This window comes from Panicum virgatum, chromosome 6K (assembly GCF_016808335.1).
Source record: "Panicum virgatum strain AP13 chromosome 6K, P.virgatum_v5, whole genome shotgun sequence".
NCBI lineage: Eukaryota > Viridiplantae > Streptophyta > Magnoliopsida > Poales > Poaceae > Panicum > Panicum virgatum.
In genome coordinates, this window is record NC_053141.1 from 8,386,570 (window position 1) to 8,457,093 (window position 70,524).

The 70,524-nt window shown below is 46.8% G+C and overlaps 4 protein-coding genes across 9 annotated transcripts; 2 read left to right on the forward strand and 2 right to left on the reverse strand.

Moving 5' to 3' along the window:
* The first annotated feature begins 15,988 nt into the window (after positions 1-15,988).
* On the forward strand, positions 15,989-22,116 carry LOC120711566 (disease resistance protein Pik-2-like). Of its 4 annotated transcripts, none has more exons than XM_039997140.1 (5): positions 15,989-16,389; positions 16,482-17,312; positions 19,250-21,263; positions 21,430-21,533; positions 21,658-21,737. In XM_039997140.1, the coding sequence occupies exons 2-5, from the start codon at positions 16,504-16,506 to the stop codon at positions 21,659-21,661; spliced, it is 2,931 nt and encodes a 976-aa protein (XP_039853074.1). In that variant the 5' UTR covers positions 15,989-16,389; positions 16,482-16,503; the 3' UTR covers positions 21,662-21,737. The 4 variants fall into 4 exon arrangements, with proteins under 4 accessions (XP_039853074.1, XP_039853072.1, XP_039853075.1 ...); XM_039997138.1 differs by having other exon boundaries at positions 15,990-16,389; positions 21,650-22,116; XM_039997141.1 differs by having other exon boundaries at positions 16,012-16,389; positions 16,482-16,913; positions 21,650-22,116.
* A 790-nt stretch (positions 22,117-22,906) lies between these two features.
* LOC120711567 (protein RAE1-like) lies at positions 22,907-29,649 on the reverse strand. The gene is made up of 12 exons (XM_039997142.1): positions 29,467-29,649; positions 29,182-29,254; positions 28,996-29,082; positions 28,835-28,900; positions 28,552-28,745; positions 27,672-27,813; positions 27,474-27,554; positions 26,279-26,407; positions 25,585-25,662; positions 24,444-24,515; positions 23,344-23,424; positions 22,907-23,251 (listed from the first exon to the last, which is right to left on the reverse strand). Exons 2-12 carry the CDS (start codon positions 29,233-29,235, stop codon positions 23,204-23,206), a joined length of 1,032 nt encoding a protein of 343 aa, XP_039853076.1. The 5' UTR covers positions 29,236-29,254; positions 29,467-29,649; the 3' UTR covers positions 22,907-23,203.
* A 900-nt stretch (positions 29,650-30,549) lies between these two features.
* On the reverse strand, positions 30,550-38,867 carry LOC120711571 (transcription factor TGA2.2-like). 3 transcript variants are annotated; one of them, XM_039997144.1, is made up of 7 exons: positions 38,724-38,867; positions 37,731-37,804; positions 32,422-32,671; positions 32,195-32,338; positions 31,958-32,038; positions 31,298-31,876; positions 30,550-31,198 (listed from the first exon to the last, which is right to left on the reverse strand). In XM_039997144.1, exons 2-7 carry the CDS (start codon positions 37,781-37,783, stop codon positions 31,046-31,048), a joined length of 1,260 nt encoding a protein of 419 aa, XP_039853078.1. In that variant the 5' UTR covers positions 37,784-37,804; positions 38,724-38,867; the 3' UTR covers positions 30,550-31,045. The 3 variants fall into 3 exon arrangements, with proteins under 3 accessions (XP_039853078.1, XP_039853077.1, XP_039853079.1); XM_039997143.1 differs by having other exon boundaries at positions 31,298-32,038; XM_039997145.1 differs by lacking the exons at positions 37,731-37,804; positions 38,724-38,867 and adding an exon at positions 32,858-33,509 and having other exon boundaries at positions 31,298-32,038.
* A 20,612-nt stretch (positions 38,868-59,479) lies between these two features.
* On the forward strand, positions 59,480-68,537 carry LOC120713200 (anthocyanidin-3-O-glucoside rhamnosyltransferase-like). The gene is made up of 5 exons (XM_039999205.1): positions 59,480-59,624; positions 62,372-62,443; positions 63,851-64,462; positions 66,549-66,553; positions 67,744-68,537. Exons 1-5 carry the CDS (start codon positions 59,480-59,482, stop codon positions 68,407-68,409), a joined length of 1,500 nt encoding a protein of 499 aa, XP_039855139.1. The 3' UTR covers positions 68,410-68,537.
* Positions 68,538-70,524: the final 1,987 nt, after the last annotated feature.

Below are 70,524 nucleotides of genomic sequence, written 5' to 3' on the forward strand. Positions count from 1 at the left end.
TTGTACCGGCGCCAAGCGCCGACTGGAAGTGTGGGAAAACTGAAAAGCTGGAGCGGAGGGTGTATGAACTCCGGACTCCGGAGAGCTTTTTTTTCGTCAGTTTCAACGAGATAAAAAGAGAGGGAGGCTCCGGGAGGTAAAGCGCAGCCAAACTTACAGCGAGCAGCAAAGCGGATGTCCGGAAGGCGTAACGGGACGTGTAAGCGGCAGAAAAGTAAAGCACCGGGTTAAACTTTTCCCTTCTGAAAGTAAAGCACCTGGTTAATCCGACTTTGTAAAAAGATCTCAGTAGAGATGGGCCGGAAGGACTAGTTCTTTTTCACGTAAGGAAAGCTTGGAATCATGTAACATCCCGAAAATTTACTAAAATAAATCATGCGCTAAAAATTTTGTTTCGTCGTTGAGCTCGATCCCCTTCTTGAATCATCTCCCGCCTGATTTCCTGATACCCCGAGGAACCGAGCCGACATCCAAATCTCCCGCTGTCCCATCCCTGTTTTTCCCCCGACCCGCGCATCGCGCTCACGCGCGCCCGGGCACCACGCGTGGCCGACCGCGGCCGCGATCGACGCCGACGCGCTCGCCCCTCTCTCTTCCTCTCTCTATTTCTCTCTCCCCTCCTTTTTCTTTTCTTTTTCCCATTTTCTTTTTCCCTTTTCTTTTCCCCTCTCCTTCCCTCTCCCTCTCTCTCCTTCCTTTCTTCTCTGCCGCGCGCGCCTGGCCCGTGCCCTCCCCCTCGCCCTCTGCTCCACCCGACCATGCCCCCAACCGAGCACGCTTTCCTCCTCGGACCGTGCGCACGCACGCCCCCGGGACCCCGCTCTCGCGCGCGCTCCCCGACCGCGCTCGCGCGCACCAGCTCAGCGCCGCTCCCTGCCCCGCTCGACCCCGCTCCCGGCCGCTGCCCCGCGCACGCGCGTGCGCACCGCTGCTGCCCCCCCCCCTCCGCTCACACTGCCGCTGCGCGCACACACGCGCGCCCGCCAGAGTCGAGCCACGCCGCCGCCCGTGCGTGCTCACACCATCACCTCCCTGTTCCCACACGTTGCAAGGCAGCCCCGCGACCCGAGCCGTGCGCTCGCCCACGCCACACCGCGGCGCCGACCGAACCACGCCGCCGGTCCCGCTCGCCGTACTCACCCACAGCACCGGCGACCTCCGCACAGCGCCGCCTGCGACGGTTGATGCCTGCGCCGAGGCGTCGCATCACCTCGTCGCCCGCACGCAAGCGCGCCCCGCCGTTGACGCGCCGCCAGTGCTGCACAGCGCCCGTGTCGCCGCTCGCCTCCCCCTCCACCGACCTAGCTCGCCTATAAAAGGCACCCCAGCGTTGCTCACCACCATCTCCGCCGCCCCCTAGCTTCTCCCTAAAGCTTCCAGCACCGCCGCCATCCCCATTGTCACCAAAGCTCCGCCCAACGCCGTGGGGAGCCATCCCTGAGCCATCCCTAACCAAGGTGAGCGGGCTAAACGGATTCCCGGAGCCCCGTGATGTTTTTCCCCTCCCTATTGCTCGCCGCCACGCCTCTGGGACGCCGGCCCGGGGTCTCCGCCGCCCGTTGGCCGACGGCCTCCGTGGCCAGGTCACCCTGGACCGCCCCTGGCCGAGCTGCGGCTGGGAATCGGTTCCCGGCGCCGCCCGGCTCCTTTTCCCCCTTCCTGAGGCCGCCGCCGAGCTCCAGGGCCGCCGGCCCAAGGCCGCCGGCGCCCTGAGCACCCCTCCCCTGTTTCCCAGCGCAAGGATGAAAAAGGCAGGGCAATTTTGCCCAAAGGCCCCTGGCCTTCTTTCCTTTTTCCTAAGAGTCCTCCCACCTTTTGTACCATTTGCAAAGGAAACCCTGCCCTTTACCATATTTCAAAATAAATCCCTTCCACATATAAACGTAATTCTAATTATGCCCTTAACCCTTCCCAAAATAGTCCAGATATTTCTAGAAATTACAACCAGGTCCCTACCTCCTCAAGAATAATTACAACTAAGCCCCGACCCCCTTGTCCGGCAACAAACCTTTACTAAACCTATCATTTCATGTACCAAACAACTTCGGATCTACCTAAAATTTTACCACGCCTCTCTTAACTCAGTTTTGGCCATATCATTCAGAAACCATTCAAAAATAATACTCTATACTCTATATGTCATGTGTCCCCGTTTCGAGCTCGACGACAAATCTTTATTTTCTGTGTTTTGATTGTGTGCTTGTTTGTGTGCGCTGAAGACCACGGAGTGAACGAAGGAGAACCCGTTGACGAGCAGTGCTGTGAGCAGGAGAACGAGGACCCGTTCCGCGACCCCGAGCCCGAAGGACAAGACCTCCCCGAAGGCTACGAAGACGGCAAGTTCAATCCCATCCTTTGATGCATGTTTCTGTCCTAGTTTTTATAAACACAACCCAATGGCCTATTTTATAAAATTGCATATGTTTTGCTTGCATGAAAACACGGTTGGATAGCCACCCCTTGTTTTGTGATGACCATTCCTTGACCACCTAGATTAATGTCTGATTTTGCTTGGACGTTAATCGATATTAGAACGCTTATGACTTTATTCATAATACTATTTTATAAAGAAAATGTGTGCGTGTGGGATGGGATAAATGTGGTGTTTTTGTAAAGAAAGTGAGGACAGGATGGACGGCATTTCTGTGTGAATTGCCGATTGGTGTGCTTATGCCTGTGTGGCAGGGCAAAGAAGGGAGATATCCATCTTGTCGTGTCTAAGGACCGAGTTGGTGTGTCATCTCACCTAACTCCACTATCGTGCAAACCACTCGACCGTTGAATGGGCAACGGCGTAGCATAAATCCCACTAGTTGGTGTGGTAGCCATCAGGAGAGCTGAGAGCAACGGGTGACTAAGGAAAAGGGATAAGCCCCGAGTGACTTGTGCCCGGTTATACCTAAGTGAACGGTCAATGACCCCTTGGTGCATCCCGTGATGGCTAGTCAGGCTTAGCTATGGTGGGTAATGGCTATGTTGGGATCTACACCGACACGACGGTGTTCGAGTTGTGGTATCCTACTTGTGGGTAAAGTTGCACACCTCTGCAGAGTTAAGAATCTATTCGAATAGTCCGTGCCCACGGTATTGGGTGAGTTACGGTGTGGTCACATAACTAGTGTTTCATTGGGATGGGCTGGTGTGAGTTGTTTTGGAATTGTGTCCGGCAGTTGTGCCGTGTGCTACGACAGACGGGGAGTCCGGTAGCAGTTTAAAACTTGAATTCCGTGTTACTACAAAAACTGATTTCTAAAAGGTTTTCTGTAAAATAAACCCCTGCACAAAATACAGTCTTTCTGCAAACTAAACCGTAACCGTATCCTTGATTTACCCATGCATATTATTCTGTTATAATCCCCCTCCGTGGGTGTGGTTAGACTTGCTGAGTACGTTTGTACTCACCCCACTCTTACTTTTTACAGAAGAAGACCCAGACTTCGTACCAGACGACGCCGAGTAGGGTTATCATTCTACACCCAACCTTGCTTGTGGTACCGGCCCTGTCGAGATGCCTCCGCTGTCGCAGTACTCTGAGCCCGTGGTAGACCCTATGTGGTTTGCGGTCTGGTGTTATGTCGTAGCTTGGTTAGTTATTATTATTATCTGTATCGAGTGTCCTCCAAGGTTTGTACGGTTTTGAACTATCTGATGTAATAAATGTGGCATCAGCCTCCTGGGACTGATGTTTTGCATCACATTTAAGTCTTCTATTATGAGGGGACGCTTTAGGTGGTATCAGAGCCGTAGGTTGGCCGTAGGACGTGACCCTAGGAGCGAAACCCGTTTTCAGGACCTATCACCTTAGGACTTTTCTATCCTTAATCCTTTCCTCACACAAACTCTTACCTTTGGTTCTTGCCCTGTTCCAGATGGCTGACGATGGATGGATCGGCGGAATCTGTTTCGCAGAGCCCGGCCTTCCTAAGTTATTAATACTCAGCCTGGAACGCATTGGAGTTGTGGATCCGCCAGAGTTTCTTTATCGAGAGTACGACTCCAAGGGCACTCTTCGGTGTGACCTGATGATCTTCATAGCAAGGAGCACCCGCTACCCTGATGTGGAACCTTGGTTCATCTCCACCACTGGATTCCGGTTCCCGGACACTTATCGAAAAGCCGCCCGCAAAGCTCTACGACGTCTACGTGTGATCTACAGGCATCACCTCCAGTGGACTCCTATGGGATTTTTTCCGCCGACTGAAGGAAGAGGACGCACATGTATTGCTAGGATGAGAGGACTTGGAAGAGAAGAAGAAGACCTAGAAGACACGGTCTCTCACCTATCTATCTATCTCACCGGCCTGGATGAGCTCTATCGCGAGCAAGCAGCACAACTGAAGCAGCAAGTCCACAGAGCAGAAAAGGCAACCCAGGAGCTGGATGAACAACGGTCGAGGACCGTACATGCCGAGTATTCCCTAGCCGCCCTCCAAGTCCAAATGGATGAAAAAGAGGAAGAACTGGAAGAACAGCGGGCAAGAGCCACACGCGCCGAGGATTCGCTAGCCGCTCTCCAAGCTCGGATGCGGAAGTACGAGGCCCGCTGGGGAATAGGTGGATGGATAGAAGAAGACGAAGAAGAAGAACCCGAAGAGGCTCAATGGGATGTAGGCATTCAGGCCGAAGAGGAAGAGCCCATGGAAACCCATTGGGATGTTGGAACTCAAACTGAAGAAGAAGAACCTGAAGAAACCCACTGGGATAAAGGAACTCAGACCGAGGATGACATGATGGATCAGTATCTCCCACTAAAGAAGCGCCCTCTTAGGATCGAGGAAGAGTCTCCATGATAGGAGTTGTCTCCAAGCTAGAACCTTTGCTCTAATAATAATCATGTACCCATGAAGTTGTACCCCCCCATGATGCCATAAATAAAAATCATCTACCCCTTTGTGTACCTCAAATAATTGTGCAAGTTTTTCACCATATCTTTGTTTTCAGATGGCTGAGGAAGGATGGACCCAGGGCGACTGCCAAGCTGCACCTGGTTTCCCCAGCCTCTTGATCAACGCCCTGGAAAGCCTTGGAGTCACGGAACGCCCAAGGTACTACAGCAGAGAGTACGAGCATCATGGCACTCTCCGCTGTAGGGTGATCCTAGTCGTCGCCAGAAGTGACCGCTACCCTGACATCCTGTCATGGCGAGTGACCGCTACAGGGTTTAGGCACCAGGACACCTATCCCCTAGCCGTCAGGAAAGCACTTCGTTACCTGTGCCGGATTTTCGAAAGACACCTCACCCCCACACCAATGAGGTTCTTTCCACCAGCCATCAGAACTCCAGTTTGGGAAGCTCGAATGAGAAGCCTGGAACGGCGCCGCCATGAAGAAGTCCTCCTGTACCAAGTAGCTACCTACCTAGCCTCCTTGGATCAGCTCTTTGACGAGCAAGCCAACTTGCTGAGGGAACAGACCCATCGAGCTGAGCAAGCAGAGCTCGCACTAAGATTGCAGCAGATCCGAGCAGTCCAAGCCGAGGCAAGAGCCGCAGCAGCGGTCAGCAGTGAAGCAGTTGCTCAAGAGAGCCTCAGGCAAGCCCGAGACCGGCGTATGCAAGAATGGGCTAGTAGTGGAACCCCAGTCCCGGCAATAGGAGAAGACCTTGTTCTGCTCGGGACGCCCGTCTTAGGATGGGGACCACTCGTTGGAAACCCACTAGCCCCCCCCCCCCCCCCCGAGAATCCTGGAGGGTCTACGGCCGCCGCCAGAGAAGCCCCGACACAACCCCGGGAAAACGGAGAACTGGAGGACGGCGAACCAGGACCACTCGTTTCCCCGGAGGACGTGAGTTCCTTTCCGAGGGAGGAACCCACTCAAGCCAATAAGTCTGCCTGAAACGCGAGCGCCCGTCAAGGGATGAAGCCGTGTGGTCCGAAGAAGATCTGTGCCCCCTTTTCTTTTGAAGTTGTGTACCCGAATGTGTAGTACGCGTTTGGCCTTGCCCTGTGCTGTACCCCCCCCCCCTTGCAGTAGTAAAGTTGTTGTGCTTGTTGCTTGGTTTGTTGTGTGCTTGTGTGCTTTTCGGCAGTAGAAAGATACTGCCTTTTCAAAAATACAAATTAAGCAACTTAAACATCACCTAATCTTAGTCCCAATCCACTCGATCTGCAGATGGTTTCCCGGAGCATCACGAGGGCCTCCCGCGTCAGGGACCCTGCAGCCGCTGATGCAGGAGTACACCCCGACGGACAAAACCATCCTCAGGAAGAACAAGAAGTGAGTCAGGACAGAGGAGAAAATCTTGGTGCACAGCTGCCACCACCACCACCACCCTTCGTGGACCTGGCACAAGTAATCCATAACCAGACTCTCATACTGGAGACACTAGCCAATGCTCTAGTGAACAGGCAGCCACGAGAGCAGACCTTTAATGACAAGCTGACAGCTTTTCTGAGGGCCAAGCCACCTACTTTTGCCGGATCTAGCAACCCCTTGGACACAGATGATTGGCTCCGCGTGATCCAGAGGAAGTTCGAGCCGTTTGGGTGCCAGGATCGATATAAAGTCCTCCTGGCAGCACATCAACTCACCGGGACTGCCTTAGCCTGGTGGGAGAATTACTGCGCTGCTGCCAGGGATGCCACCACCATTACCTGGAATGAATTCGTGAGGGAGTTCCGCCGTTATCACATCCCCTCGGCCACCATGAAGCGCAAGGCAGACGAGTTCCGCGCACTTCAGCAGGGAAGTATGTCGGTGGAAGAGTATACCCACCAATTTATAGAGCTGGCTCGCTATGCACCCGAAGAAGTGAACGACGACGAGAAAAAGCAGGATATGTTCAAAAAGGGACTAAACCCAAAACTCAGGACCCTGCTTACCCCTCAGATCTATCCTGACTTCAACACCTTGATGAACAAGGCAATCCTCACGGAGAGGGCCAAGATTGATGAAAGGAAGGATAACAAGCGCAAGTTCCTGGAGAGCAAGTCACGCCAACAGGATCGTTTCCAGAAGCCCAGAAGCTTCAGCTACAACACACCAAGGACCCAAGCCCCAATGCAGTACAGAACTCAGTCTCAAGTGACAGGACCACGGGCCCCTAACACCCAGCTTAGAAGCCAGAACACCATGAGAGCCCCTCAGAGTAATGCAAGCCAGGTCACCAACAACAATAGCAATGTGAGGGCCTGCTTCAACTATCGGGAGACGGGTCATTTCATCGCCGACTGCCCTTATGCCAAGAACAAGCCAGCTACATCAGCTTTCTCCAACACAGTGAACGGACCTAAGCCAGTTCTGACCGGTGCCAACCGAGTGCCCCTCCGCGGCAACAGCAACAACAACAACAACCAGCAGAGGCAACCCCAGCAGTCTTTTGGACGAGCCCGCGTCAACCACATCGACGCACAGGAAGCTCAAGGAGCTCAGGGCGTTGTACTCGGTGAGTACCTAGTCAGCTCAACTCTTGCAACAGTACTGTTTGATTCTGGAGCATCACACTCATTCATATCCTCAAGTTTTGTGGAGAAACATAAAATACCTACAGTACTACTAAAAACACCCCTATTAACCCGGACGCCCGGAGGAGACATCAGGTGTCAACTGGGTTGTCTACGGGTAAGGATCAATTTAAGTGGGGTAGAGTTTCTAGCAGATCTAGTAGTACTTAAGTCAGAAGGGATAGATGTGATCCTTGGAATGGATTGGCTGAGCAAACACAATGGCCTCATAGGTTGTACGGATAAGGTAGTACATCTAACAAACCCAGAGGGAGTCCGAGTGACCTGTCATACCTGGGAAAGCGGAGAAAACCCGATGGTATTCAGTATGGAAACCAAGACCTTGGAAGAAGTCCCTATAGTGAATGAGTACCCCGATGTCTTTCCCGAAGAACTTCCCAGTATGCCACCAGATAGGGACGTAGAATTTGTCATTGATCTTGTTCCTGGAACTGCCCCCATAGCCAAGAGACCTTATAGGATGGCAGCCTCTGAGTTGGCGGAGTTAAAGAAACAACTAGAGGAGTTACAGCGGATTGGCTTCATCAGGCCAAGTTCGTCACCTTGGGGAGCCCCAGTTCTATTCGTCAAGAAGAAGGACGGAAGTATGAGGCTATGTGTAGACTACCGGGCACTAAACGAAGTCACTATCAAAAACAAGTACCCCCTCCCTAGGATCGATGATCTTTTTGACCAGTTAAAAGGAGCTAGGTACTTTTCCAAGATTGACCTGAGGTCCAGTTATTTTCAGCTCAAGATCAGGGAGAGCGACATCCCGAAAACAGCTTTTGTCACCCGGTATGGTCAGTTTGAATTTACAGTGATGTCTTTTGGACTGACAAATGCACCTGCCTATTTCATGAACCTCATGAACAAAGTATTTATGGACGAGCTAGATAAGTTTGTCGTAGTCTTCATTGACAACATACTTATTTACTCGAAGAGTATTCAGGAGCACGAACAGCACCTGAGGGTAGTTTTGGAGAAACTGAGAGTGCATAGGCTATACTCCAAATTCAGCAAGTGTGAGTTCTGGCTGGAGAAAGTAGCTTTCCTTGGTCATATTTTGACCGCAGAAGGAGTGGCAATAGACCCCGAGAAGGTCGAAGCAGTATCCAACTGGCAGCAACCAACTAATGTCAGTGAGGTCAGAAGTTTTCTCGGACTAGCTGGGTATTATCGGAGATTCATTGAGGGATTTTCTAAGATAGCCCGGCCCATGACATAGCTGCTCAAGAAAGAAAAGAGGTTCAACTGGACGGAGTCGTGTGAAAGGAGCTTCCAGGAGTTGAAGCGAAAATTGACGACAGCCCCAGTGCTAACCCTGCCGGATATTCATCGGGATTTTGTCATCTATTGTGATGCGTCCCGACAAGGATTGGGTTGTGTATTGATGCAAGATGGGAAAGTCGTTGCATATGCTTCCCGTCAGCTCAGGACCCATGAGCAAAACTACCCGACCCATGATTTAGAGCTTGCAGCCGTAGTGCACGCACTTAAAATTTGGAGGCATTATTTGATTGGAAATAAATGCGAAATCTTCACCGACCATAAAAGTCTGAAGTATATCTTCACCCAGCCGGACTTGAACTTGAGACAGAGAAGGTGGCTGGAATTAGTCAAAGATTATAATTTGGAAATCCATTACCACCCGGGAAAAGCAAACGTAGTAGCTAATGCCCTAAGTCGGAAATCCTACGGGCCCAAGGATGACCATTTACAAGAGGAAATGGCACGATTAAATGTGCACATTGTCCCTCGAGGTTCCAGCCAAGTGCTGAACGTTCAATCCACTCTAGAAGAAAGAATCAGGAAAGCCCAAAAATCGGACAAGGGACTGATGGAAATCCGGAGGCAAACCGGAGAAAATAAGCACCAGACTTTCGAGTGGATAATAAGGGGACGTTGTGGCATAAAGACAGAATTTGTGTACCCCAGAAGGGAGACTTCAAACAGATAATCATGGACGAAGCCCATAACTCGGCCTACTCCATCCACCCAGGATCCACCAAAATGTATATGGACTTAAAACAGAAATATTGGTGGAATGGGATGAAGGCAGATATTGCACGATTCGTCGCCCATTGCGATACTTGCCAGAGAATCAAAGCTGAACACCAGAAGCCGGCAGGATTGTTGCAACCCCTACCCATTCCGGTTTGGAAATGGGATGAAGTAGGAATGGATTTTGTAGTGGGCTTGCCCAGAACCCAGAAAGGACATGACTCCATATGGGTAATAGTGGATCGACTTACTAAATCAGCTCATTTCATACCCGTACGAACCAATTACGGCGGAGAGAAGCTAGCCAAGCTCTATGTGGAAAACATAGTGAAGTTGCATGGTGTGCCCAGCCGAATCGTTTCAGATAGAGGGACCCAGTTCACCTCAAGATTTTGGAAGAGTCTGCATAAAGCCATGGGCACCAAGCTAGACTTTAGTTCCGCTTATCATCCGCAGACGGATGGTCAGACGGAAAGGGTGAATCAGATTATGGAAGATATGCTAAGAGCGTGTGTCCTCACTTATGGCAAGGATTGGGAACAAAGCTTACCTTATGCCGAGTTCTCATACAACAACGGATACCAAGCAAGCTTGGGCATGTCACCGTTCGAAGCTCTTTACGGAAGAAAATGCAGAACCCCTCTGATATGGTCAGAAGTTGGAGAACGTGCCCTAGTCGGCCCCGCACTCATCAAGGAAGCAGAGGAAAGAGTCGCCGAGATTCGAGAAAAGCTAAAAGCAGCCCAGTCCCGACAGAAGAGCTATGCGGACAAGAAAAGACGGGAAATAAGTTTCAACCCAGGAGATTTCGTGTATCTCAAGGTATCACCCATTCGAGGAACCCGAAGATTTCAGGTACAAGGAAAATTGGCTCCTCGGTATATTGGACCATACCGAGTTCTGAAGAAAGTTGGAGCAGTAGCATACCGTCTGGAGCTACCTGAAGAAATGTCGGATATACACCCAGTATTCCATGTCTCGCAGTTGAGAAGGTGTTTGAGGATGCCCGAAGTGGAGCATGTGCCGGTTGAAACAATAGATTTGCAGCCAGACCTGCGATATCAGGAAATACCGGTCAAGATTCTAGACACCGTCACTAGGAGGATGAGAAACTCCGAAGTACGAATTTGCAGAGTTCAGTGGAGCAGACACGGGGTAAAAGAAGCTACGTGGGAACGCGAAGATGCTCTGAAGAAGGAATTTCCCCACCTATTTAGGAATCAGTCGAATCTCGAGGACGAGATTCATTTTAAGTGGGGTAGGTTTGTAACATCCCGAAAATTTACTAAAATAAATCATGCGCTAAAAATTTTGTTTCGTCGCTGAGCTCGATCCCCTTCTTGAATCATCTCCCGCCTGATTTCCTGATACCCCGAGGAACCGAGCCGACATCCAAATCTCCCGCTGTCCCATCCCTGTTTTTCCCCCGACCCGCGCATCGCGCTCACGCGCGCCCGGGCGCCACGCGTGGCCGACCGCGGCCGCGATCGGCGCCGACGCGCTCGCCCCTCTCTCTTCCTCTCTCTATTTCTCTCTCCCCTCCTTTTTCTTTTCTTTTTCCCATTTTCTTTTTCCCTTTTCTTTTCCCCTCTCCTTCCCTCTCCCTCTCTCTCCTTCCTTTCTTCTCTGCCGCGCGCGCCTGGCCCGCGCCCTCCCCCTCGCCCTCTGCTCCACCCGACCATGCCCCCAACTGAGCACGCTTTCCTCCTCGGACCGTGCGCACGCCCGCCCCCGGGACCCCGCTCTCGCGCGCGCTCCCCGACCGCGCTCGCGCGCACCAGCTCAGCGCCGCTCCCTACCCCGCTCGACCCCGCTCCCGGCCGCTGCCCCGCGCACGCGCGCGCGCCGCTGCTGCCCCCCCCCCCCCTCCGCTCGCACTGCCGCTGCGCGCACACACGCGCGCCCGCCTAAGTCGAGCCACGCCGCCGCCCGTGCGTGCTCACACCATCACCTCCCTGTTCCCACGCGTTGCAAGGCAGCCCCGCGACCCGAGCCGTGCGCGCGCCCACGCCACATAGCGGCGCCGACCGAACCACGCCGCCGGTCCCGCTCACCGTACTCACCCACAGCACCGGCGACCTCCGCACAGCGCCGCCTGCGACGGTTGATGCCTGCGCCGAGGCGTCGCATCACCTCGTCGCCCGCACGCAAGCGCGCCCCGCCGTTGACGCGCCGCCAGTGCTGCACAGCGCCCGTGTCGCCGCTCGCCGGCGCGCCTCCCCCTCCACCGACCTAGCTCGCCTATAAAAGGCACCCCCAGCGTTGCTCACCACCATCTCCACCGTCCCCTAGCTTCTCCCTAAAGCTTCCAGCAACGCCGCCATCCCCATTGTCACCAAAGCTCCGCCCAACGCCGTGGGGAGCCATCCCTGAGCCATCCCTAACCAAGGTGAGCGGGCTAAACAGATTCCCGGAGCCCCGTGATGTTTTTCCCCTCCCTATTGCTCGCCGCCACGCCTCTGGGACGCCGGCCCGGGGTCTCCGCCGCCCGTTGGCCAACGGCCTCCGTGGCCAGGTCACCCTGGACCGCCCCTGGCCGAGTTGCGGCTGGGAATCGGTCCCCGGTGCCGCCCGGCTCCTTTTCCCCCTTCCTAAGGCCGCCGCCGAGCTCCAGGGCCGCCGGCCCAAGGCCGCCGGCGCCTTGAGCACCCCTCCCCTGTTTCCCAGCGCAAGGAGGAAGAAGGCAGGGCAATTTTGCCCAAAGGCCCCTGGCCTTCTTTCCTTTTTCCTAAGAGTCCTCCCACCTTTTGTACCATTTGCAAAGGAAACCCTGCCCTTTACCATATTTCAAAATAAATCCCTTCCACATATAAACATAATTCTAATTATGCCCTTAACCCTTCCCAAAATAGTCCAGATATTTCTAGAAATTACAACCAGGTCCCTACGTCCTCAAGAATAATTACAACTAAGCCCCGACCCCCTTGTCCGGCAACAAACCTTTACTAAACCTATCATTTCATGTACCAAACAACTTCGGATCTACCTAAAATTTTACCACGCCTCTCTTAACTCAGTTTTGGCCATACTATTCAGAAACCATTCAAAAATAATACTCTATACTCTATATGTCATGTGTCCCCGTTTCGAGCTCGACGACAAATCTTTATTTTCTGTGTTTTGATTGTGTGCTTGTTTGTGTGCGCTGAAGACCACGGAGTGAACGAAGAAGAACCCGTTGACGAGCAGTGCTGTGAGCAGGAGAACGAGGACCCGTTCCGCGACCCCGAGCCCGAAGGACAAGACCTCCCCGAAGGCTACGAAGACGGCAAGTTCAATCCCATCCTTTGATGCATGTTTCTGTCCTAGTTTTTATAAACACAACCCAATGGCCTATTTTATAAAATTGCATATGTTTTGCTTGCATGAAAACACGGTTGGATAGCCACCCCTTGTTTTGTGATGACCATTCCTTGACCACCTAGATTAATGTCTGATTTTGCTTGGACGTTAATCGATATTAGAACGCTTATGACTTTATTCATAATACTATTTTATAAAGAAAATGTGTGAGTGTGGGATGGGATAAATGTGGTGTTTTTTAAAGAAAGTGAGGACGGGATGGACGGCATTTCTGTGTGAATTGCCGATTGGAGTGCTTATGCATGTGTGGCAGGGCAAAGAAGGGAGATATCCATCTTGTCGTGTCTAAGGACCGAGTTGGTGTGTCATCTCACCTAACTCCACTATCGTGCAAACCACTCGACCGTTGAATGGGCAACGGCATAGCATAAATCCCACTAGTTGGTGTGGTAGCCATCAGGAGAGCTGAGAGCAACGGGTGACTAAGGAAAAGGGATAAGCCCCGAGTGACTTGTGCCCGGTTATACCTAAGTGAACGGTCAATGACCCCTTGGTGCATCCCGTGATGGCTAGTCAGGCTTAGCTATGGTGGGTAATGGCTATGTTGGGATCTACACCGACACGACGGTGTTCGAGTTGTGGTATCCTACTTGTGGGTAAAGTTGCACACCTCTGCAGAGTTAAGAATCTATTCGAATAGTCCGTGCCCACGGTATTGGGTGAGTTTCGGTGTGGTCACATAACTAGTGTTTCGTTGGGATGGGCTGGTGTGAGTTGTTTTGGAATTGTGTCCGGCAGTTGTGCCGTGTGCTACGACGGACGGGGAGTCCGGTAGCAGTTTAAAACTTGAATTCCGTGTTACTACAAAAACTGATTTCTAAAAGGTTTTCTGTAAAATAAACCCCTGCACAAAATACAGTCTTTCTGCAAACTAAACCGTAACCGTATCCTTGATTTACCCATGCATATTATTCTGTTATAATCCCCCTCCGTGGGTGTGGTTGGACTTGCTGAGTACGTTTGTACTCACCCCACTCTTACTTTTTACAGAAGAAGACCCAGACTTCGTACCAGACGACGCCGAGTAGGGTTATCGTTCTACACCCAACCTTACTTGTGGTACCGGCCCTGTCGAGATGCCTCCGCTGTCGCAGTACTCTGAGCCCGTGGTAGACCCTATGTGGTTTGCGGTCTGGTGTTATGTCGTAGCTTGGTTAGTTATTATTATTATCTGTATTGAGTGTCCTCCAAGGTTTGTACGGTTTTGAACCATCTGATGTAATAAATGTGACATCAGCCTCCTGGGACTGATGTTTTGCATCACATTTAAGTCTTCTCTTATGAGGGGACGCTTCACATCAACCAGAGCGGAAAAAATATTCGGTAGCAAATTTATTCTGAGGTGAGATTGACCTGTCCACCATCACTTTATTCGTTTTCGTTTTGATAATCCATCTACGCGACTCGAACTCTCGGAAGCTTTGATCGGGTCCCCCTGCTCCTGACGTGGACGACGGATTCCGTTCCGGGTTGCCGACACACGTGGTCGTCGTGTCCGATGAATTGTTCCGCGTACTAGACTGTACCAGAAGCTGGATCTACTATCTGGTGTAGCTTTCCCACCGAACCCAACAATGGTGACCGGTCACGGTACGCGAAGAATGTCCGCAATACTGGTTTTGCGGTCGACCGCTCGCCGCGGTCGACGCGCCGATGCACGTGGGGCTAGTGGGCTGCGCACGCTCCTCCGGCTCCACTTCCCCTTATTTTTTACTAATTTTCATGTGTTTTATTTTTTTGCCTTTCATCTTTTTTTATCCTAAAATTTAGTATCAAAATATTTCTCCAAGTTTTCTATCTCAGAATCTTTTGATGGACTTTTTTTGGCTCCTAAATTTTTGCTTGCAGAAAAAATTTTGCACCCCAAATTTATCGATCTCAAAATATTCTAATCCAAATTTTACGAAATTTTCTGTTCAGAAATTTTTTTCTTTCATTTTCTTCTCAAAACTTTGTTAAAAATTGTTTGTATAAGTTTGGTTAATTTTTTATTTGTATAAGTTAGTATAGTTTAGTAGCCGTGTTTGGTTAAGGTTGAAAAAAATTTCGAAATTTTTTTTTGCACCTTTGACCACTAATTTAGAGTATCAAATAAAGTCTAATTACAAAACTACCTCCACAACCCCCGTGTAAAGCGCGAGACGAATCTAATGAGTCTTTTGACACGTGATTAGAGGATGGTTACTGTAGTATCACTGTAGCAAATCATCAATTAATTTCCGTCATTAGATTCGTCTCAAAAAATTCCTTTTAGGTTTTGTAAATATTTAATACTCCATGCGGGAGTTCGTCTTTTTTGAAATCTTGATTTGTCGCGGCAGTTTGTTTCACCACAGCTGAGAACGAGATGAGATGACGTGATGTGATAGTGGGACCGGATACATCAACTCAACATGCAGAAAGGGGCCAGACAGTACGGTCGGAATCGACCGTACGGAGCCCAATTTACGGGCGACCGTAAATTAGCGCCCCCAAGAATGTCGCGCCAGTAAGCATCCGGTCTACACTACGAGTGGTACCATAATTAGTATTAGTGCATTATTGTACGGAGTAGCTTGCTAATGACAGGTCGCGAGATGTTGGCCTGGCTATACTTTTTTCCTCCGTTCCAAATGCGGAACAGCTGCAACGCGGTGCCAGCGCTTATAATACTTCCTCCACACTTGCCACCGCGACCTTTTTTTGCTCCCCCACCCTAAAGCTCATCCACCGCGTTGCAGGGGCGGCGTCGACCACCGGTCCACCGCCGTACGTCCCCGCACTGCGACCTTTATTTGCTCCCCCACCTAGACCTGGGCATGGGTCACCCGACCCGAACAACCCGACCCAACCCGCCCGAAAAAAACCCGACCCGACCCGACTCGAGCTACATGGCGGGTGGGCGCGGGCCGTATTTTTTGACCCGCAACAATCAACGGGCCGGGCACGGGCCGTGATTTTTGACCCAAAACCCGACCCAACCCGAAAAACCCGACCCAAAGGCCAAAAAACCCGACCCAACCCGAAAAAAACCCGACCCGACACGCCCGCGCAGGGTGCACGGGCCAACCCGACCCGACCCGGTGATAGGTACGGGTCGGGCGCGGGCCGTCCTATGCGACCCGTGACCCGACCTTGACCCGACCCGAACCCGACCCGACCCGACGTTTGCCCAGGTCTACCCCCACCCCAAAGCTCATCCTCGCTCCCGCAGCCACTCATCACGGAATCGCGCTGCCGCCAATCATTGCCACTCTCCGTCGCCGCCGCTCCCTGACCTTGGCCGCATCTCGCCGCGGTGGCTGCTGGAGAGGCTGGATCAGGGCCTCCTCGGCTCCGTCCTCACCGTCGTCCGGCTCCTTCTCCAGCTCGCCGGACTCGGGGGCCACATATATAACGAGGCGGGATCCGGCCATCCGGGTCGTTCGGAGTCCGGAAGCCAGGCCCAGAGCGCCGGGTCCTCCTCGCCGCCGCGCCGAGGACCCGGGGCCGGCCGTTCACCGCGGCGCGTCCAGTCCGGCGGGTGGCAACCTAGGCTTCTGCGCGTTCTCTCCACAGGAACCGCCCAAGCGGTGCACCTCTCTCGGCAGCTCCGATCCAGGTGAAGCTCGCTCCTTCGTTCTGCTCTCGCGTCCACCGCGAAACCACCTCTTATGCTCAAACACTCCGTAACCTCAGTACCTCACCTTGCAGGTAGCTAGCCGGTAGAACAGAAATGGCGGTTGTAGTAGGTGTTACCATGGGGGTGATGAAACCGCTCCTGTCCAAGCTTACCAAGCTGCTGGAAGAAGAGTACGTCAAGTTCAAGGGTGTTCGCAAGCAGATCAAGTTCTTGAGAGATGAGCTGAGCGCCATGAGTGCCACGCTCGAGGATCTCGCAGATGCGGATCCGGAGAAGCTCAACACTGAAGTGAGGCTCTGGAGGGACAAGCTACGGGAGCTGGCCTATGATTTGGAAGATTGCATCGATGCCTTCATGGCTCGTGTTGACCACGGGCATGATGGGGGTACGGTCTTCGAGAAATACTTCCGCAAGCTGAAGAAACTGATAGCACGCCATGATATTGCCAATCAGATCCAAGAACTCAAGGCATCCGTAAAGGAGGCCGCCGAGAGGCACAAGAGGTATGATTTTGCCCAATTAAAACACAACTCTAGCACTTCTTTCGTTGATCCCAGGCTGCCAGCACTTTATGAGGATATTGAAAACCTTGTGGGCATCGATGTCCCCAAGAAGCATATCATTGACATGTTATCCATGGAGATGGATGGGCCATCCAAAAAACTTAAGGTGGTCTCAATCGCTGGCCGGGGAGGTCTTGGTAAGACTACTCTTGCAAAGCAAGTCTACGACACCATCAAAGGCCAGTTCTCCTGTTCAGCTTTCGTGTCGGTTTCTCGAACTCCTGATGTGAGGAAGATTCTAATACACATTAGTACTGGAGTTGGGTTCACTGGTTACACACAGGATGATGGTGTGCAGCAGCTCATTGATAAACTCAGGAATTACCTTAACTGTGAAAGGTAAGCCTAGTGATCTTCCGATGCTGTATGAATAAGTAAAATTGGTGGTACTTGAATTGATGGCAAGTTGGCAACATTTAGAAAGAATGGATTATTAGAATAGTAAAGGCTATTTCTTGATTTTAGTAAGACATCATGCATGATTACTTCGTTATATTTAGTAACTTCAGTCTCTACAAGATATTATTATTATTATTATTATTATTATTATTATTATTATTATTATTATTATTTGCCTTTTTCTGTTAGTTTCAAATTCATGGAGGAACCACTGATATTTCAAAATATGCAAATTAGTCACAAATATTTGTTCTATGAATTCGAAACTTAAACTTCACCCTCGATTTCATTTACTTATTAAAGTTACCATATGCACTCCATCAATGTCATAGCTTAAAAGTTTAAAGTACCACCAACCGTACTAAAGGGTCTGCATGTTGGTAACACCAACTGTACTAAAGGATCCACATTAGTACTGGTTGGTGTTACTACCCAGTACTAAAAACTATACTCAAATTAGTGTAGGTTGGTGTATTGGTTAGTAACACCAAACATTACTAATATGGACCCTTTTGTACTGGTTTTTTTGTTAACATCCACTACTAAAGGGTCCTTCACGAGTTAATTTAAAACGAAAGCATATATCTTCCAATCAGATTCATTGTATAGGTGTGATGATAAGCCTAATATTCATAAGACAAGAGATCCTTGGTCTGAATCCAATGTACTGCACAAGCGCACGTATTTCGCATGAAAAATTACGTAACCTATGAAAGCACCTGGTACTAAAAGGTGAGACTTTTAGTATCAGTTGGGAATTCGGTACTAATAGGAATTCCCAACCGGTACTAAAGGTATTAATAGTGCCATCAAATTTTTTTTGTTGAGCATCGGGAACACTAAGCTTGCCAAATGAAATATTTTCTACTGATCAACAAGAAAATTATGAAAATAAGGTATCATGGATCGTTACCACTAAATTCTTAGTGTAACAAAAAAGAGTTGGAGAAGCCTGGTCCAACACCACGCATTGGTCAGCACCATCGCAATAGCAACAACGCCACAACATTATTCACACGTAGCATACCTGGGCCATCATATATATACATAGCTATGCTAGCATCATCTCACGTATAGTCACAATGCAGGGACGATTGATGAAAGTAGAGGCTTGGGTTTCCACCATGCAACTTTTGTGCAGTGCATAAGGCGCACAAGGCAAAGCAGTGGATCACCCTGGCAACAGGAGTTGCTTGTCCCTCTGATTTATATTTCAAAGAAATGCGGCTATTTTTGCCGAGGCAATGCGGTTTAGTAAGAAATCTCTTTGTGATAGAATGAGCCTGTCTAACCCCAGGGGTGGTGGCGGTGGCATTATGGATGAAAACGGGCGGAAATTTCCTGTTTCCGTCAATCCATATTTCTATATTTGTTCCATATTTTCATCTAAATGGAAACGGGATGGAAAGCTGTGAAATAGGACGGGGTACGGGATAGGGGCAACCTTATTAGTGGCATGCAAACAACTCTAGGAGACTCAAACAGGCTCATCTTATTATGAACGTCATTACATTATTCTTCAATGGTTCTAGCCTATAGTGAATATAAAACCCTAAATTCCTAACGGATCAAAGTCCATTTTGGCCCATTAGTAGGTCGAACCCGATTTGGCTCTTGAGCATATATCCAATAGTTTTGTCTATTAATCAAATTAATAGAAAATAAGAATAATACATAAAGATTTTGTTGGCAACATTTAAAATATTTTGATTGCACGCACTAGAATGTCAATCTTTATTACTATAAGAATATCCATTTTTGGCTTCCGGCCATCATGCATCAACCTTAAAAGTTCCTCAACTAGCCATAGTTGAGGTCACGGATGTTGTGATGCATACAATTCTGATTACATCTTCGTTAAAAATCTTGTGTTGTAGGTACATTGTTGTAATTGATGATGTATGGGACACAGAAGCTTGGGAATTTATCAAACTTGCATTACCGGATAATGATCTTGGGAGCAGAATAATCAGTACGACACGTAGTGTTACTGTTGCAAAATGTTGCTCCTCTCAAATTTATGAAATGAAGCCTCTTAGTTTTGATGACTCCAAAAGGTTGTTTTTCAAAAGAGCATTCGGTTCTGAGACTTCATGTTATCCTCACTTGGAAGACGTTCCGGATAGAATATTAAGAAAATGCGGTGGTCTACCATTGGCAATTGTTACTGTATCTAGCATGTTAACAAATGAGCTTGCAAAAGCAGAATGGGATAGGGTACTGAGAGCTATCGGTTCTGCACTTGCAAAGAATCCGGGTGCAGAGAAGATGACAACAATATTATCTATGAGTTACTTTGATATCCCTCGTCATCTAAGAACTTGTTTGTTGTACTTGAGTGTGTTCCCAGAAGATTTTGAGATAGAGAAGCAACCTTTGATCCATAGATGGATTGCAGAAGGGTTCATTCATGAGGAAGGAGGGCGAACTAAATATGAAATTGGTGAGGGTTATTTTAATGATCTCATCAATAGAAGCATGATCCAACCTGTTGATGTAAAGTACGGTCAGGCAAAGGCATGCCGAGTTCATGACATCATTCTTGACTATATCAAGTGCAAGGCTGCTGAAGAGAATTTTGTAACTCTATCCAATGGTGCAGAGCATGTATACACATCATCGGATTACAAGGTTCGTAGGCTTTGCGTCAACAATCACACCGGAGAAAATGTTACTATATGGGAAGACCCGAAGTTTTCTCACGTCCGATCAGTCACTATATTTGGGCAGCCCGTGAAAACTAGTTTGTTGCCTTCCACTGCTCTTCGTGTGTTGGATCTTGGAGGTTGCTGGGGCATACAAGACCATCACCTTGCAAGTATTGATACTTTGTTTCATCTCAAGTACTTGCGTCTCTCCTCAGGTTCAATAACTAAGCTGCCAGAGAAAATAGGAGAACTGCAATATCTACAAACCCTGGATGTACGAGGTACCAGAATTGAAGAGCTTCCATCCACTATCACCAAACTACAACGACTGTCACATTTATATGCTGCCTGGGACAGTAGATTTCCAGATGGAGTGATCGGGCAGATGCACAGCTTAGAAGAGATGAGAAAGTATGGAGTCGAATCCTACGAACAAGGGAAGTCTCTGCAAGAATTCAATAAACTAACCAAGCTGAGGACATTAAAAATTGAATTGAATTTTGATTCACTCAATGGCTCGGAAGGACTACGCCAAGCTCAGGGCTGTCACAGTTATTTGAGAACCTTATTATCTTCATGCAACCTTTATAATCTATATATCACGGAGTCCTCTGTGGACAACAAGTACCCAATGTCGCTGGATTCATGGCGCCCTACTGCTCCCTGTAGCCTCCAGAAGCTCTGCTTAAAAGAATGCCTCATCTGTAAGGTGCCAAATTGGATGGCATCGCTTGGGAATATCGTGGTGCTAAAACTGCAGTGGATCCTCTATTTGAGACCAGAGGATGTGGAGATCCTTGGAGCAATACCCAGTTTACTTTTTCTCATACTAGTAACTGTCAGTGGCACCAACGGAAGGATCTCCATCCATGGTAGAAACGGATTCAGATGTCTGAAATATTTATACCTGGATATTTTTTCTTGTGGGACCGCGCTGGAGTTTCAAGTGGGATCAATGCCAAAGCTTGAGCATGTGAAGCTCGCACTCCGTGTGCATAAGAGCGAGTGCCTGAATGGTGCTTCTGATTTGGGCATCCAGCACCTCTCCGCTCTCAGCAAGGTTGAGGTTGAAATTCGGGGCAACTGCATGCGTGCCAGGAACTACAATCCAACAGAAGATAAGAAAGATGACGCTGTCAGATGGGTTGCAAGCGCCATTAATAGTGCCATCATGACACATCCCAACCGTCCCACTATCAGATTCGAAACATGGCGCTGTCACGACTGTGAACGGTTCGAATGTGTAAGTTCCCTTCCGTGAACTGCCGGCATTGATGCTTCGTCAACCTCTAAGTTGCTGCTACAGTCACATATTTCTTTGTTCTATTTATTAGCAAATGCTTGGTTATTCAGCTACGTAATCCTTTACTTCTGACACCCTCTTGGTTGCATATTGTTTTGACTTCTAGTGTTTGAGGGAATGGAATCAATGGACGGGGGGTCTATTGACTGAGTGGCTCAAAATTTGGCAAATTGAAGAGGAGCAGGAACAGATGGATAGACCGAACAAGAGGTACCAAAATTCACACTTGAGGGTGCCAATCAGACGTCCACTGTCAGATCGTTTTCCCCATCAACCTCCTCTCCCTCATATAGTCATGTTCATTTCTCTTATGATTTTTCAAACAGGATGACAGATGACGAGGAGCAGGCTAGTGCAAAGGAAGGAGAGGATGAAACTGATAATAAAGAGGAAGAAGATACCTGTGAAGAGGAAAGAGAGGAGCAAACTGATGAAGAGAAGGAACTGGAGCAACGAGAGGGCAACTAGAACCCCGCAAGAGTTTGTTGTGGCCTTGTGGATGCTACCTGCATCGGGTCTCGGTGGAAAGAGACCCGATGGCAAGAGACATGATGCTTCCTGTTGGCATGCTGCACGCTCCATTGGTGGTTAACTACTTGCACAATTTAGTGAGAGTCACCGTTCTGTTCATCTCTCTGGATTATTTCTTTCCTTGTGCGTGTGTGCTGTTAGTTTTGAACTTGCATGTGAAGATATTTGGCTGTGTTTTTTTTTTTTGGTAATTAAGACATTTAGCTGTTGAGGTGCATTCTTCAACGGTTCCGCAACAGAGGTTACTTCTATTTCTGCTCCACGCTGCTGCACTGAATCCTCTGCTTTCGGTCGGTTTGTATTGGTTGCAAAACTAATTCATCTGCTTGGAGCAACAGCTGGGCTTCATTATGCTGTTCGTCTTTTCCAGAATATCTGGTATGTATCGTCCGCTGGTCCTTGTGCTGACACAACCGTCCACACGCTTGTTTTTCAACTGTTTCGACATCCCACAAATAGCTGGATCGGCTTTTTATGTTCCTGTGCTACACTAGTGGCTTGTAGCATCAACTTTGAATAACTTCCAACAAATCAGTGAATGCAAGCTAACCCAACTTTACAGCCTACCAGACACAGGCAAAAAAAGCTGATCAGAAAAGATACTTGTTTACAAGGCCAAGGAGAAAATGGACTTGATGAAAATATGTTATATCCTTTGCTTCCGCTGGAGTGTAAACCCTCAAGGATTAAGAGGCTCCATAAAAATGCCAGCAAAAACCTCTGTAATCCAGCCTCTATTATTCTAAATAGTGGAGGTCTGCTGTTAAATATACTGCCAGGTCTCGTACACATAAACCTTCCAGAAAGCACAGGATTTCTTTTTGACCATGATAGCAAGTTAGCAACTAATATAGTTTATCACAAACAGTGTTCTAAAAAACGTTTTTAAACATCATTTAATCTTGATTAAATGCTGAACGGTGGCCAAGCGTTGCGTTTAATCACAGTGTCGTTTAATCACAACACACGTTTAATCATGTTCAATCTACGTTTAATCACAACACACGTTTAATCATGTTCAATCTACCATAGGCAAGCGTTCGCCTAGCGTCTAGCGTTTTTTAAAACCTTGATCACAAACGATACTGACAATCACCAATATCGACCCATATGCACGGAAATTTACATCACTGAAGACCACCTCGATACACAATTCCTTAAAAGGGCTAAGACATAGCAAACATCAGGTATAACTACATGTTAATCTTGCAACGGAAACCCTATATTCAGTGCTTAGACACTACAGGTACCCTGAAATTTACATCTACCAGACTTCCAATACAGGAGGGGGGCATAACAAAACTGGTGACTGGCCTAAAGACGAACAGATCCCGCAAGTTAGAACCAAATCACTTCCTGCCTGTTGCAATCCGCGGCTTTCCTTTGACCTCAGATTCCTATTCAAAAAAGGGAAGTTCAGACCCAAAATAATAAAATAAACATTGCAGGGATGAATCTCAATATCATGAAAGCTGTAAACAGAGCTTACCTGTGGACTGTGGAGGTAGATGGATGTCTTTGCAGCTGCAGGGTTGTGGTTTTCAGCCCCACGGCTCCAATCATAGCAGACCTATTTTGCAATAGTGATGGTTACTCCATTGAGTATCAGATCATATAATACAGATAATGGAAATACGTAGGCATAGGGATGAAAACGGTCGGAAAAGATCGGTGAAAGGCTCCATCACTTTCACTTTCACATTTTTTTTCATCGAAAATGAAAACGATACGATATTATCGGAAACAAAAACAGCATCGGTATTATGGTATTAAGATGTTAATCCAAGTATCCATCCATCCATGACATGTATCTCATTTCATAGTACAAAAAATTTAGAAAATAATCCCACCATCCAAGAAACTATTCATAGTCCTATGAATTCAGGTCGCTAGGTTGTGATTTAGGGTTAGGACAAATGAGTCATGACTCATGACTCTCTAAAAGTATAGATACGACATTCTAAAAATATTGATAGCAGCGGTGCTAGCATTGTACGTGAATACGGTATTTCTATCGGTAAAATACGATAGAATACCCCGAAAATACGATAGTTCTCGAAAACGATTAGAGGATGCTCAAATCATTTTTGTTTTCACTTTCATATTATTTTACTATTTTCGTTTTTATTTTTTGGTAATTATTTTCATTTTCGTTTAGCCTTAAAAGTCGATAAAATCTCGAAAACGATTCTCGGAAATCGAAAATTACCATTTTCGTTTTCATCCCTACGTAGGCAAATGCTAGCGTTAGTAGCCATCGAAATACGTTGCATCACTACTTTGTACGAAATAGAAAAGAATTGTTAATACACACTAATATCCCAGTTTGGCTATTGATAACTTTTCTCTCTATTTAATTTTGAAGTATTTATCTTGATTACAGTAGCATCTTAGTCCTACATCAAAAAAATGGAAGAAGGGCTAACAGCACTTCATTCATTTGATTCCAGTACAATAAGATAAAATTTCTCACGAAACCAAACTATTGCAGAAGTCAATCCAAAGAGTCAATTTGATCGTGCAACTTAATTTTGAAACTTTATACATGATACGATATTAACTTTATAACAAAATGCCTAGTTGACTTACCGCATAAGCAAATATGGAACCATCACTGTTAAAGGTGCTGCAAGGAATGGGAAGAGGACATCTACTAAAAGCCTGTACAGAAATGATGTAATAAGTATTAAATGAAGGAAATGATATGAGAAACTGAGCATAAAAACAACCACACACGACAATGGATACACACCATTAGGTCGAAATGTAACTTGCATTCATAAAAAAATAAAGTACTAATAGATCTACTAAGAACAGGAAAAAAACAGTATGTCATTACAAGATTGGACAAATGGGTAGTGTGAACCCTGTACAACTGTACCAATAAATGCTACTGCTCAAGATTTCATTGTTATGCTCATGAGCTGACCAAACAACAAATATGGTAAGATATTAAAAGGTACAAATCAAAGTCACCAGAAACCCTGGGACACGGGTTCTGGGTGGGAGATGGGTACTGTCCTTCGGGATGCTAGTTCAGGACTCTGGACAAATCTGAGTTGAGGAATCAAGGTCAATGGATCAACTGCAAATAGTTATTCTTAAAGTTCGATGACTATGTCATGGAATCAAAGTATATCAGTAAAAAAGAAAGAATACAAAAGAAGAAAGCAGGGAAGATGAAGTAAGCCTGGCCCACTCTGCACCAATCTGCTTCTGCTATCTCCCAAGCCCTTGACAACTCAATTGTAACTCATGACCTCAACGATGCCCATACCTCAACCCAAGCACCTTCACTCTCACCACTATCCCTCAATCTCCATCCCACCCTCCCACCTACCCCAACCAGTCACGACCATGGTGGATTCGGCAAGCAACAAAAGCATCGAAGGCCACAAGGAAAAGCAACAGCAAAGTTGAGGTTGGTTTTCTATCCCCATGTTCTCCCTCATCACCACCACTCTCTTTCATCCCTCAGCCCATTGATTTATGAGCCATCATATGTGGCATCAAAGCTGCTTACCAAGATCGCATAACCTTGATCAAGGATGTTGGATCTAAGGTCATGGATCACACGGGCAACCGCTAACCCGGTTACTAATAATGTACAAATATTCCACAGAAACAAGCTGCAAACCATCATCAAATCAAGAACAATCAAAGTAACGGAAGTCGACTGCTATCCAACAAAAGTGAAAATCAACAGCAAGAACCATGGAAATGGTTATACCTTCAGCCTCTGCTTGCTGTCCTTATCCCAGAAGTTGAAAGCACCATCAGATCCAGCAGTTGCAAATGTGTGATGGACCTGCAGCAAGTTGTAAAAAGTATAAATTTAAAAAATCAACATCACCAACTACTATGTCCAAGCTTAGAACCAACTGCTATTCCCAAGCTTGGGAATTCTCATAAGCAAGTGGGCAATGCTTGTTTCAATGAAATGACTATGAGCACAACCAACTCAATTGGTACACAATATCATTAATAAGCCATACCAATCCAATGGCAAGCATAAAAGAACATAGCCAAACAATCCACACTGTTCTTGATGTATATTAAACTGGTATGGACAAAATTGGTCAACTAAACTAATAATCTGTTGAAATTGTTTTCAGCAGTCCATATTAATCTGTATGGACATGAGTACTGAATACTTTTGCATCAGTCATATGCCTATGGTTGCAGTGTACTGTTGTAGATAACTTAAAGTGCACTGTAACATTGATTTAAGCTCAAGATATTTTATGGAAAACAAAGTTGAGCTTATGTTATTCAACAAATCAACTGAGAATGGAGACGAGGTACTAAAAACCAGCATGTCTCTATTGCATCTGTACACTTCTAACAACAAATGTTAAGCAATTAAAATAGAACCATAAGCCTCACATATAATTAATAAATGAATACAGAGTGATAAATCTTACAGGGTGGAAGTTCAGTGAATTGACAGAGAATATATCATTTCCTTCCCTGTGACATTTGAAAGTGAAATTCTTGCTTTGTTGTGAATCATCGATATGGTGAACACCAACTCTTCCTTCTATCGAGCCAACCTTTAAATGCGAACAATGGGTCAGTCACATGAAAATCTAATTCTTGTGAAAGTCATATGGAAAGTATTTAAAGAAAATAGAAAAAAATATGTATTGCCAGGTACCAACCATTTTATCCAAGATATTAAGTATTAACACCCAATGTAAAATAAAATAAATATCAGGTACCAGGAAAACATTAATTGGCACAAACCAACATGAAAACCACCACCACCTAAACACCCCGCCACTAGGCAGGTAAAGAATCGAATGTCGGCACAGCCACTTGAAAAAAAAATGAAGCCCTGGAGGGGGCTTGACTCTTTGCCCTGCAGCATTATTTTATATCCAGATTGACTCTTAACACAATCAATCTAAGACACCTACTGATCAATATCGAGTCCAAAAATAGCCAGTTTCCAGGTATGGTCAAGAGTGACCAATATACACTTTCATGTAACTATCTCAATAAGAATAAAGCATGTCTGTCGTGTAATTGTATGCCGTGTGACCATGTGCATCTGATATGTTTTAGTCAGGAGTTTGGTTTTCTTAAAAAGTTCAGTTTGGAGTTTGGTTCTGATCTGGTTCTAGGAATGACTGAAAAGCACGAACAATAGGCAAATTGGTTAGTGGGTAAGTTTAGATATGGTTTGCTGTCCATGACAGACTAGGAAAAGGATCCAGGCCCTCTGGTTAGTCATCCAAGCAATTCAAAACACAAGAGCATCAGTAATATTGATACATGATTTATACTTCAAGTAGTTAGAAAGTTCGCATGCAGATTTCTGAAATATACAGGACCTATTAGGCCACAACAGTGAAACTGATACTGGGTCAAAAATCACAACCCCACCCATACCAAGCACTGATTTGGGTAAGGTATAGGTTGTGTAGAAAATTTTGAGTGAAGAAACTCAAGGACTAGATGAAGACAAATCAAATGAATACATATTTGTCTATGGTAAATACAGATTGTGATGGCACAAAAGTTAAATAAATAATTTACGGGTGAGAACGGTAAAAATAGGCATATTTAATTCAAATAGAGGAATCAGAGTAAAGGACACAAATAATTAAGCATTACCAGAAATCCTTGTTGATCAGGGAATGCAGCAAGGCACCGTGTCTGGTATTTTAGTGGTGATTGAATACGCTTGAACTCCGTCTAATGATCCAAACATATAACACATGAAATAAGTAAGTTCAAGAACACATATCATCAATGCCCAACTGAAATTAAACGAATTGATAAATGCATAGCTAGTAATGACAACATAATCACCTGAGGATTCTGCAAGTTGAAGACTACAAGATTACGATCAGCAGTTCCCACAATCATAAGGGGGTAATTCACTGTAAGAGCATAGCAACGTTCTGGAAGTTGCTGGATATGCACAGGATTTGCTTGCCTTGTGTCCCAGTACCTATAATGAGCATAATGATCAGCATTGAAGGTAGATAAGTGTAAATCAGTCATCATCATTAGAGGGTATAATGTCCTAGTGATCAGAATTAATATTAGCCATGATGGGATAAACAAAAAGCACAACAGAACTATATTGGGAAGAAAAGAAGGTACGATAAATTCAAACAGGCACATAGTCAAAGTGAACATTTCCACAATGCATGCATGCCAAATTGCCAATCAAAATATGCATCCAGATATGGAATTTCAATTAATGTTTCCTAAACCAAATATGGAACACATGATGAAACCTACGGCCACTAATGCTAAAGATTCTGAAAGAGTATTTATTACAGCAATCACATTACGTAGATTTCATATTAACATTAGCTACTGCATTAATGACTTGATCATTATGTATAAACCATTGCAACTGTTAGCATAACATGTGATAGGATCATAGAAAATGATCATGATGGTAGGAAACCATGAGTTTACAGAGGGCATAAAGACTAGAATGGAAAGATAAACAGGATGGAATACATAAATCTTTTGCAGTACTTGATGTAGTCAATATTGGTTCTCAACTGTCAAAAACACGTTGACAAACATAGGCAACATACTAATCCTTTTAAAGAACATGCTATAATAATAAGCAGCCATTCGTAACAACCTAAGAGAACATCAATTGACAATATGTATTCAACTTCCAAGTGAAGAAGATGAAGATTGAGAGCAATGGACTGTGCATGCACACCTCAGAGTCTTATCCCAGCTTCCAGAGACAAGAAGATTCATTTGAGGAATCCACGCGATCTCCTTGACAGGCGCATCATGCATCGCAACCGTCTGAGGCTGCCCACCTGACAGTAGAGGCCACATTTTGACCTGCTTGTCACAGCCTCCAGAGAAGACAGTTGTTCCATCATCCTTCCAAGCTGAGCAGAGGACCTGAAACAGGAAAAAAACAATTGGCACACCAGATACTAACCATATGGAAGTCAATTACTACCAGATCAAGGAAAGCACTAAGGTCGTACCGGCTGATCATGCGACATGGACACCTTGGGCTGACTGTTCCCGCCAACAATCTCCCAGCACCTCACCTGCACAACATGCAAAAGCCAGCCAATCCAAGTAAGATACGTTATACATCACACTGACAAACACCAGCTGCTAGTAACAGCACAAGCAAAGGTACCTGGTTATCCCAGGAGGTTGCCACCAGCAGATTGCTCTTGGGGCTGAAACTGAGGCTCGAGACGGAGTCACCCGGGTTGGGCAGGATCTGCATTCCACAAGCAAACGTCAACGATTCGAGATTCTACAGCAGAAACGCACTCTTCGCGGTACTGCTCCTGCACCAAAATTCATAAAAACGGCGCACCTCGAATGACTTGTTCGGGTTAGGGTTCGCGGTGAGGCCGGTCAGACTCGCCATCCCTCTCTACGCCTCGATCCTGCAAGCACCGACGAGCATCACAACCAAAACCCAAATCGGCAGCGAGCTGGGCGGTGGATTGGAGCACCCGCCGCGCACCCCCGGGAGGGAACGAGAATCCGGGATCGGATTCGAGCGGTCGCCGCAAGTACTACGAGACCCCCGCGTGCCCGAAACTATCCGCCCGCCGCCCAAACCAAGCAAACCTAGGGTAGGGCTGGGCGTCCTTACGGAGTCGACGGGACGTAGCCGCGGCGCCGCGCGGGTGCGTGCCTCGGAGGGAGCGGAGGGTGCCTCGGCAAGGCGGAGGGGGCGTCTCGGTCGGCAGCCTCGCAGGTTCGGCCGCCGGGGAAGGGGAACGGGGAGGTCTGGTGGAGGGGCGGCGGCGTTGGCAGTAGAGTGTGAAGGGAAGGGGAATGGGTTGGTCTGGTGGTGCCACTGACAGGTGGGCCTGCATGTGTGGAGCCCACGTGTCAGGGACACCACTGCAGGGCACTCAACTGCAGCGGATCTCGTTCCGTCTGGTGGAGGGGCGGCGGCTCGCCAGTTGTGCTTGGGCTCCCGCGTAGCGTTGGATGCACGCGGGGAGGCGGAGGTGGCGTCATCGCCTCCGTCCAAGCGGGGACACGAGGTTCCCGTGTGGAGGGTGGAGTACGTGTTCCTTGTGGGGAAGCGGAGAAGTGAATTTAGCGTTCAATTTAGGGTTTTTTTTATTTGTACTATTACAATTTTCAAACTTTGGAGAAGTACCGTTACTGTTCGCCTATTTAATCCTACCATTACAATTCTGGGACTCTCACACTCCAAAGTTTGAAAATTGTAATGGTACTAGTAGGATTCAATTTTTTCTAAAAAATATTTATTTTGTAAAAACAATGTTTTCCCACATATGAGGAGGTTTATCATTATTTTGAATTTAACGAGACATGCTCACTGATTAAACCTCACGAGGCTGGATCATACTATGTTTAGGGTTTTTACCGAACTCAAAGGCTAACAGATATAGCTTAGATCCTTGATGAATTTGTTGCACCGAAACATGTTCCATTAATTTCTCCAGCAAATGCTTAACTAAAGTTTTGATCGAATCCAAATCGTTTCGCAACTTAAAATTTTAGTTATCATCCACTAAGACAGGTGTTAACCTAAACGGTAAACGCTAAATAGTCAGTTACCTATCATTTAGCTATTTATTCGGACTAAACGGTCTTTAAATGGGTTAAACAACCATTAAACGAAGTAAACGGCTGATTAAACGGATATGACTAGCCACCGTGTATCGTTTACACAACGTGTTCGCGGGCAAATCAGTCGTGTAAGCGAACAGTGGCTAAAACTAGATTCCATTGTTCATCAATATTTTGACATGACCTCCGTACAAATGACACTAGTTACAGGTTAAGAGAGACAAGCAGCAACTGAATACTAAACACTCTGTGCCTAATAGCCTCAGAAGCATGCCCTATCCAAGGTTCCAAACATGGATGTATACACTATGTACACTTGTAAATTCCTTGATCTGCCAACCAAATCCTACTGCTGTACTGTAACCATCAGAAGATTCAGGTTTCATTCATAGCAAACACATTTTTTTTAACCCTTTCAGAGCAAACACATCGCTTGCCTTGCCCGTACCAGATGCCGAGCTGGACCCGCCGGCGGTGGTTGGCTTCAGAGCCACTGACGCGCGCCCGTCTTCTCCTCTTGCTCCGCCGGGCGGTCCGGTCGACTGCCAAGCCAGCCACGCGCGCGCGTGCCCTTGCCAACGCCGCTTCCTCTTCCCCGTCGAGCCACTCGCCGTCGCCGGGCGCTACGCCGGCTCCCGCGGGCGCGCCGCCCAGAGCGAGCTGAGCGCGCGCAGCCGCTGGGAGTAGTCGGCGAGCGCCAGGAGCCCCCGCGCCGCCTGCGGCACCGTCAGGATCTCGCTCATGTTCCGCAGCGTCAGCTGCCGGAGGTGGTCCGCCTGCGCCATGAACGCAGCTGCAGAGGTCAGAGAGCAAGCCAAGGACGGCCTGTGGCAGATCACCGTGCCGAGATTCTGGTTCGCGGGCTGGTCAGTCACCTGGTCCACGAAGCTGACGAGGTCGTCGAGCTTGCCCACGGCGCTGGCCATCTGCCGCGCGGCGTACCCTCCGGCGCCGCCGTCCGGCGCGTCGACGGTCATGAGGGCGTCGACAAGCGTCTGCTGCAGCTTGGCCATGCCCTGCGACAGCGCGTCCTCCAGTTGCCTTGCCGTGTTCTGCAGCGCGCGCACCGCCGAGGCCTGCGGCTCCGGCAGCGGGCCCAGCCGCGGCGCCAGGACCTTGAGCAGCTCGGAGGGGCGGAATCCGCCGATCCAGAGGAAGAAGCGCTCGGCGGGGGCGCGCCACACGCCGGAGAGCACGAAGAAGGCGTCCGCGCGGGCCGCCCGCGCCCGGGCCTCGAACAGCGCGCCGTAGTGCGCCACCGCGGCGTCGACGAGGAGCCGCAGCTGGAGCTCCTGCGCCGGCGCCAGCGCGCCACCCGGCTGCAGCGCCGCCCGCAGCTCCTCGGCCTGCTTCTCCTGCTCCTCCACCCACCGCGCGTACTCCACCTCGAACGCCGCCACGCGCGGGTCCGCCACGGCCGGCGCCAGCACCCCGCCTCCGCCGGCGTGCGCGCCCTGCAGCGGCGGATCGGAGCTCATCAGCAATGGCTTTGCCTGCTCTCCTGAATTGTTGGGAGCTCGAGGAGGTGGCCTTACCTGCTGGCGCCTGGCCATGGCGAGCTCCTGCTCCAGCCGCGCCAGCTTCATCCGGCTCGTCTCGAGATTCTGGATGTAGGCCTGCCATTTCGGTCGACCGAACCGAACCGGCAATCATCAGCGATGGAGTATTCCGAATTCCGACAAGATCATCATCGTGGAGAAGACAATGGAGAAAAAGCAAAGAAGATTTGTTGCTAGCTTGCTTCACTTGGGATGATGAATGGTGGCTCTCACCTTCTTCCTCAGCCGGCTCTTCCGAGCAGCCTCCCTGTTCTGCGCCAGCCGCCTCTGAGTCTTGTCTCTGGGCCTGGCGTCGTCGTGCCCGAAGCTATCCGACGACGGCGGCGCTTCCTCCACCGCGACGACGTCGTGCTGCGCCTGCAACCGTGCCGCGGCCATGAGCGCGGAACCGGCGAGGAAGTCGAGCTGCCGCAACATGGCCACGAAATGCGCGCGCTTACCAGGCGTGTGCCGAGCTTGGACTCTGTTTCGACGACGTCCGCCGCCGCTGCCACTGTCACCGGAGCGACGGCGGCCAGGGGGGCGGCCAGCGCGTCGCCGTCGGGCCGGAACGGGTCTCCCCACGCGCCGACCGCCGCCATCTGGTGGCGCTGGCGCCCGTAGATCCCCATGGCCCCCGGGCCGGCCGCCGCCGCCGCGTCCGCGTACCGGCCCGGGTGGGCGCCGCTCGCCGCCAGCGGCTGCAGGCGGCTGCATCAGCATCAGGCACAACGCAACGTGTCAGTCACCGGCGCGCAGCTTCTCCGGCGGAACGAAATCAAGCGCGAGATCGAGGCATCAAGACGACGAAGAAGCGAGCGAGGCGACGGCAACGCCGCCGCCGCCGCAGCAGCAGCAGCAGCAGCTGAGCAATCCGCAAGCGTGGGAGAGGATTACGTCAAGGGAAGGGGGCGAAGAGGCGGCGCCACGAGGGAAGTCTCCGCCGCTCTGGCCGGCCGGCCGCGCTGGCTTGGCTTTCGGCGGCGCGCAGGAGGAGGTGAGGTCGATGACGACGCGGAGCTCGCTCGGGAGGTGGAGGCGGCCTCCGTCTGTGTGTCTGCCGACGCCGGTGATGATTGGCGAGCCGCGAGCGAGGCAGCAAGCGGTCGAGTCGCCGCCGTACGGCGACGCGCGGCGCGCGCGCGCGCGTGATTGCCCGTTGCGTGCGCTGGCTGGGCTTCCCGTTTCTCTCGTCGCGGCGTTCCCACACGACAAGCCGGCGCCCCCGGGGTGGGGAGAGGTGGCGCCTTGTCGCTTCTCCCCCTCCTGCTCCGCTCGCCTCCGGTCTGTGCCTTCCGTTCCGAGGGAGGCAGAACCAGAGGGTCGGATCAGTTGTTGGGCATGCTCTATTTTACTCTGTTCAGCTTGTACTTTTTCAAAAAAATTTGAGGGCACGTTCGGCTTGTACTTCTGACAGTGTGCGATGTGAACGCTGGGTTTGGGCACCCCAACTGTGTCTGAGGCCTTGTTTAGATGGGATGTAAAGTACTGTATTGGGTAATTATTATCCCGTTATGGGTTAATTAGACTCAAAAGTCGTCTCGCAAATTATAGACAAATTGTATAATTAGTTATTTTGTTTAGCTATATTTAATATTTTATGTATATGTTGAAACATTCGATGTGATGAAAAATCTTATAAAATTTTAGAATTTTAAAAAGAACTAAACAAGGCCTATCAAGTGTCACCATGTGATTGATGGATAAAAGCAGAGGAAATATGCGCCAAAAGATTCAAACTTAGGGGCGCACATCCACACACACAACCAGATGATCGGTAGGCTCGATCGGGTCTTGTTGCATTGTGCTAACGGTCCCCTACTACCTCCAACCTAAAATTGTTAGTCTGCGTAAAGATGTCCTGTCTAGATGCTTAGCAAAATTTATATAAAATTTATAAATCTACAAAAAATTAAAACGACTAATAATTTAGAATGGAGGGAGTAGTATGTTTTTCCCTATTGCTCCCAAATGACACAATATTAGTAGGCGTGTTCAGATTGGACGTTTGGAACTCAAGTTTGTCACGACGAACCTTACTAGTCGCGAATCCGCTAAGTTTTGTTTGGTTGATCGTATGATATCTTTAGCCTACATAACTTCCTAGTCCTCAAAATCCACTTGTCACACGCGCACTGTTTCACTCAAAATTTGTCTAAGGGGCCGTTTAGTTCCCAAACAAAAATTTTTTAGATGTCACATCAACGGTTTGACCAGATGTCGGGAGGGCTTTTCGGACACTAATTAAAAAAACTAATTTCAGAACTCACTTGGAAACCGCGAGACGAATCTTTTGAAGCTTTTGACCGCATCATTAGCACATGTGGGTTACTGTAGCACGTATGGCTAATCATACACTAATTAGGCTCAAAATATTCGTCTCGTCATGTACATCAAAATTGTGTAATTAGTTTTGTTATTTAATTACATTTAGTGCTCCATGCATGTGTTCAAAGAGAAAGTCACAAATTACGATGTGAAAATTTTTGGGAACTAAACGCGCCCTAACTAAGGTTACCTTGCAAAATTCCTTCTCGCACAAAGCTCACCCAATAATAATATACACCGCAACGTGCGCTATAACCATGTTCAGGAGGTGGCTGCCTCGCTCTACAACTAGGAGTAGGAATATTCTACAAAGGCTGTGTTTAGTTGCAAAATTTCTCTCCAAACTTCACTATTCACCTATCACATCAAATCTTTTGCCTCATGCATGGAGTACTAATGTAGGTAAATAAAAAAACTAATTGTATAGTTTTGATGTACGTTGTGAGACGAATCTTTTGAGCCTAGTTAGCCTATGGTAGGACAATATTTACCACAAACAAACGAAAAGTGCTACAGTATTCGATGCGACCCTTTTTTACTACTTTTTGCGGATCTAAGGGGCCGTTTAGTTCCCAAAAATTTTCACCTCCCCTTTAAACACATGTATGAAGCACTAAATATAATTAAATAACAAAACTAATTACACAGTTTGGATGTACACGATGAGACGAATCTTTTAAGCCTAATTATTGCATGATTAGCCATAAGTGCTACAGTAACCCACATGTTCTAATGATGCGGTCAAAGGCCTAAAAAAATTCGTCTCGCGGTTTCCAAGTGAGTTGTGAAATTAGTTTTTTAATTAGTGTCCGAAAAGCCCTTCCGACATCTGGTCAAACAGTCGATTTGACATCCAAAAATTTTCGCACGGGGAACTAAATGCCCCCTAAACACAGCCAAAGCTCACAAGTCATCATGGACCTAGAATAGCTTATCCCGTGTAGACTTAGCCGTGTGGGTGACAACGACGCCAATCTTGGTAGGCAGCGCCGTCGTCGTCACCGGTGGCGTCACCTGATCGGTGCCAAACGTACAAAGGGCCAGGCCAGCTGGACCAGCCACCTCACCTGGCTGACCCACACTCCAAATGCCACTCCTTGCATTGTGGACTCTGTTTCATAGCTCCGGCACGTATTGAAAAGAAAAAATAAAGGGGACAAAGTGTCCACTAGGCTTCATCATGGATTTTGATGTGATGATATGCATTATTTTTGTGTTGAAATTTGAAACATCGCCTTGACGAAAGCGTTTGAGAAAATTACTCGAACTTCTCGACTGTTTTCCTCGGTGCTATTGGATATTTGTTACCGCAACGAGGAAAGATACTTTAATTTTCGGTGAAAACCCGCATCTGAGAAAATTACTAGCTCAAACCGCTTAATAAGCATTTTATTTCTCTGTCTAATTGGAATTAATGTTGTGGTGTATAATTGGAGATTTCTTATCGCAATGATGAAAAATTGACGGTGTAGACGTATAGTCCAATTTTAGAATGCATCCGACTCTGTTCCACGGAAAAGATAGCAAACCTAATTATCATCATAGCAGCAGGGAGAAGGAAACGGGAGGATTTTCATGGGTGATCTTAAGTTAGTTGGCGATGATGCATAGGTCACAACTTTTTGCGATGTTAGTGCACGAGCACTTGGCAACTTTTTATCCTTTTTTGAGAGGAATCAGCACTTGAGCGCCCAGCACGGAGCCCCTTGGAATCTCACTACCTGGGTGGAGCCCGCACAAGAAACACAAGAATCAGGAATCGGGATACCCCCCCCCCCCCCCCCCCCCCCCCGCCCTCTTTTTCTGCGACCAATATGATCACGCAGTAGCGCTCCCACACTGATATGGCCAAATAAGGTTATGGTCAATAAAGAATTATTCGGCGCTCTTTTGTCACTAATTAGGGGGCTGTTTGGATGGAAGCCACACTTCGCCACGGCACGCACGCCCCCCGCCGCACTCAGTGCTGCCACGGTACATTATACTGTGGGAGCGGAGTTGGCTGTGGCGCCGGAAACACCCGCCACACTCCGCCACGCTCTGTGGCGAGCTGTGGCTCCCATCCAAACAGCCCTTAGATTCCAACTCATGATTCCCCTTGGCGATATATGTTAATTTGAAATCAATATGAAAAGAAGCCAAATGTTAAACTAAAAATTAAGATGTCGGTTGGAAACATTTCACAATGGTGGCTAATAATGAGATGGTATGTGTAGTGCACCTGTCTTTTCCTAAAAAAAACATAGCAAACCTAATTATCACAGTGGAGAGAAGAAAAGAAGAAAATCAATTGCCAATTTAGGTTAGTAGGCAAGGATGTGTACGTCACAACTTTGTGATGCAGGGCGTGCTTGGTCGGCTAAAACGTGGGCAAGCTTTATAAATTTTGGCACTCTCATTTGGTTGGATTCCAACAAGTAGCCCATCTAACGAAGTGTTATTCTAAAATTACTAAGGTTTTAGAAGAAAAAAAAGATTGTCATGCCAATCAAGTAGGACGACCGCAGTTCATATCACTCGAGGCTAATAGGTCCTTGGAATAATCTCACTAGTTTGGATGGGACCCATAACACAACAAATAGAGGAATCAAGGATCTCCTTTCGTGACCAACCATCCAGCACTCTTGCGCTATATCATGGTCAATAAGACTCTAGTCCAGTTAGTTAAATTATTCGACGACAAACTCGCATCTTGTTCATGGGATCGCATCGTCTCCACATGAGTTTCAAGCAGTAGCTAGCTAGGTGCCATATGCATTTAGGGGCATCTTGCTCACTTACAAAATATTCATATTCGTGATGACTGATGAAGACACATGTGAGAAATTCCATCTTTCTTTTGAAAGATTTGTGCCTCCTTCATTTCTTTTTAGAGAAAAGGTCTCCCCGCTTTATTTCAAGAAACAAACCCTAACGAAGGTTCACGAAGCCTGGCTCACCCCGTACGAAGGGTGGGATTTTATTTCTTTAAAAAAGTTGTTTGGCATGAAGTTGTGTGGCTTTTGATCCTTATGCTATTGCATTGTCTGCGCTACATGAAACACCTCATTTGTCGAACCATATGTTTTTGACTATCTATACGTGAACCACATGAATGCACCTTGACTAACAAAAAAAAAGGAATCTATCCAATATATATGCGCCCTCGCTCATGCTGCACCACTAGATGGAGTGGAGATTCCAAAGGCAGAGCATAGCCCCAACCTTTTGGAGGTGGTGCACTAGTCCACTTGCATTGTCTGATAACAAACTAGCTAGTGCCACCAGCTTTGATTCCACAAGATAGTATATTGGCATTGTGTGATTAAGGTTCGACTTCGTTTGCGATCTCTCTTAAGTTGCACAGGATCGCCTTTGTTTTTTTTTTGTTTCAAATTATGTAACAGCCATCATCATATCTCTGGAGCTGTAGAGCCGGGGTTCAGGAAGTATGAATGGTCACTTGAGTTTGTGGATGTTGAAATGGTCTTCAAGATATCCAGGGTAAAGCTCCATCTCATGCTTCACTTGATCAACCTAAATAGGGCATTATTTTTTTAATAGAAATCAATAGATATGATAACATATTGGAAAATTGGAAACAGAAACAGTTGAAATGTGGCTTCTGAGAGGCTCATCTAAAACAAAACTTAATAGAACATAATCTATATATTTACCGATTGTTCAGGGAAGTTACTTACTTTAATCCTATTCTAGTTCATAGTATTTTGCACTACTATTCTTTGATATAACAATCTTACAGTTTTATTAGAGGTGAGATTGTATATATGAAAAAGAGTAAATGGTGGTGGCTAGTTACGTCAGTTTTGACCAATTAACTATGGATCCGTGGACCTGTGATGTTTCATGAATCATGAATACGAAACCAAATATGCTCATAGTATATTTTCTAGAGGAAATTATATGCTCTTATAATAATACCTAAAATACTAAGATATGTTCCCCCCAAAAGAGATTAATAATGTCCGACATTTACCCTGATGAGCACCTTTTTCTTTTCTTTGAGAATGAAAATACTGACAACAAACACACAGCTTGTTAGGAGCATGTAACGCAAATTCAAGGACAACAAAATTTTGTATGACTGCTGCTAATCTCAAAGGAAAGAGTTTTCACGGAAAGATTTTTAAAACTTGTTTGCATATTGTATTATATGTAAGAACCAAGAGAAGGAATTCTTTATTTCTGTGCGTTCTAGAAAAACTGTAGGCAGATGTTGTATGAGATTTTTGTACCATGCTACAAAAGAACATATTACTACATGTTTTGTCACGAAAATTGTGGTGCTATCTATGTGAAACAGCGCATTTCTACAAGCAAAAGGCACCCCCCAATACCATCCACTGATGACGAACTTGTAACTGATTCACAGAATGAATCCAACATCTATAAACTGAATCATTTGAACAAGAATTAGTCATGAAGTGAGTAGTACCTTCTTGTAAGGATGAGCAGATAAGGGAGAGGCACATACACCAATGCAATCAAGCAGCAAGAATCAGCTCAACAGAGCTCACCCATATATGGAAGTGTGTGAGTGCTCTTTCTCAAGCTCCAAAGAGCACACCACTTGTCCACATGAGACCATGAAAGTATATATAAGAAGCCATTCCATTTCCCTTAAAAAGAAAGAACCAACTTGCCTGCCTGCCTTCACTAATAAATGTTATCACTGGGGCCTCCTGTTAGCTTAGGATGCACTAATTATGCTTTCTACTAAACTAATCAAGAGCATATATGCTGACATACATGTTCATCAAACTGCATAAGAGGTAGAAAAGAGAATCTGGGGTTCATGCGTACCAGAAAGACGGTAATTTTGAGCTGTAAAAGTTCGATAAAAGGCATGCTTTCAAGTAGCATTCGCAGTCATGCATGCAAGCAAAGTAGCCCGGATTTACTAATGACACTTGATAGATGCAAAATTTCATACACATGATATGCATCTCATCAATACTTTTTTAGGCTTGCAAAAGGAGGCTTGAGGTTGAGGAGTTGTACCTTCACATGCTGATTAGGCAGGAAAAAGACTCAGGAAAAGCCATACGTGCAAGATTCAGAAAAGATATCGCACTTGCTATTAGCCTGTATATTTAACAAAGTTTACAAAGAGAAATATCAGATAAAGCAGTTTTCCTCCTCTAAAAAATAAATACCAAGAGAGGTATGCTTACAACTAATCCATCTTGCAAATACACATTATTTCAATCATTATAGGATTATTATGCAAGCAATCAACGAAGGTAAAATATTAGAATTTGAGCTGCAAATACTCCCATGGAGGTACGCTGTATCCATAATAAAGATATTAAGGTTCTGATGAAGACATAGTTAGGATTAGGAAAAAAACTTAAGTTGAAGATTTTTTTTTTGTCAAATCCTTGTTGCAACAAAAATCACACCTCAGCTTAATGTTCAATACCTTTCAGTTTAATACTATCCATAAAATACCTCTCATCAGTTTAGAGCTAGGTTGTTGATATGACCTGAATACTCATAAAAACATCCTTGCACACTATTGAGGGAGGAGTCATATGGGCTCTTATGTACAAGATTCCATGCATGACGAAATCCAATTAAAAATCATGCAAGGAGTAACTAGATTCATTCACCTACTTAATTATTTGATGTGTGATGGAGCATCCGTTCTCTGGATTGTGCCCCCTAGACCCAAAAGAGGAAGTACTTACACGTTTGCACACATGTTTAATTTGCTTTCTCAATGGCGTTACGAAGTTAATAATGTTACATATTAACAGTGTACATAGTGGTAGAATTTTTTTTTTACCTAACTCTTTGAGGCCTCTAATCATGAGAACTATGAAATATTCAACTTGTGGTGAGACATTTGCAAACAAAGAATTGAAGGAACGGTCTTTTAGAAAAAGAAGTATTTGAAGGAATTTTACAGTACAACTTGTGTGACAAACAGATTACCACCGTTCTGTACTATGTACTAATTAAGCACAAAAAACATCTCAAGAGTAGTTGAGCCTCTAAAAAATGTGATAGAGATCTCCTATCTAGTTACCTGCTTAGTGTTGTTGGAGCATTAGTTGGTGGTCTGCATGCAACAAATAAAGTCTTCTCTTTTCCTCCAAAGGCCCCAAATAAAGAAGATGAGAACCTTTAGTGACCTAATTAAAGCATATACTCAGAGACAAAGCAGGCAAAAGGGTTAACCAAATTATTGTCAAGGACTAATATGTTAATTAAGCTTTCTACATAAAATCAAATTATGCAATCTTGCACTGTCTCAGTTCTCAATTGCTGGATTATCTAAAGTGCTTCATACATCACATTAAGCACTACCTTTATTATCTTTTGATGAGAAGTGGTTTATTTCTTTGAAAATCAACAATTTCTTTTTCATGGATTGTTACTTGGAGAAGTCTTATTTTCCTTAAGTTTGCAATGTACCTTTTTATGGGTAGCCTTAGTTATTTAGATTCGAGCAGGTTTTCTCTGCCAAGGTTTGTGACATCTAAACTTAGCACATTACTACAACTATCCAACTATCAATATTGATGTCCTTTTGGAGAACTATATATGTTTGGAAATTTTGTATGGCATCCCATATGTTGCATTATCCTCCAATGTTTGCTTAGGATCCCCTATCGCAAATTGAGAGAAATTAGAGCAACTGGCATTGAATTAAAAAAAATGAGAAAAACTTCAGCCACTAGTAGACCATTACTATTTTTGTTGCCGGACCTCAAGCCTGATTTAGGCAACTATATAAGCGCTCAAGAAAACAAAGTGTATACTTGATTGACACAAAGGAGCTCCGCCACCTTGTCAGTATGACGTTTACAAAAGCGGAAAAAAATGCATGGGACCAAGGGAAAAGTAGTATTGGCACTTCCAGAAGCAAGAACGTCTCAGGCTAGTCTCAATGGGAGTTTCATAGAGGATTTCATGACACTAAATACCATCACTTTTGCTGACATAGCAAGAAGAGAAAATGATGAAGTTTCATAGGATGTGAGGAGAGTTTCATCACCATGAAGACTATCTGGTATAGTTACCTAGTTCTCAGTCTCGGTAACTGTGCCCATAAAACTCCCGCTGAGACGGGCCTCAGGAGGCACCATTTCTCAAGGGCACATGGTGGATGGCCAATATTCTCACGTCAGAGTTGCAAATGTGTATATGGTATATGATGTGTGAATATATACCACAAATGTTGCTTGCAAGCTTCTAGAGTTTCCTTTTTTTTTCCAACCATGAAAACTTGCTACAGTTTAGAAGTTGAGATCCCCATCGCCCAAGGTTCCATTTGGAATGCAGCAATTCTTCCTATATAATGTGGCAATAGAAGCTCCTTCTGCAATTTATGACGTCTTGTGTAACTTGTTTGGAATCTAGAGATTTTGTAGGAAAACTGTTGACGCAAAAAATCAACACACTGGAATCCGAAGGCAAGTGTTCGCCAAGCACGGAAAGTGAACCAAGCGTGCTAGTCAATTAGACCTGAAATTGACAAGGAAGAAAACAGAGTCAAATTCGAGAGCGTATCGGCTGGGATTCCGAATATCTCTCAGATGGGCGTATCGGCAAGCTTTGCCGATACTATAGACGACAAAAGGATATTAAATGCAAGCGTGTAGTAAACAAGCGCATCGGCAGGATAAGCCGATGCACTAAATGACAAAACCGGCTCTGAACAGCCGACCGCGTGTGTATGGCAAGATCTAAGCTACGAATGTGTAACTCAGATGATGCGAGCTAAAAACAGATCTAAACCGGCTCTTGAAATAACAAAAGTGTTACTGCAAAACCTAAAGCCGATCCAATATATTTTTAGATGTGATAATGGCCAAAAAGCGTAGAAAAAACCTACAAATCTAGCCGATATCGATAATTTGGTGAATAAATCTAGACGAGACGACAGCGATACGTCCGGAAGTCAAAGCCTAGATAAACTCGATAACTTTTGAATAGATCTGAACGAAGCCACAGCGATGCGCCCGGAAGCTAAAGCTCAGATGTACTCGGTAAAACGAAACTCACCAGCAGATCAAGTCGCTCGAATGTGAGGCGTCCTTGATTAACTTGAAAGAACTCATCGAAAAGAGGGAAAAAAGGCGAAGTCGCCGAAAAAGTGCAAAGGAATTGTAAAGCTTTGTTGTATTGGATGTGTATCTTTTGGTTTCTTCCGAATCGGCCACCTTCCCTTCACAAAAATCACATTCCTTGACACGTGTCAAAAAACGGTGTCAACACATGCCCCCCAGTTTCGGAGTAATAGATCTGTTGCTCCGAAATTAATGTTAATCATTATCACCAACATTCAAATATATTCCCATCTCCCAAATAGATGACACATTGAATCCCTATTTTGTCCTTGTGCAAGGGCTATAAATATCTCCGTCTTTCTTTCCGCTGGCATATTTCCTGTAGCACCTCTGCCTTCTCTCTTGCTCAAGAACACATCTATTCCGCCGCCGCCATCGCAGCCTCCTAGGGTTCCAAGGATCCAAGTTCAAGAACCACTCTTCTGGCAATGGCGTCCATCTCCGAGATCCCAGAGGTACGTCTCTTTTCCTCATCTGCATCTTCGCTCCCCATTCCTCTTCTGATTCTTTCAGTCGCATTTCTTATTTTCCCCTTTTATTTTCAGAATCTTAGGGGTGATACTATCATTCCGTTAGAGAATCAACCCAGCATGATCTGCCTAGGCCCCATGGGAAACTCAGATCCAACTAGTATAATCAATATAGAAACCAACAGAATCCCTCTGAAGTCTTCCGATATGAACCTGGATTGGTCTCAGGCCTTTAGATCTTGGCCGAGTGTTACCCCTGGATGGAGAAATTGGTTCCGCAGGATAGCCAACGCTCAGAGAACCAATTGGGAACAATATGATACTGGCCAGTGCCAGAATTTGCCTTTATCGGAGATGATCAGGAATGAGCCGATGCTTATATCGGCTTCCTACTTTTGGTCTGACGCTGTCAATGCATTCATGTTTAACCATGGGCCAATGACGCCTACCCTGATGGATGTCATGATGCTTACTGGCCTGAATATCCATGCCCCCGATAGATCTTTTCATTTGTTAGAAAAAGCCTCTTTCAAGACTGAAACAAAGAACATTGGCGGATGGAAAGGATATATCGGCAAAAACATGAAGACTGGATCAGTCTCCATCAGAGAACATACCGCATTTTTTAACATGTGGCTTGAGAAGTTCATTTTTTGTGGCAAAACCGTCGGCCCAACAAGCAACAATCTCAAACTAGCAGAAACTCTGGCCACCTGCAACCCCGTTCCTCTCGGCAAACATCTTTTGGGATCAGTTTATTACCTGCTCCACCAAGTGTCATCCAGACTCAGAAAGAACCAGCCGATCACCAATTTGGGAGGCCCTTGGTGGTTCATCCAGTTGTGGCTGCACATGTATATGCACAAAACCATGGTAGTCGAGCTGTCAGAAATGGAGTTCCCATCAGAGAATCTCTGAAGAAGAAGAAACCATCACTCGCCGATGCACATCGTTCGGCGAAGCAGCCATTATGATTGCCAATGATCCCAAGGTCCTTGGCATTACTGATTTCTTCAAGTGTTTCTACAATGGTTTCCCTGAAACTTCCACTATTTGGTTTGCATATCAGGATAAGAAGATCATCTACGAAAATCCCTTCAAACTCCAATTTGACTCCTAGAAAACCGATGAAGAAGCCACCAAAATCATTAAGGAAATAATCTTTCCAAGAATTCTGCCAACCAACTTTACAGCCGGCAAAGATATCCCCAGTTATGAATTCTATAACCCATCAATAGCAGCCAGACAATTGGGATTTGACCAAGTGCCCCCTCTCTCTTCTTTGCTGGCAAAGTTCAATTCAGAGGAGCTCTTGACAACGCACTCTCTTATGGTCGGCTAAAAGATTTGGAGCCTAATGTTGATATGACACTTCTAGCCGATTGGCAGATTGCACCTTTTGCCACTACTCCTTTGATCCGATGGTGGTCTGAATGGCAAGAGCATATCTTCTGCAAATCGGCCAATCTATATTGCATGACTCTGGACAACAACTACCAATCAGGCGAGAATGAGGTACAAATCAAATTACTTCTCACAACATCTGTTAACATCTTTCACTTGCAGCCTCTGACTTCTACTCCTTGCAGGATGATGATCGGAATCCTCCAACAATCAGCAAGAGTGGACAGCTGATCAACTATGCCTTACCAGCCGATAAACCGAATATTGGCTATGGTGCGCCAACTCTAATAGATGTGGCCACTGGGAGAAAACACAAAGTATCTTACACCAAGGTGACAACTCGTAAGAAAAAGAAATCTCCAAGCCAATCTTCAGCAGCAACAGCACTCCAAACAAATGTCCTGGTTGATCTTCCTTCTTCCTCTTCGGAAGGTAAGAAACCTTGAATCCTTTATGAGTTCACTTTATCCGAATGCTGATCATATTTTCACCTCACAACCAAGATACCCCTGAACACCAATCAGAAAGAGAAGAAAATCCTCAGAACACACCTCCTCCTCAATCACCTACCATTCAGGTATGACTTTGTTTACTCAGCAAGTATTTAAATTTTTCCATGACCCTGAATCTAGTATTATTTCTTTTTTATTTCATCAGGTACAACATTCACCTCCAACTCCCAGGAAATCCAGGGCGGACTCTCCATTGATACAGGTATGATTTCAGAACTTGCTCATGAACATATTCTGTACACCTCTGACAATCATCCTTCAGCTTGCCGATCATGCGCTATCTGAATTACTTGGCTAGCCAAACACTGCAATCCCGAGCTCTTCATTGCAACCCCTCGTTCCTACTGGCTCCAATCTAGAAGAAATATGCATGAAGCAGGTAAACAACCTTTCTCTTTGTTGGCCGATCCCATCACTCTTTTGTTTCCATCGGTCATCTTAACTTTATCTTTCTTTCAGGCACAAGAGTCTCCAGACAACAGTCTGTTCTCCTTTCAAATCGGAGCTCCTTCTCAGGAAGAAGGAGAAGAAACAACATCAGCCGATTCAGCTGTACTATCAGATGAAATCAAAGCCAGACTCCAAGAATCCCTCCGGTTTCTAAATCAAGACATTAGCCAACTGATCAAGAATGCACAGCCAATCCGCGTCATCTTGGAAGAACTGGAGGGTAAGCTTCCAGAATCAATCGAAGAGGCATTAACCCCTGCAGCCTTCATCGAGAGTCATCGCGCAGAATTCAACAAGGCTCAGAAACAACTTGCCAATCGTCTGCAGCAGGAGGAAATTATCAAGCGAAGAGATAATTTCAAAGCTTTAGCAGAATCGGCCATAGGCGAAATCAAATCTCTGAATGACACCCAAGCCAGCATTCTGAGAAATAAGACTGCACTGGAGGCCAAACGTGATCGTCTTCTGCAGGAGCTTAGTTAAGTAAATCAAGCAATAGATACTGTAGATCACGAGCTCTCTCAAATCCCACTGGCCATTGCCAAACTTGAGAAAGATAAGCAAAAGCATACCCGTCAAGCATACCAACTTCATAAGAGTTTGCGGCCGATTCCTAGCTCAGCAGTAGATAATAACCAAGTGATCGAAAACATTGATCAGATTCGCCTACGCACGATAAAAGTAATCTGGGAAGCTCTAGGATTACTGTAAAATCATTTCATGTACTGTAACCTCCAGAATCGACAGACAACTCGATCTCAATCCAGAAACTTGTCTTTATGATTTATTGCTCTAAGGGCGACTCATATTGTGTCGGCCATATTACAACCGATGCATCCAATCTTGTAAATCAGCTTTTACATATTTTTTGCACTAAAGGCAATACTTTCTAGTATTGACTATAACTTACAAAATCTGGCCGATACTACAATCGGCCATATCCTCCATCGATCAAGACTCATCCGAAGAATCTTCTGACCTTACCGACGTGACTTCATAATCAGCCATCTGAAAGAAATCCTTCTCTCATGCTTGACCAGAAAGACAATTCATCCGATCATAACTCACTATATGGGCTTCAGCTGATGCCACACTGAACGACGAATCGGCCGATACTATCTCAACAGTATCGTCAACCAACTGAATCAAACATTGATGCATAGTAGATGGAATGCAACAATTGGCATGTATCCAATCCCGACCCAGTAGCAAACTGTATGAACCTTTGCCATTAATAACGAAGAAAGTAGTGGGAAGGGTCTTACTGCCAATGGTGAGATCGATGCATAATGCTCCAAAAACAAGAGATACAACTCCTTCGAAATCCTTCAGCATCATATCGGTCTTTGTCAAATCATCTTGGCTCTTCCCAAGCTTGCGTAGCATGACATAGGACATTATGTTCACAGCTGCACCTCCATCAACCAACATCTTTGTAACTGGCTTGCCATCAACAAATCCTTCTAGGAACAATACTTTAAGATGTTGTCTCTTGTCATCTTCTGGTTTTTCAAATGTTGCCGGTAATGGCTCCAAATTCAACTGAGTCATAGCTTCTTCTAACTCTGGCTGGCAGTCTCTATCACATGGTGCCATAAATTCCTTTGGCATTATGAAAACCATATTAATTGGCGCAGCCGATGATCCAGAATCTTGATCAATATCGGCTCTTGGTTTAGCACACCAGACCTACGATTTAACCCCTTTCTTGCGCAGAGCTCGCTCTTGTCCTTCTTCAATGATCTCCAATTGGCGTAACCTCTGAACACATTGCTTCTGAGACCTGGTCAAACCTCCTGGACACCATTGGGATTGATCCGTGCGATCGGGTTCGCGTTCTGGATCTCTCCACATCGGCTGATCATCTTGCACTCTTTCATCGGCCATCTGCTCTAGCCGATCGTGTGCAGGCACTCTTCTCCCAGCAAGATCACGTAGCATGGTCCTGCCCCCCAGTCGATCATGCACCGATACCCTTTTTCCTAGCCGATCATACACAGGAATGCGCTTACGTCGATAGGGTTCATGACGTGGTCTCTCATATGATCGGCTGCCTTGACCATTGCATTCGGGACAATCATATGACGATGGCAATATCAACCCTTCTTCCCAGCAGTAGACAAAGAAAGGACACCTCCAATGATCTTGCTCGCGTCATTCCTCTTCTTCTCTACATTGCCACCTTTCACAATCACGTTGAAACTTGTTCAACAGCATTTGAGATGTTACACATCTACGTGGTGCCGATAAACGTTCAGCATCCTTCATCGGACCCTTTCCTTTGACCTCATCGGCCGCTCTCTGCGCTTTAGGATCAACAGCCCAAGATTTCTTGGCCGATGATGATGTCAGAATCTTGGCTTGAGGAGAACCTTCATCTCTGGCCACATCAACCATGTTTGTGGCGAAAGGATGTCCGTCGATCTTCATCGTCTTCTTGGGAGCCTCAAATTTCAATCTCCCTTGTTCAAAAGCCATCTGAATCTGCTGTCAGAAGACTTTGCACTCGTTTGTGTCATGCGATGTGGCGTTGTGCCACTTGTAGTATTTCATATTCTTGAGCTCGTCCTCTGATGGAATCTTGTGATATGGCTTCAACTTGATCAACCCTTCCGACAATAACAAGTCAAAGATCTTGTCGGCTTTGGTGATGTCAAACCCATACGACTCAGGTTCTTTCTTCCCAAACGGACACATCACCGGCTTCTTGCTGTTCTGTACCCACTCAGCCGATGCGACCGTTTCTTGCTCCTCTTCAGACTCATCATTAGCAGAATACTCCACACAGTTGATCTTCTTCTGAAAAGTCTTCTTGGACTCATAGGATCAAGTCTCTCCTGTCATCCGACTCGTGCTCTGGCTAATACTTTCAAACTCCTGCGATGCATATTTATCTTTAATGTGCAGCAAGAGCCCATTAAATGCTGCATCGGCCAACTGCTGATCGGACAGAACCAAACTGTAACATCGGTTCTTGACATCTCTGAACCTTTGGATAAAAGCAGCAACCGATTCATCGTTTCTTTGTCTCAAACTAGTCAAATCGGTCAACTTTAACTCAGTAATCCCAGAGAAGAAGAACTGATGAAATTGTCTCTCTAGATCGGCCCAATATAATATGGAGTTTGCCGGCAAAATGGTGAACCAAGCAAAGGCCGATCCAGACAAAGACAAGGAGAACAAATGGACTCTGAGTGCATCATGGTTGCCCGCTTCTCCCAACTGTAGAAGGAACCTATTAACATGCTCCATCGTAGAAACTTCTCCCTGCCCTGAGAACTTTGTGAAGTCAGGCATCTTGTACTTGTGTGGGAGAGGAATCTGATCATAAGCCGGAGGATAGGGAGTCTTGTACATAACAGATTGTTGCTTTGGCCTCAAACCAAACTGCTCCCTCATCACTTCAGCTATATTTGTGCTCCAATCAACTTGCTGTTCAACTATTGGCATTTGATGAGGGGAAACCGTGCTCGCTGCATTGGTCATCATCGCAAGTTGCTGAGCTACATGGTTCATCGGCTGTCCTGCCGATTGCATCTGATATGTTTGCTGAGCTATCCGATTGGGTGTCTGCTGAATCGTCGTTGGCTGTGGAATTGATGGACTAGCCGACTATTGCCCAGTAGCCTCCATGTATGGTACACTAACACACCGTATCTGTCCGGTTGCTTGATTGTGGAATACCCAGTTGACTCCCTTCTGATGCGGAGATTGCGACAACAACACTTCTGAAGGAGACTGGGGTTGGAGTAGGATAGCAAGACGCTGCTGTGAGGTCATCGGCGGTGGCACCGATGCATTAGCTTGTGCCATCTGTTGTGGACTCCATGCGCCTTGTGCATTCGGCTGTGTTGCCGATGCATCCTGCTGTGCACCCATCGGCTGAACGACCAATGGATCAGGCTGAGAGGCTATCGGCTGAGAAGCCGACGCATTAAACTGGATCTTGGGTGGCGTAGAAAAGAAATCCGGATACATATCATACCCAGTAGCAGGATTCCATCCTTTAGGAAATACGGACGCAGATCCATCTTGCACAGTTGTAGCAATCGGTGGCGTGGTTGAGTAGATAGGATCTGCTATACCCGTCGATACTGCAGTAGTCATCTGGGGTGAAGTTTAACTGTTGCTTGTTCCTGTCTGGCTATTTTGAGCCGACAGGGCTGCTGCCATAGGTATTCCCAAGGGAACATACTGCATCTGATCTGGCTGTATATAGCAAGGACCCATGCACCCTGAAAACGTGCCTTTAGTAAAAGTTTTGACAACTGCATTGTGCACCGTGTTGCACATAACTGTTACACTCCTGATGAAGGCTTGTGCCACAGCTTGGCTAACTGCGTCTATCATCTTGTTTTCACGTTGAGCCTCTGTCAATGGCTGGAAAGATGGAAGATTAAACTTCTTGATCACCTCACCAGATCTGTTGACGCTGTACCACTTGAGGCATTCATGTTTGAATCTCTCCACCAACTCTTCATATTCCTTCTTTTGTTATTCTTTGAGCTTGTCTTCAGGAACATGAATCTAGTTTTCTTCACTAACTGTAGATTTATCTGCGATCTCCACCATGTTGAAGCTTTCGGTCCCACCGAGCGTGCCAAAAGATGTGTTGACGCAAAAAATCAACACACTGGAATCCGAGGGCAAGTGTTCGCCAAGCACGAAAAGTGAACCAAGCGTGCCAGTCAATTTGACCTGAAATTGACAAGGGAGAAAACAGAGTCAAATTCGAAAGCGATACGGCTGGGATTTCGAATATCTCTCAGATGGGCGTATCGGCAACTTTGCCGATACTATAAACGACAAAAGGATATTAAATGCAAGCGTGTAGTAAACAAGCGCATCGGTAGGATCAGCCGATGCACTAAACGACAAAACCGGCTCTGAACAGCCGATCGCGTGTGTATGGCAAGATCTAAGCTACGAATGTGTAACTCAGATGATGCGAGCTAAAAATAGATCTAAACCGACTCTTGAAATAACAAAAGTGTTACGGCAAAACCTAAAGCCGATCCGATATATTTTTAGATGTGATAATGGCCAAAAAGCGTAGGAAAAACCTACAAATCTAGCCGATATCGATAATTTGGTGAATAAATCTAGACGAGACAACAGCGATACGCCCGGAAGTCAAAGCCTAGATAAACTCGATAACTTTTGAATAGATCTGAACGAAGCCACAGCGATGCGCCCGGAAGCTAAAGCTCAGATGTACTCGGTAAAACGAAAACTCACCGGCAGATCAAGTCGCTCGAATATGAGGCGTCCTTGATCAACTTGAAAGAACTCGTCGAAAAGAGAAAAGAAAAGACGTAATCGCCGAAAAAGTGCAAAGAAATTTAAAGTTTTGTTGTATTGGATGTGTATCTTTTGGTTTCTTCCAAATCGGCCACCTTCCCTTCACAAAAATCACCTTCCTTGACACGTGTCAAAAAACGGTGTCAACAAAAACATGTAGGTTCGATACTTCAACTTGAATCCTTGTGGTCGTAGGAATTCAATTGTGAATGTTCAAGACCGGTTTTTTCCCTTAATCTAAAAAAACTTGAATCCTTGTGCAATCGAAATAACAGCACTATATATTTGGGGTCATGATCATTCAACCTGAAAAAAAGATAAAATCATTTCAATTTGAAAGACATAGTCGAATTTCGACTTATATATGGAGAAGCTATGAACAGCCAAGACCAGTGTTTCCTTCTGTGATGAAAAAAAAATTATTTTTCTGCGAAAGGAAAAAAAAGGAGATTTTACTTTGTAAAAATCAAACCAAGTGAAGTTTGGTGAGTCACTCTTGGGACCCTCAAATTCTCCTTTTGCACTTGTTAAAAAGAACTTAGTCGCTTTGTCTCAATTAGGATCAAAAGTACTATGCAACGAGTGCAGTGTGCATGAAAATACGTGCTCTACCTTCCTAATCAAAAGAGTGCAAGAACAAGTTATAGTTAAGCATATCATTAGGTATTAGGATAATGCTGGATATCTCATTTGCAAGCGCACAGCGATCGATGAGAGCATGACTAGATGCAGCATAAACCCATTGCCTCTTGGTTGCTGGGTTCATGGGTGACGATTCCATTCCATGTGCTCCTTGGACAGGTGCCGCGACGAATAATGGAATCTGCCTATTGGCTGCTCCATGGGTCGATTCCTGGTATGCCCAAGAGGCCACCTTGCATAGATGACATCTTCCAAAGTTCCCAAGTGACTTGTCTCCTTTCAATTGTTACTTTTCCCCTTCACAGAAACCTTTAAACCTAATTTCATTCATAGAACAAATTTTGTAATAAATTCCATAGGAAGAAGAAACACAGTTCAATCTTATGTTCTAAGCTATAAACATCACCATTAATTCGTTATAAACACAGTTCACAATTGTTCCGATTTGTCAATAGCACAAGACGTGGTCGTGCTGCAATGTACTGATCCGAAGAGGCATCAGATTTCAAGAGGAACACGCAGGTTCTGGATAGCCTCATCATCAGTGCCATGCATGTGCATATACAATACTTTATCCTTTGCAAAAGCTCTGCCTTTGTTAGTTAAGAAGAATGATCCTGGCAGGGAAGACATTTCGTGCACAACTCAAGCTTATGCAAGGCCAAACTTTTGAGTTTTGACTGTTCGGAAGAACACTGACACCATTTGTTTAACATCACGAATCAAATCAACCCTGATGTGTTTTCTTAATGGAAGGCTACATCAGGGACAGATATGCATGCGAGGCCAAGCTAGCAGGATCAAAGATTTTTTCTCCCCCTACACAGTTTGACAGTGGAATAAGCATTGATCCGCTTTTGGCCAGCGATCATTGCTCTAGACCATAATGACACAGTTTGGAGAGCACTCTATTTGTCCCAAAAAACAGGTTTAATTTGACGGCATGCTCTCAGCTGGGGATAGGTTGTCTTTTGCCTACTGATATTACACAGCATTCTTCTGCCAGGGATACATCAGTCAGGGAATTGAAATTCTTTCCTGAAAAAATTGCGCCGAAATTCTAGAAGCCCTAGAACTAACAAATTCAGTCTTCTGCAAATCAGGATAATGTAAGACTGTAGATCAAAAAAAGAAGATCATGCTGTAAGATTGTAACTAGCTTGCAATAGCAAAGAAAGCTCAAACAGTGCATGCCCTCCTGTAGCCACACAGGAAAATCCTTTTCTCCCACTCACAAGGCAATAATTTGGCCAAAGAAAGTAGAGGCAGCAAATGCAGCAGCCACTGTCAATGTGCATGCAGGTCTCTGCCCTTACCTTTCCCCTTTCCTTCTTGCATGGACAGGGCATATACTGGCTGCCACTTTGTGCTACCCACAAATGGAGGAGGGACCAACACACAAAGGCACATTGCTTTCAGAAGCTACTAGCAAGGGGCCTAAGGTTTTGAAGAATATATAACTGAATAACGCTGATAGCTGATTTGACGGCCTGAAGTTCTAAAGAATATATATAACTGAATGACACTGATAACTGATTTGCCGGCATAAAGTTCTGAAGAGCATGTAACAGGATAACGCTGATGACGGACAGATTTGCTGGCCTTTAGTTCCTCATGGAGCTAGAAGGTGTGAAGAGCTTGTAGCTAAAGGAGGGATTGCAATGTCACTCACTCCCCGAAGTGATAGGATGCGTCCACATTCACTATGCATGTTCTGCACCTTTCAGTAGTTGACCGGCTTAGCTGTGGCATGGAGGACCCAACGCAAAGGCGCATTGCTTCCAGTGGTTTGCAACAGGGTAGGGGCCTAAAGTAGCGCAGAATATGTAGCTGAATAGCACAGCGATTTGCCACACTGGTAAAGTATATACGGTCTCCAATCGCTCGAGCAAACAAAGACGCACGTGTAGATGGAGCTTGTAGGTAAAGAAGGATGAAACTGAACAAAATGTGGCGTATTGATGACCGATAGGTGTAGAAAGGCAAAATAGGCACTTTGGTCCTTCAACTTTGCTCCAAGGGTCAAGTTGGTCTTTCAACTTTCAAAAAGATTAATTTGGTCCCTCAACTTTTGTTTTAGATCAAATGCATCTCTGTACTGATGTAATGCTCCACATACCATGAGACTAATGCTTAAATGTCATCTTTACCCTTGTCTATTTTCTCTCCTTACAATTTGCGTGTTTAAAAGCGGTGCAACAAGTTAATCAAACATGTGCATAATATTCTTATATGATCTAGACTAAATTAAATACGAAAGGGCATTTCAACAAATTCAAGAGACATCAAACCAGTAGACAGAATAATAGATCTATTATGATCTATTATTGACCAATTGCAACTATACAATAATGGAAATTGAGTATGAGAAGGAACTAAGGGTAAAAATGACTTTTCACATCTATCTCATGGTATTGTGGAGCATCACATCAGTATGGGGACAAATTTAACTTAAAAAGAAAAGTCGAGGGATCAAATTGGTTTTTTTGAAAGTTGAGGGACCAACTTGACCCTTGAAACAAAGTTGCAGGACTAAAGTGGCTATTTTTCCGTGTAGAAATAAACGTATGTACGTCCTTGTCGTGAGTGTACCTTAAGTACGTATAGATGCCTAGTTTTATTTTGCAAAATAAAAAAAAATCTATGTGTTTGCGTAAACTGTTTTGTAGCTGCTCGCTGATGTTATTCATCAATAGAACTGGAATAATCATGTCCTTAAAAAATGTTGTTGAATTGAGTGCTGATAGATTTTCCTTTTCCAGTTGGTGAGTTGGATCAGACCATCAGAGCAGCCAGAGGCAGATTAGAGAAGCAGAGCACTGGGCCGGGAGACAAGGCCTCAATGGTGAGCGAGCCAGATGGCCGGCCTTGCATGGTGGTGGCGGAGCGAGTGCAAGAAAGGCGGCATAGTACAGCTCGAGTAGGATGTTACTCATTTACACTGAAATATTTTCTTTTTTAAAATCTGCAAGGATATGATTTCTTTTCCTATTAAGAATAGCTTTAGCATAAAACGAAAACCAGTAGAGCCATCCGGTTTAGTAGCTCAGCATCAAACGGAAACATGAACAAGACCTCTTGAATGCTAATTTGTTTTTTCAAAGACAAATGCTAATGTTACAATTGACAGAATATTTTTCAAACTATTACAAACCCTACTAGCTACCTACAAATACATGCACTACTCGCAACACCAACTGCCGTCATATTTGCTACAGAAACGACTTGAAATACAATACGATCGAAATACATACATGGATGCTACTACTTAATTACAAATTATGAATTCATGATGCAACCTATGAACACAAACTCCTCACACTGCTTATTTCTTCCCTGACGACCCTGAGTCTCCGGAGATCGGGAGGATGCGTTTGATTATGCTGAGAACGCCGCACCTCATCACCACTTTCTTTTCCTCCACTTGCTCCGGCCGGCCATGGCTCCTCGCGCCGGCCTTCTCTCCTCCATGGCGCAGATGGTCTCGCAGAGCAACGGCCGCAGCTGCCTCGTACGCCATTGCCGCAGCTAATTAAGCTAGTAGACGCCTGATAACACAGAGTCTCAGAGACTAGCTAATTTATCTACCTTAAACTGCTGTGGCCGCCGAGATTATAATTAAGGACGTGTCAGGTTGCTAACAATAATGTCGCTAGCTAGCTAGTTTATCTACCTTAAACTGCTGTGGCCGCCGAATTAATTACGGACGTTTCAGGTTGCTAACAATGTTGCTCGCTTGCTTCTGATGCAGAGCCGCCCCCTGATGGGGAGCTAGCTATTTGTAGGGAGATCAGGCAGGCAGGAGGGATCGAGGAAGATTCATGAGCAGGCAGCTTGGCTGCCAAGAAATGAAACTGTGAGATGTCTGACTTGAATCATATACACAGTCAGAGTTCAAAGTGTGATGACAACTGACAGCGACTGAGAATTTCTAGCTCCTGGCAGCGCAGCGCACGTTTGAAACGAGTGGCGATATTGTGCGCGTTTCTTTTATTAAAGAATCCCAATCCACGGCCCACAGATTCAAGGACACGTACATAGATGATAGACCTCTGATAATTTATGTGACCTGTTCTGAGAAAGATGTATAATGTAACTCAAAAAAAAAAAGGTAAAGGCAGGTCACTGGGCAAGCATGGAACAATGTTTTTTTCAGGCCGCCGCGTTTACTTACAGGCAGACCACTGAGCGAGCATGGAGTAGCACTTGAACAATGTTTTTTCAGTGCTTAAATTATATAAAATATACACCATGGAACAGTAAATATCCACTACTAGAATGATACAAAGTATACGATGGAATTTTGGATTTTTAACACTAAAATAATCAAATATAGCTCTATTATTATGATCTCAAGATCCAATTATAAGAAATATATAGATAAGTGAATTATGAAAAATATATGAATTACAAAAATGGTAAACAAGATCTACTGGAGCTGAGCTGAGGAAGTACTATATTTGTCTTGCCTCGAAAAAAAAACTACTTGTCCTTCGTGGTGAAACTGTGAAAACAGTCACGTTAGAAACGGTTGCAGAGGTCAGGTCAGTCGTGCATTTTTTTCCCCCACTAGTAAAAAACGGTAACTGACTGCTGCAAGTTAACTGAAGGCTCTGATCTCTGAACTTCTGATGATCATTCAGCAAATCAGCAGGATCCCAAGCGAGGGATCTTAGGCCCATACTGGCTGGTCGAGCATTGCTGCGCCAAGTTTTTCGGGCCCATCTCTGCCAGCCGCTGTTGCCATGGTTGGCCATTGGGCTCCTCTAGATGGATCTTAGGCCCGTACAATTTTAGGGCCTGCTGCAGATACAGGTCGAGGGCCCATGGAGGCCCACGAGGCTCCTCTCCCCACACCGCCTCTCTTCCTTCTCCGAGCTGCCCTATTTTTTAACGGCTGCAATGTAGGTCCTTTGTAGTGGAACCTACTCATCCGGATTCAAGTCCTCGACTTGGCACTTGGCATGTATGTTCGCACTTTCCTGAATTTATTTTAGAATTTTTTGGCATTATGCATTAAGTGGTAAGCGACGTTTCCGTCGACAACGAGACGTCAATAGTGACTTCAGGAGTCTCCAGATTTGCCGGTCCAGTCCTTTGGAGGTGCTCATAAAGGTAGAATTTACATACGTGTATTCATAAGGGTGAGTGTGCGTGCATATTGTGAGCGTCTGCATTGTACTGTACTAAAAAAATATAGGCAAGCACACGTTGTTGAGAATACGTATCTACAAAGCAACTGTATACTCCTATATTGGTATCATCCATGAGTTTTTGGTCCAAAACTAATTAAATGTAGGCTCAATTAAAATATTTTCAGGAAGTTTAGTTCCAGGCCGCCATGGTGGCACCGGTAGGCCCCTCTATTGGCCTTGCCTTGTAAAAAAACAATTGGTTTGTTCGTTTCAACTTTATCCAAAAAAAACACTCCCTCTTTTTTCCCAATATACCAAAGGTTTGAAATGTTATGTTACTGAATTTCTTGGTGGAAAAATACTGAATTGAATGTTGCATTAGCTCTTCATGTGTACATGTCTGATCGCCCAGCTTCTTCCAGTTATAGGAGTGTGATTCGACAATTTTGTTCTTACCTTATAATATTATGTAACAAGAAGCTTATAGTGACGGGCGTCATCACCATAAGATGACGGGTATCGTGCCCGTCACCTGTACATCGTCACTGATTAGAACAGAAAAGTGACGGGCAAAAGCCCATCACCTATGTACCTAAAAGGTGACGGGCATCAGTGTGAGCTGTCACCTATGATATTCTTAGTCCGTCACCTATGTCAACACATAGGTGACGGGCATCATTTTTTTGTGTGCTAAAATAAATATTTGCAGCGAGAATAAAAACAAAAAATATTTTTTGCGCAAATATACGCGCATGCGATTTTTTAGGCGTTACTATGATTCGAATCCATAACCTCAACCTCACGCGTACTCTTCCCTACCACTGGACTACACCATCACATGTGACCAACAATGAGATATTTTTCTTTTATCATCACTTTCTAATGTCTTATATAACATGTTTCACAGCTATAACGATCTCAAATGAAAAAAATTTCAACTACAAAGTTGTAGATCTGGTGGCGAGCTACAACTTTCGTATATACTTTTTTTTCTCCATCCGAAGTAATTTGAAAATTTTGAAAATTTGACATTCAAAATTTAAACCATATATTTGGGTGCCAAAACAACCTCAAATAAAAGAAATTTGAACTACAAAGTTGTAGATCTGGTTGAGATCTACAACTTTTGTATATACCAATTTATGATTTGAGACAATTTTAATTTTTAAAAAATCACATGTTCAAATATTAATAAAACTCACAAAGTTGACGCGTCTTGATCTTGATCTTGCACGTCACATATGTCATCACAAAGGTGACATACTTTAATGTTGCCCGTCACCTATATCAAACTTATAGGTGACGGGCCACATTTATGGCTCGTCACCTATAACAAAGGTGACGTGCTTTGATGTTGCACGTCACCTATATCATAACAAAGGTGACGGGCAACGTTTTAGAAAGGCCACCAAGAGGTAAAAGCTGACGTGCATCATCTTCGCGCGTCACCCAGATAACAAAGGTGTGCACGTCACTATAGATCATTTTTTACATAGTATAATTTAAGACGTGTGCTATTGTTCTATGCCTTGATTAAGCTCCCGCTGGTTATGTTCATGTTTTCAGGGAAACTGCCAATGCAGAGAAGGTCATAGAGTCTCACAAGAGGATGGTGATCATGGTCGCCAATCATCATCCGGATGCAGGTGGAAGCCGTTACCTTGCTTCAAATATTAACGAGGCAAAGGATGTATTGAGGGGCAACATCCATAGTGTTCCTAATCTCGGCGAGTCTCTGCCTACAATCAACTACTTTGGGGATACCCACGGTACGCTCATCCCAAGCTCCTTGATCATGGGGACGGCAGTCGGCTTGCGGCCAAGTTGGGCAGCGACGACCAGCTCGAGTCCGCATGGAGGGGCCAGGAGGCGCCGTGCCCCGAGGCCGGCAGCTTGGGCTGCGGCACATCGAGAGAGAGTGTGCGTCAGACCCGGGTATAGACGTGGAATATTCTAGAGTAAAGGATAACACATGTATGTACCTTATCATATTGTAACCACTCGTGCTATAGTAGGGCTAGTTGATGTACAAGGAAACTACCCGAACTCATTGGAGTAGGACTCTAGTAGTACTCGGTTAGGACTTTTCATGTAACCCTGTCCCCCAAGACCATATAAGGGCGGACAGTGACCTCCTCCAAAACCTCAATCACCTAAGGGAATACAAACCTCCACTCAGGACATAGGGTATTATGCTCCGGCGGCTCGAACCTGTCTAAATATTTGTGTTTTTTGCACCATCGCGTTCTGATCTCGGCGAGTCCCTGTTTACAAACAATCTCCTTAGGGTATCCCTCAGAGATCTTGGCGGCTAAACACCGACAGTGTGGGAGAGGATGCCACGACAGCGACGGGAGTCGGCAGGGGCGGCACCAGGCGTTGCGGAACAAGGCGAGGGCAGCGTGCGGAGAGGATAGGTTCGGCGCAGGAAGAGGGCATGAGTGGGAGTGGGGCGGCGCAACTCGCTGTAGCTTGAGAAGGAGGCTTCGCATGGAGGGTCTGCAGGAAGGACGTAAGGAAAGGGAGAGAGAGCAGAGGGTGCCCAAGCAGAGCAGGAGGCAGCGGGAAGAGAGAGAGGTGGAGGGCACGGGAGGAAGAAACCTTTCCCGTAGAATTAATGTTGTGGGGTCATTTTTTATTTTTTTCATAGAAATGGGATACTCTTTGAGATGGTTTTTTTTTTGCTTTACCATACCTATTTGAGTAGTTGACAAACATCAAGATTTGGGGAGAAAAAATTGGTAACGGTCGGAGATGCTCTTACACCCCTTGCACCAGTCACCTTACGCTATCTTCATGACTGAACTTTATAGGAGGGGTCTCCTTGTCCTCCGAACACAAACGTCATCTCCATTCCACACCAAACCAGAGGGTTAAAGATTTGCCTGCGAGCCACAGAGACTACTAAGAGGCCAGCACATCATGATTAGGATCACTCTAGAACTAAGCACAAAGCAACTGCATCCTTGCTCTCTCTTTCTTTCTCTTGGCCTACACTAACACTGTGCCAACTGCCAAAATGTTACGCGGCTGTGCCTACCACGCAGAACACGCGCGACTATTCGGCTATAATAGCACAGCTCAGTCAGTCGGTCCTCCTCGTACCCACACACAAAGCCTGAAACGTAAAGCAAATCACCTATCTATTCGGCTATTACACGGCCTCTGAGAAAGACAACTAGCTTGCTAGTCTGGTGCCATGGCGGGCGGTGGAGAAGGCGTCGGCGCCGGCAGGGACGTTGTCCACGTCGTCATGTTCCCCTTTCTCGCCTTCGGCAACATAAGCCCGTTCGTGCAGCTGGCACGCAGGCTGGTCTCCGGCGAGGCCGCCGGGTCCGCGTCACGTTCCTCACGGCCGCCGGGATCGCGCCGCGCGTCGAGACCATGCTGGAGTCCGCCGCCGGCGCGGTGAGGGTGTAACATCCCGTAATTTTTATGAAATGTTATATTTTCCAAAAATACGAGTTTTCAAAAACTTTTTGTGTGAATGTGCAATTAGTTAGAATAACCTAAGAATTAATGCTATCTCCCTCACAATTCCTAGAATTTTAAAAACAAATAAATATAAGGATCATAATGTTAGAGTGATATATTTGGATTTTATTTGGAGTTATTGGATCTACCTTGTTTATTTGAACTCAAGTTGGATTTAATGTTATCTTGTTTGAATTGTGTGGAATTAAGTTTGAATTTGGCCATTCAAACTTAATTCAAAAGCTAAACCCAGCCCAACGCCTCCACCCGGCCTGCTAACTTATCCTCTAACCTTTCCCAACCTGGCCCATCTTTCCCTTGCGTTCCAGTCCGGCCCGCCGTCCCTTTCCGCACGAGCACAGCCCTGCCGACCCAGCTCGCCCGACCACCTGCACAGCCCCCGGCCTGCTCCGCCACCTCCGCCTGGCCCGTTACCCCCGTGCCGGCCTGCTTCGCCACCCCGCCGGCCCGTTCTTCCTTTTCCCTCGCGGACAGTCCGGCACGCGCGCCAGCCAGCCCGCTGCCCTCAGATCTTTCCCCGTGCCGCTGCCACCTTGGCCCCACGCGCCAGCTGCCTCCCTGTTCCCCTTTCTCCTACGCCTCGCCTAATGCCGCGCGGACACCGCCGCGGCCTCAACCACCCGTACGCGCGCCTGTCCTCGCCTCGCGACAAAGCTCTGCAACCGCCCGCGTTCCGCGCTGGCCACCTGCCCTGTCCCCTCTTTCTTGCGCGCCAAGCCCGCACTCGCGACTCCGAGCGCAAGGAGGAGATGCCCTTGATGCTCGCCACGTACCCCCGCGCCGCGGCCGTCCCATCCTAACCCTCGGCGTCCGTGTCGCCGTGGAGCACCAACCCTAGCCCCGGAGCTCCTATTAAACCCAATCGGCCGTCCCCAAAACCCTAGAGCCCTTGGGGAATTTTTCCACATCCTAGCCGCCGCCGCCAAGGAGAAGAAGAAGCAGAGGAAGGGGAGGGAAAGGAGGAGCGCCGCGCCAAGAAGAAGACCCGGAGCCCAGCAAGAGGAGGAGACGCTGCTGCCGCTGCGGAAGCCTTGCCTCACGCCTGCGCCTCGATCGACTCCCTCGGCGTAGTAGTTCTACACGGCACGGCCACGACGATCCCCTGTCTCGCCTCGCCACTGCGTCGAGCCTGTCGTCCACGAGCCCGCCAGGTGAGCATCGCCTCTCGACCTCGCCACCATTGAGCCGCCGTAGCGCATCCCTAGGACCACCCCTACCTCTTGTGTGTGCACGCTTGCAGGGACCCGACGAGCCACGCCGTCGCGTAACCCCGCAGCCCGGCGTCGCCCTGACCCTGCGCCGCCATGGCTAGTGTGTTCGCCATGGCCACGCCGCGGCCCTGGAAGCCAGGTGCCCGCGCGCGTGCGTGTGCCACCCAGGCCAGGCCTTTGCCCCTTTCGAGCCGCCCCGCGACGTCTCGCCGCCGAACGCCGCCGCCATGGCCTCGCCATGGTTTTGCCGCGCGCGCGTTTGCGCGTGTGCGCACGCATCCGTGCCCAAGGTCGGGCCTTAGCCCTGCCTTGCGCTGGATTGAACCGCCGCCGTGACCTTGGCTTCCCAAGCGCCTACGTGCGCGCTATCCTGAGCCCTCCTTGCTTTCTCATGACCATGCCGGCAAGCTGTGCCGTGGTTTCCTGCGCACGCACACACCCCGCACCCCGTTTGACCCGGCCGTGACCCTCATTGCCGCCGTTCCGCCGCGGCCTGGCAAACCAGTGCCCGCGCACGCCCCTCGACCTGCCGCCATGCCTGGCCTCGCCTCGTCGGAGCAGCCTGACCCAGCCTGGACCAAGCCACTCGCCACTCGAAGACCTCGCCGTCGACCGGAATCCGCAAGCCAGCGAGAGAAGGAGGAGGAGCGCTGCCCTGCGGGCCCATTTTGTCAGCGAGAAGGAGGTGAAGAGAAGAAGAAAAGATAAGAGGAAGAAGAAATGGGTCGTCGCCTGCCTCAGGGCCCAAGAAGCCGACCCAATCCAGTCCGCCAAGTCGAGCCACGCGAGCCGACCTGCCATCGCTGATCCGAGCCAGCCTGCAAGCCGTGCCACCGAGCCGACCCAGTACCCGAGCCGAGCTGCTGTTGGGCCGCCGAGCCGGCCCATCTGTTTTAAGCCCACGAGCACAGCCGCGCCTCCCTTTTCTTTTCTGGTTTTTCCTGACGTGTGGGACCCGCCTGTCAGCCTCACTGTTTCACCGACACGTGGGCCCAGCTGACGCCGCTGACACGTGGACCCGTTGATCGGTTGACTTGGTCAACATTGACCAGGTCAACGCTGACATCATCACAGGCAATGATGACGTCAGCATTTGGCGGACCCTGTGCTGATGTCAGCAGGACACGTGGCACTCTCTGGTGCTGCCACGTGTCGCGCTGTGTTTTTTTTCCGAAAACATTTATTTAATCCTAAAAATTATTTTAAGCTTCAGAAAATCATAATAAATCAACCGAAGCTCCGAAAATTATGAAACCAGTTTCATAATTCTTCTAAAATCATGATCTACGCGTTAGAGTAGGTTTTTTTTGTGAGTTGGATCTTATTTGGGTATTTTTGTGCATTTTTGCACTTTGGCCCCTATAGTAATTCGTAATTACGAATAGGTTCTGCTGCTGAAGAGAAGACCGACGACCAGAACTACCAGGAGGCCCAGGAGTTCTACGAGGAGCACTCAGGTTCACGCCCATCTATGACTTGAAATCCTATTAGTCACTGCATGCTAGATTGCTACTGCTTTACTTGTGTGTATGTGAGATAAGCCTTCTTGGCCTATTGTGTACTGTATTCCTTGCATCCCTATTACATTGATTTATTCTTGGGTGCTTTGGCTCCTATATGAGTGATTGGGTATGGGAATGCCATGTTGTGATAGTCTTGCATGCTTGAGACCCACTTTGTGAGGAGCCAGAGATAGGGCTTTTAGCGGGGGCAAGCTACTGGCCGGGAATGTGTATTGGGCACATTCTGGGGAGCACCTGTGACGGGTGCGGGAAGAGAAGAGAAGGAGGGGCGATACCTGTTATGGGTGCCCAAGGAGAGGCAATACCTGTTATGGGTGCTTTTGGCGGACCACTGCGGAGGACCGCATGAGGAGTGCTTGCCCCGGCTTCTTATGGACATATGTGGTATCTGAGATTTGTAGGACTTTTCGTGCATGCCACTTACCCACTGTGGTGGTGGATCCGGTCCGAGCTAGCTATGCGCGTCACCAGACCTGTCAGGAGTAGGGTAGTGCGAGGGAGGCCCGATGCGGGTGGAGCATGGGCGCTTGGTGGAACTTCGAATGGCAGGGGGAGAGCCACACAACTCCAGGGCACCCCAACCACGAAGGGGTTGCATCCCAACCTGGGGGGACAGGAATGGTACCGTAGCGGTTAGTCTTGTTTTGGTGCTTCGGAGACAGTTGGAGTAGCTTGCCGGCTCGATTCGGGGCGAGTGGGTACATGTGTACAACCCCTGCAGGGTGAAATCTATACGTATAGCCGTGTACTCGGTCATGTACATTCTCCTACACTTCTGTTACTTCATCTAGAGTAGTAAACCCAGATTTCTACCTCTCTCTAGTCCACTTTCCCCTGTGGAGTCAGATGAGGTGCAGGGAGAGGGAGTTCCTGCACCGACCTTGGATGGGTGAGAGACATGAGTATGGATATATGTAGATATATATATACTTGTGCTTGCATAGGAAATCTCAGCCTATCTTTGGCTACTTTTTATACCTTTGCATCCACTTAAAGCTTGCATACAGATGGTGATGTGAACCTATCCCGTCCTTGGAGATAGCTTGGCAAGATGCAGGGTCCGATCAGGAGTTCGACACCAACAACGATGGATGGTACGATTGAAGACTTAGAAGCCCGTGCTACGCTCAAGTGCTGCCTGTGGAGTTGAAGTTCGAGATGAAGGATGGCCTGAAGACCAGCTACTGCTTCTGTTTTCTGTTTGTTCCATTTAGCCCAATGGGCTTGTAATAAATTCGTACTGCAGATCCTATGGATCTTGTAATAATTAAATCCATGTTTGAACATGTTTTAAGCGAGTATGACTGATTTACTACCTGAAATGAGTTCTGTATGTGATAGCTACTGATCTAGGAACTATCACCACAATACAGAGATTTGGGTTCTTCTTTCGAAAACCCGGGTCATTTCAGAGGGTCCTGCCCCAGAGCCTGCCCCAGGTCCCCGGCCTGCCCGCGGGGGCCGCGATCATTGCCGACATCTCCGGCGACGGCGCCGAACTGCTGAAGCTCGCCCTCGACGGCGCCCGGCCCGAGGTGCGCGCGCTGCTCGCCGAGCTCCGCCCGAACGTCGTGTTGCTCGAGTTCGCCACCTCCTGGGTCTGCGACGTCGCCGCGCCTCTCGGCGCAAAGGTGCTCTACTTCAGCGTCTTCTCCGCCGTCTCCTTCGCCTACTTCACCGTCCCCGCCCGCCTCGCCGGCGGGCAGCCGCCGTCCGCCCTGACCGCCCGCAACCTCATGGTGGCGCCTGCCGGGTACCCTGCGGCCTCGCCGCTCACCTCCGCGCCACCCCAGCTACAGGGACCGGCCCTGGTGTACCCATACACCAGCTTCCACGGTATGCCGTGCGTGTACGACCGTGTAGTCGCCAGTGTCGAGGGCAGTGCCGGCATCGTCTTGAAAACCTGCCGGGAGATGGAGGGCCCCTACATCGATTACATCTCCTCCCAGTTCGGTGTAACAATCCAAATTCAATTCAATTGGAAATTCAAAAATTAAAGAAGAATCTTACATATGGACCCACCTGTCATACACCTAGCCCCTTCTCCCTGTGCTGCACGTCGCAGTAATGGCGGTCTCCCGAAGCTCCCCGCCGTGCGTGTCGTCGTGGAGGCCGATCCCGGTTTCCCGGCCGTCGGTGGGTCGCCAAGTCGACCACGCCCCTCTCCCCGAGCTCACCACCTGCCTCACTGCCTTCTGCGCCCTCGGTTCCTTCCCTTCCACCTCCCTTGGTCGCCATGGACACAGAGTGAGCGAGCTCACTGTCTCCAGCCGATTCGTGAGCTACTCTCCATGGATCCCAAATCCACCGCAACCGAAGCTCGATAACCTTCCTAGCTTCCTTCCCAACCCCGCCAAACCTAGCCCTGAGCCCCATCTTGTCGGAAATCAGTAAATCCCCGGCCGCCCGCCATTGAAGCCGCTCGGAGCTCTGGTCGCCGTCGAACTCCCTCGTCCGATCATCGATTTCTTCACTTGACGGCTCAAATCGACCCTAGGTGAGCCACTGGTGCTCATGCTCTCCCCGTTCCCTCGCGTTCGCTTGATTTCCACGCTCGTTCCACGCCTTGCCGCCGTTGGCCGCCGTGCTTGCTGCCGCCGCACGCTGCGCGCCACACTGCGCGCCGCCCCCCGCCACCCTTGCGCGCGCCCCAGCGCCGCCCTACCTCACTGATGCTCGCAACGCGCAGCCCTGCCGCCGCTTGGCCCCGCCGCCGCCTGGAACGGCGAGCGCCGCCGCCGCCGCGTCGCCCCACCGCCGCCGCCGCCGCGTCGCCCCCTGCGCCGCCGCCGCCGCCAGCTATTCCGCTGCCCGGCACCGCGCGCGCACGCGGGCTCTACCTGGGCCGCGGCTGCGCCCTGCGCGGGCCGCCGTTGGCCGCAGCCGCCGCGGGCCGTCGCCCCTGCGCCGGCGAGCGCGCGCCCTAGCGCACCTGGCTGCACCGCCGCCCCCTCCCCTGTTTTGTCCCACTGACCAGTGGGGCCCACTGGTCAGGGGGGGTTGGGGGGGATTTCTTTTATGTATTTTGTGTTTAATTTCGGCTGAGATTTATAAACTCCATATAAATTCAAGGAAAAATGCGAAAAATATGAAATAAATTTTGTTGGATTTGTTAGAGTAAGATCTATAGAGGAAAAATATCAACATTGGCAAAATGACCTTTTTACCCCTGCAAGAATTTAGATTGTGTTTAGACTTGCTTAATTAGTTTCTATAGATTTGTTAATCTAAAAATTATGAAATTTTTGCAGTAACTTAATTTAAACCTGAGTGATCCACTATAAAATTTTCATACTCATAGGACCTAGTTTAGTATATGAATATAATATGTAACCAAACTTAATTATGTGTATAGGTATAATGATATTTATTTTACATGTAAATTTTTATACAAATTATAACAGGCAAATAATATTGTCTTTGCTAGTCATATTTTATTTTATAGTAAACCATGCTCTAATTTATAATTTGGCCGCTAATTGTTCTAGCACTAGGGTTAAAGTTGTTTATCACCATATTTGCGTCCTTTTATGTAAATTGTTGATTTGTTTAATATTTATCCTCTAGTGGCAAAGTCATGTTAGCATTTACTCATTGTCTCATATGTATGCCATTTACTCATTGTCTCATATGCATGACATATAGAATCCGCGACCGAGGAAGTCGTGTTCGAGGTGATCGCGGAGCCGCAGGAGCAGACGGAGCCAGTCCCGCAGGAGTTTCGTGACGACCCGGCCCAAGGCCCAGTGGACACTAGCTCTGAGCAGCAGCCCGCAGGCAAGCCCCGGTGCACGTCCTTTTATTTCGAATTATCACACATATGATTATGTTTCAACTACTACCTGTGCATTAGGTTTAGGTTTTGTTGGAACCCTAGTTGCATGATACCTAGGTTTTCTCGAGTTATACTAGTATATAGAAGACGATAGAAATGCTACGCCTAATAGAATTCGGTAGAAGTCGAGTGATTTGGGTCACTCACGAGATGTAGGGGATTTAGTTTTTCTGAATATATGGATTATGGAATTAGGTAAGAAAGGAAAAGTAATTGGAGACCGGACGGGGGAAAGATTAGCCCGCCTGTGTCGGTTAAGGACCGTTCGTTGCCTGGCCCTGTGATCGAGTTTGAATTGTACTAACCGCATGCCGGGAGTAGGAGGTAGTCGAAACCGGTAATCCGAGTACTGCCTTGTTTCGAAAGTACAGAACTTCTACCCACCCCTTAGGGCGAGTCGAGTGGTCGCGGAGAAATGGATGTTTAAGTTTACTTTTGGTGGTCTCTCGTAGGGCTCGGCTGACTATATGCAGGTGGGGCGGTTCTGTAGTTCGAGGCGGGGAGAGGAATGGTTGGCATGTATAGTCCGACGGGGCAAATACGTGCCGTGTTGGTTAGGTCCACCTTGCAAGGTTAAATCGGATCGATCCGCCGTACGTCGCATCTCGGATATGAGCACCTTGATCACGGCACCACATCGTAGTGATGCTATATGGATTTTAAGTGATGAGTAGTAGGGTCTACCAGGAATTATAACTCTATGTTGTTATGATTGCTTAGCAGGTGCAAATAATAGTTAATGATTTATGAATATAGAATTTGGAGCTAAAAGAGGGAAAATAAGGACTCATTTCTAGAGCTTTTTCTGCAAAAGTAACCAACAGCCAAAAGCCTTGCATGTCTAGTTATGTGGGCTAAGTTATATCCACTGGTCGGGTAAGCCTTGCGGAGTATTAGTATACTCAGGGTTGTGGCTCAAACTATTTCAGGTCAGGATGAGATAGACTTCTGCCCTTGTTGTGCTAAGTTCATCCAGCTTGGCGCGGATGGTTGGGAGGTGGCCGGACCAGATGTTTAGTCCTTGCTAGTTACAAAATCACACACCCGTGGGCTGAGTGTGTGATTCGATACTGCGTTTCATGTATTATAGTCGTCAGGTTTCCTATATCGGACTTCGTTTTAAAATAAAGTTACTCTTGTATATTGTTATGTATTTAAACCAGATTTGTAGAACTAATGTACTCTACTCGGTATTGTAATCGTATTTTATGTACTCGTCATGTTTGTACTGCCTGCGCTCACCTTCGCGTGGGACTACTGGTGTTTGTTTCGATCGGAATGTCGGTTTCGAAATGACTGTCAAATTAAACCGTTAAGCCAAATGTGCCTGATGTGTTCAAATGATGGTCATTTAGCTTAATTTGAGTTTTAATTTGGCGGTTCTGTCACATTCGGCAAGCCCGTGCTCCTCGCCGGGCCCGTCGTGCCGGAGCCGCCGCAGGGCGAGCTCGAGGAGCGGTGGGCCAGCTGGCTCTCCTCCTTCCCGGACGGTGCCGTCGTGTTCGCGTCGTTCGGGAGCGAGACGTTCCTGCCCACCGCCGCCGCGACGGAGCTCCTCCTCGGGCTGGAGGCCACCGGCCGCCCGTTCCTCGTCGTGCTCAACTTCCCCAAGGGCGCGGACGCAGCGGCGGAGCTCGAGGCGTGCACCCCGCCGGGCTTCGAGGGGCGGGTGAGGGGGAGAGGGCTGGTGCGCACGGGCTGGGTGCCGCAGCAGCACATCCTGCGCCACCGGAGCGTCGGCTGCTTCGTCAACCATGCTGGGTTCAGCTCCGTCGTGGAGGGGCTCGTCGCCGGCTGCCGCCTGGTGCTGCTGCCGATGAAGGGCGACCAGTACTTCAACACCGCGCTGTTCGCGCGCGAGCTCGGCGTCGGGGTGGAGGTGGAGGTGGCGCAGCGGGATGACGGGTGGTTTGGGCGCGGGGACGTGGCAGACGCTGTCGCCGCTGCGGTGGCGACGGGAGGTGACGGAGATGCGAATTGGAGGGACTTCTTTACTAATGAGGCCGTGCAAAATAAGTTCCAGGTCGACTTCATCAGGGAGCTGAAGAAGGTCGTGAGGGCGTAAGTGCAGATGATACCAGTGGCGGATCTAAGAATTTAAGGATTTTATTATTTCTCTTCTTCTTCATCCATACTCTTAATTCTTTTTCGGAGACTTTGGGAGGCTCCATGGGATGTATGGGACTATGGGTAGAGGGGAGCCTTCAGGGCCTGCCCCCACGCTGGATCCGTCTCTAAATAATGTGTGTATTAATTCACAAAATATATTTTATAGGACATAGCTAACTTACTGTAGGCCGTAATTTAATCCATCTATATGGCCTACCTTTTATAGAAAGACAACCAGTTGCACGGAGTTATTTTTCTTTTTCTAGTAAAGAAATTGGTTTTTGCTCGGATTTCGATGCACTTGCATGCATGTGACACCAGATAGAAATGAATAAAGCATGCATGTGAGAGGAGACGAATTTTGGATGACATCAGCGCACATAAGCGATTTTAAAATTTTAAAAAGCCATAGCCTCACAATCTAGCGTCCAAATCAAAATATGATTGCACCATAGTGTTCGTGCCAACAAGAGCTTCAAAACTAGACCCCACATCAATATATTTTAGTGATATTTTTTCTTGCTAAGAAAATGTTTTGTTATTATATTCTAATTTGCTCATGACTTTTAAAATAGTTGCTCATGATGTTTTAAAAAATTGCTTCACTCATCTTATTTCAATTAAGTGGATATTGGTATTCATATCGTGAAGATACAAAATAGATTGTTTGGTGTTATTAGTACACGTGGGTAAACAACTTTGTTGTATAGTAGGTGAAGGTATATAACATGATTAATAATAGGCAAGTTTAGTAGATTAATTGAGCATTTAAACTAATTTATTTTGTTATTTTCCATTATACATAAAGCAATTTAGGTGTTTTCAAAAAATATCATCGAAACATATACAAGTGGGGTAATGTTTTGAAGGTCTCTTCGAAAGAGATGTAACTGTACAATCGGAATTTGAATCTGATTGATGGTTTAAAAATTATAACTTTTTTAAATTTTGAAATTGGTTACACGTGCTATGGCGCGTGGGGTGGATCGTAGTTTTAGACTGCCGTGCAATAGCATAAAAGTACGACCAGCCATAATTAAGTCATTACCAATTTTATAAGATGGAAAAGATCTACCATGGTGGAGCGTAGACGTGCAAGAAGCGCAAAACAAATTGTGGTGGTGGGAGCAGGTATATATGATCATCTTCAATGGTAGATTGTAATCACAAACGTTGCATTATATATTCTGCTATGCAGATGTTTGGCTTATCAAACACTTACACTTCAATATTTTCTTGATAATGTTCAAAAAAATATTTCCTCAATAATATTTGGCAACAAATAAAAATGATACCGCAAATAGGGGTGGTCCCAACTCCGAAACTACTCAATGGTTTCCATAGCTACCATATCAGTAAGACACATGATTTATTTATTTTTGAGTAAAGTACATGAGTGGTCTTTAAACTTGTTCTGGTGTGTCATCTAGGTCCCTGAACTCTTAAAATGCATTTTGAGATCCCTGAACTTGTTCCAAGGTGTCGCATAGATTTTTAATCCATCAAAATGCATTTTCAGATTCATAAACTTGCGCCGCGGTGTCATGCAGGTCTCTAAACTCTCAGGATGCTATTTTAAGTTAATAAAAACTTTTTTTGCTACTCTAAATTTAATAAAATTACTATTTTAATTTTTATTAAGAATGGAAACAAATTATCTTAATAAATTTATACAAAGCGAATGTACTAGTTAGTAGGAAATATTCAAGATTAACATTGATATCTCATGTTAAACATGAAAACTATAATATCCACTGTTGATATCAAATGATCAAAATTAACCTATGATGATGTATGATTAATGAGCAGCTAATTCATAATTAAAATGGTCTTAGTGGTAACATTTCTAAATGAATGGGCGCGAGCGAGCTCCCCTTGCGGCGCGCGCGAACACGGCGGCTGCGGCCAGCTTCCTCGGCGGCGGTGCAAGCGAGCTCCCTCGACGGCAGAGCGCGCGAGCACGGCGGCTCATGCCAGCTCCCTCGGCGGCGGCAGGCCTGCGAGGTGGCTCCAGCTATTTCCTGCACCACATGCAAGCGAGATGGCTCCGGCGAGCTCTCGCTGCACCACG

What these genes read in the sequence shown, in the direction of transcription:
- LOC120711566 (XM_039997138.1), top strand. Translation starts at nt 16,504, where the DNA reads ATGGCGGTTGTAGTAGGTGTTACCATGGGGGTGATGAAACCGCTCCTG. An exon ending in AATTACCTTAACTGTGAAAG is followed by an intron (nt 17,313 to 19,249) that starts GTAAGCCTAGTG and finishes CTTGTGTTGTAG; the next exon opens with GTACATTGTTGTAATTGATG. An exon ending in ATGGATAGACCGAACAAGAG is followed by an intron (nt 21,534 to 21,649) that starts GTACCAAAATTC and finishes TTTTTCAAACAG; the next exon opens with GATGACAGATGACGAGGAGC.
- LOC120711567 (XM_039997142.1), bottom strand. Translation starts at nt 29,235, where the DNA reads ATGGCGAGTCTGACCGGCCTCACCGCGAACCCTAACCCGAACAAGTCA. An exon ending in CTGATCAACAAGGATTTCTG is followed by an intron (nt 26,408 to 27,473) that starts GTAATGCTTAAT and finishes TCGCATTTAAAG; the next exon opens with GTTGGCTCGATAGAAGGAAG. An exon ending in GTTCCATATTTGCTTATGCG is followed by an intron (nt 23,425 to 24,443) that starts GTAAGTCAACTA and finishes ATTGCAAAATAG; the next exon opens with GTCTGCTATGATTGGAGCCG.
- LOC120711571 (XM_039997143.1), bottom strand. Translation starts at nt 37,783, where the DNA reads ATGGAGCTTTACCCTGGATATCTTGAAGACCATTTCAACATCCACAAA. An exon ending in TTCAACATCCACAAACTCAA is followed by an intron (nt 32,672 to 37,730) that starts GTGACCATTCAT and finishes ATGCTGATGCAG; the next exon opens with CCGCCTGCAGCCGCTGGCGG. An exon ending in AGAGCCGGCTGAGGAAGAAG is followed by an intron (nt 32,039 to 32,194) that starts GTGAGAGCCACC and finishes CCGAAATGGCAG; the next exon opens with GCCTACATCCAGAATCTCGA.
- LOC120713200 (XM_039999205.1), top strand. Translation starts at nt 59,480, where the DNA reads ATGGCGGGCGGTGGAGAAGGCGTCGGCGCCGGCAGGGACGTTGTCCAC. An exon ending in GGCCGCCGGGTCCGCGTCAC is followed by an intron (nt 59,625 to 62,371) that starts GTTCCTCACGGC and finishes AATTACGAATAG; the next exon opens with GTTCTGCTGCTGAAGAGAAG. An exon ending in GTTCTACGAGGAGCACTCAG is followed by an intron (nt 62,444 to 63,850) that starts GTTCACGCCCAT and finishes TGTATGTGATAG; the next exon opens with CTACTGATCTAGGAACTATC.